This window comes from Delphinus delphis, chromosome 2 (assembly GCF_949987515.2).
Source record: "Delphinus delphis chromosome 2, mDelDel1.2, whole genome shotgun sequence".
Classification (NCBI taxonomy): domain Eukaryota; kingdom Metazoa; phylum Chordata; class Mammalia; order Artiodactyla; family Delphinidae; genus Delphinus; species Delphinus delphis.
The window spans coordinates 19,608,513-19,680,601 of NC_082684.1; positions in this window are offsets into that span (position 1 = coordinate 19,608,513).

Genomic DNA, 72,089 nt, shown 5'->3' on the forward strand with positions numbered 1-72,089 from the left:
AAATACTGGTAACAATTTATTTGCTACAGTGTAGATATTTTATATGAAAGAAAAGTGCTCTATGAAAAGCACATTTGTGTTTTTATTATTTAAGGAACATCTAAAAAGAGTTCAGCATTTTTGAAGTTACTGAAATAAAAAATGCTATATTTTAATCCTAACATTACATTTCCTATTGAACCAGGTTCACTCAATCTTATGATATCTACTTAACTTACTAAAACTTTTATACCAGTAGAGGAGAAGTTTCATGTTGTAGTGACATAATAAACATTCAAAAAACATTATCATTACTAAAGAACTAGAATGTTCCCAAACATGTGTAGTATTCCCATATTTAAAAAATATGTCAGTAAATCTATCACAATACATTAAATGATATCAGAGTACAATAAGAATTTCTGGGTAGTAACTAAGCTATTCAGAATATAGCCGAATATAAAGAAAGGAAGAATCAATATATTCAGTATGTATGGAACCTTGGGTTCTCAATATCATCCATATGTGTCAAAAGTGGATTCCGAATTAGTCACATATCTTTACATTCTTCTATTTTAAGTCTATGTTCAAGTATACATACTTAAATTTGAACTATCACTCGTGTTTAGATGCATTACAAAGTGTCAACTCCATTCCCATTCTATTTAAGTGGGCTTTAATAATTCTGTAACTTACTGCCCATAAAGTGTTCATTATACAAGCATTACATAAAACTTCATGGTATATTTCAGTGTGGATCGAGAACATAATGAAAAGAAATGATATAACTGAAAACAACAAATAAAGGGTATTCATTTATTCACATATTTAACAAACGTGGTTATGTACTAAGAGGCAGGGACTATACCAGAGGCTGGGTATACAACAGTCTGTGAGACTGATCTAGACTCTGTTTTTAGAGAGAATAAATGTATGAGTGGATGGTAATTCTACCGTCAAACATAGATGTCTTTATATATTTTTGTTTCTTAAGAAGTGTCTTCTGAGCAAGCCTACACATTGGTATGTGAATGTTTCTCTTTAATAATTTTTAGATATTTACTTATTTGCTATATTGTCTAACACCCCACCAGAATGTAAACTGTTTGCAAGCAGGACATTTGTAAATTTACCTTGATCACCTTTGTATCCTAAGGGCAGAGCCCAGATTGTAACCAATCTATGTTGAGTGGGTGAAAAAAGGAAATTATCATCAGCATGTTGGTCTAGATGTGCTAGGACAATAAATATAGGTTTTTATTCTTCAATGTTTATAATAATATTTTTTAAATTTGATTTTTCTTTAAAAAGAAAGCATTACTTTAGAATATTCAATATTTAGATGCTTCCATTCATTACTCTCCTGGATAAATTATTTTGAAATTATCTGGATATTTTTGTTTAAGAAATGCAACCACTTGGGCTTCCCTGGTGGTGCAGTGGTGAAGAATCTGCCTGCCAATGTAGGGGACATGGATTTGAGCCCTGGTCTGGGAAGATTCTACATGCCTCAGAGCAACTAAGCCCGTGCGCCACAACTACCGAGCCTACTCTCTAGAGCTCGCAAGCCACAACCACTGAGCCCATGTGCCACAACTACTGAAGCCTGCACACCTAGAGTCCATTGCTCCACAACAAGAGGAGCCACCTTAATGAGAGGCCTGCAAACCACAATGAAGAGTAGCCCCCACTCACCTGAACTAAAAAGAAAGCCTGCGCACAGCAACGAAGACCCTGCACAGCCAAAAATAAATAAATAATAAATAAATTTTGAATAAAAAAAAGAAATGCAACCACTCAAAATAAAAAAAATACACAAATAAAATAATAAAATTAGCTAATGTTCTTTTATACCGCTGTGTGAGGCTCTATACTGTATTGTTTTATATATTATTTAATACTCAAATATTGTTGCAGTTATTCCCATTTTAAAGATAAGGACACTGAGGTTTAGAATGCTTAAATGAAATGACACAGTCTTTCAACTGTTGAAGTCGAAATTCAAGCTTATCTCTGTCCAACTGTAGTATCTTAAAATAAATATCTGCATAAATGGAAAATAGATTTTTCAGTGAAATAATAGTATGAGTTCTTGTTATGAAGCAAGTATACTAACATGAATTATCATTTATGAAATAAACATAATTCCTCTACAATTTTGAGGGAGTAAACCTTCAAATATACTATATCCATTTTCAGTAAGACATCTGTAGAAAAAGATGTAAATTCTCTTACTACCTTCTAACATATTTTGGTCCTTTGGGAAAATCATAGAGATATAAAAAATGATTCCTTTTATATCCTGTAAAATGTTTTTTGTCCTAAAGTCAATTTTTTCAGATATTGATATAGCTCCATTATCTTTTTTATTTGTATATGTTAATGTTTATGTGGGCATATGTGCATACACACGTGTGTGTGTGTATTTCCACATTTTATTTATTCCACATTTTATTTTCAGCCTTTTGGGCCATATAGTTTATATGTTTCCTTTAAAAATAACATATACCTGAATTTGTGTTATTTTATTCACTTTGACACTGTTTTTTAGTAGAAGATTTTAGTCCATTAACGTTTCTTATGGTTACTGATATTTTGAAAATATGTTGTCCATCTTACTTACTGTTTTGTAATTGCCCTGCTTTTCCCATTTTTCTCCCTTTTTGCCTTATTTTGTATAGATTGAAGTGACTGCAAGTTTTTACTTTAATCCATATTGTCAGTCCTCTATTAGCAGGAAGCTGTGTACTCTATTTCTGTTATTTTAGTGATTGCTCTAGAAATGTCAGCTTACAACCAGACTATCAGCTCCATGCAGGTAAGTACTTTGCCTGTATTATTAAATGTTATATCCTCATTCCTAAAAGTGTCTAGAACATAGAAAGTTTTTAGTAATATTTGTTAAACAAAAAGCAATATTGATTGTGTAGTCCACACAACTTAAAAGATAACAAAAAGAAATAACTAGTAAGTTAGTTCTTATTCTTAACTGCTCTCTCATTCAATAGTTTTTCAATATTTTAATTCTTTTTGAAGTAATAATTATAAACATTATTTTATATTGTCTTTTGTAGTTGTCATTTGTTTATTGTTTACTTGAAAAAGAGATTCACTTGGCTAGACAAATCTAGGTTTGATTGTTTCATTAAAATCTATCAGAATTTACCTAAAAGTCCAAAATGTGTGTCCCTATTGGCAGGTAGATCTCTAAATGTGTATTCAGCAACTGAGACTCATTTAATCTTTTGGCTGCTACATCCCATAGGGTCTTGACATCTGCAAGAAGCTGGTGGAAAGGAAAAGAGACCACAGAGATATACCTCTCAGAAGGCTTTGTCTAGAGGAGGGACACCTCATTTTGTCCAACCTTCCACTGGCCAGAACTACTCAGATTGTATCATCTAACTGCAAGGCAGATAGGAAAATACAGTACAGTTCTGAGGCAAAGAAAGAAGAAACTGGTTTGAGGGGTGAAATTTCTTTTGGTACAGATTGATAGTAATATTCATATTTTCTCCTCATATTTTAAAGATATGGATCCACTGTCCTTTGGTTTCAATTTTTGCTTTTATAAAAACAAGTTGTCAGTCTATCATTCTTTTAAAGATCATCTTCCTTTTGGGTCTACTTTATTTAAGGTCTTTTTTTTTGGAGTTCTGTCAATTCATTAATATAAGTTTAGGTGAGGATTTATGTTTATCTGTACAGCTTAAATTTAACTGCATTCCTGAATATGAAAATGTATAACTTGCACTGGTTCTGCAAAATTACCAACTATTGTCTTTTAAAATACTGCTTTTTTCCCCTCATTCTCTATTTGTCCTTCTGCAACTCTATATAGCTTATATGTACTCACTCTACCTTTCTTGTTCTTTAAATTTTCATATTTTCTATGTTTTCTTGCTACATTCCAAAATATTTTTTTCCAAATTCATCTTTTCTAATTCTTTCCTCAACTAAGTCTATTTCTTATTCCATCCATTGTTTCTATAATAATCATTAAATTTTCCATTTCAGATTTTTTTTTTTTGCATTTTTGCCTGGTGGTTCATGATACTGCTCTGTTATCTGGCAATATTTTGATACTCCCTTTCTTATTTAATCATATTTAAAGTACTTTTTATTTGGGGTAATGGAAATATTCTATCTCTGCATCAGGGTAGGAGTTACATGGAAGAGTGTATGTATACACAGACACACAGTCACACACACATATTTATTAAACTATGAGGTTAAGGTTTGTACATGTTACTGTATGTGTATCAGTTTCCTATTGCTGTTGTTAAAAATTACTACAAATTTAGGGTCTCAAAGCAATACAAGTTTATTAAATTCTGAAGCTCCGAATTCTGAAATGCTTCTTGTGAGGCTAACATCAAAGACTATTCCTTCTGAAGGCTCTAGGGAAGAATCTGTCCCTTGATTTCTTCAGCTTCTAGAGGCTGTGCACATTCCTTGGCTCATAGCTGCATCACTCTGACCCCTGCTTCCTTTTTTTTTTTTTGCATTTCTCTCTGTCTGTGACCCTTCTGCCTCTCTCTTATAAGGACCTTTGTGGCTATATTACCTCCACCCGGGTAATTCAGGCAAATCTTCCCATCTCAAGATCTTTAATTTAATCACAACTACAAATTTCCTTTTGCTATGGTAAGGTAGTACATTCACAGATTCTGGAAGTTAAAAAGTGGACATTTTGGGGGGACATTATTATGCCTACAGAAATATGTATATTGTACCTCAGTATGAATAAATAAACAAATTCCATTAAAAAAAAAAACAACAACAAAGAAAGCCAGAGAGGCAGTGCTTAAGATATTTTCAGGAGTAAACAGTATACCTTAACATGAAATAATCAGACATAAGTTTCCTCACTGTATATAGTGCACAAAAAAAATGCTGGGAGAAATATTTCTTTAATGATCATTTATGAATTCTAATGTGTTTTTTAAAGAAAATTCTACCTCCAACCACTGAACACAGTAATTCCCAATATCATATAAACATAATGCACACACTTTCCTTCTAATCTTCTTGCTAACATGGCCAGTTCTAAAAATTATAACTCATGGGAAAAAAAAAACAGTGATGGATCTTAAGGAGTTTCAAGTTTCAAGTTGGCAACATTTTATTTGACATTAACTCATCAAGTAACTGAATTCTTATCTCATTCTCGTAAAATACCATGTGTAAAATAAATAGCTAGTGGAAACCTGCTGCACACAGGGAGCTCACCTCGGTGCTCTGTGATGACCTAGATGGTTGGGATGGGGCAGATGGGAGGGAGATCCAAGAGGGAGGGGATATGGGGATATATGTATACATATAGCTGATTCACTTCATTGTACAGCAGAAACTAGCACAACATTGTAAAGCAATTATACTCCAATTAAAAATAAATAAATAAATAAAAGATGAGAAGGTATTATATTTCTCATGTCTACTTATATTTGTTCCTGAATGAGCTTCTTCAAAGAAATTTGATTAAAATTTCCCAAGTTGGATTTGGAAAAGTAGGAAAATATTTTAATCATTGAATTGTTGAGTTACATACAATGAACAGTCCACAGCTGTAAACTTCTTAGCTCCTGGGGCAAGAAGTCCACAGAAGACTCTGTCAATCACAGCCTCCCCCTGACCTCTTTTCCTCTAATGAAACTCTTAAAATATTTTATGAGGAAAAAGCTATTTTTCTCCATGTCATCAGTTAAAATATATTTTCACGAGTTCCAAAGGACAACTGCTAGGATGGATGCCACTAAACATTAGGACTGAAGTTTTGTTTTGTCTGCTCTGGAAATGTCAATACCTTATTTTATTCCTAGTGTTTAGAAAATTATTTAATGCAACTATTTTATTTATCTTTCATTAGACCAATGCAGGTATGTTCTAACTCCCAGCACTACAAAACTTACTAGTCTAACAAGTTTAGCTCTGTGTGTTTGTGTCTTAGTAATAGAGATCTGGGAAGTTTTATATTATGTTTTCAATTTTTTACAGCTTTGTAGCTAGAACTGTATGAATTTTCCATAAATATTGGAGAAAGAAAGCAGTAACCTTAATATTTGAGAGAACTAGTACACAAAACAAGAAGTAGACAGAAACATTTGTTCAGGGGATCTTTTTTTCTTTCTTTCCCTCTTCCTTTTTTTTTAGATTTTGTGTTTAATATATAAAACTTTGGACTGCATTCGGTGGCAATTCTAATATTCCTGACACTAAATCTAATTCCTTTCTTTGATAACAAACATTACTCATGCCCCTTCACTTTGCTTCTTTAATAAAAGAACCATTACCAGCAGAATTATTCTTTCAGTATTTCTCTTTTCATTGTTATTCTGTGTGTGTCTGTGTTTGTGTGTGTGTGTGTGTGTGTGTGTGCGTGTGTGACATATACTAGCCCAGGTGAAAGTAAGTATTTATTAAATCAAAGAATGGTCATCTTAGGGGACAGATTTATTTATTTTTATTTTTAGATGCTCTTCTTCCTCTTATGTTTTACACAATTGTTGTAATACAAGGAGATAATTAGATTATGATAAGTGCATTGAGTACATTGTTTTCTATGTCAGGGTAAGACAAGGTTACGTTGCAGTAACACATACCCCTAGAGTATCAGTGACCTAAAATAGCCAAGATGTGTTTTTTTTCCTCTCACTTTTCCATTACAGGTAGGCTCTTGTTCTTCTCCATGTGATCATCATTCTGGAATAGAGGCTGACAGAGGGGTCACATTCCAAATGCTGGTGGTAACTGTGAAAGAAAAAGAGAGAAAGAGAAACATGGCACATTACACTATTTCATAAAAACCACATTAAAATTCTTTAAGAAACATGACATACCACTTCTGCCTAATTTCATTAGTAAAATCAAGTTGTGTCTTCCTCTAAAGGTGTTGAAAGGCCAATGTTACCATATGCATAACTGAGATAATTCATAATAGGACTGGACAATTTCATGTCTGCTAGTAATTTTAAAAATCTCACATTACTAATTGACACAATTCAAATTGCTTCACTCTTTATATATTCCTTTGTGTCTATATAGTGGGTCCTCTTCACCTTCCCCAAGTCTAAGGCTGGTTATGTATAGAAGGTTTTTATTATCCATTTCACATCCTGATCATAGGTATTACTCATACACAGTAGTAACTGCTTCTTGCAATTGATCAGTTTATTTGGTTAGTTTTATCTGACAAATAATTGATGCCACTTTATAAGACATGGCATCATTTTCTCCACCTCCCTGTTTTGGAAGTTTTACGGTCGATTCCTTTGTCGGTTTTTTTCTATTTCTCCATTAATGCTTTTCAGTGGCTCATCTGAAAAGACTATGTCAAGAAAGCGATAAATATTGGAGAGATTGCCAAATTCAAAGATATTGAAGTTCTACAGATGCTCTTTTCATTTTCCTTCCTGTCAAATCAATGCCTTCTGCTTCTGAATCTGTCAAGATACTGAGTGATCTCAGGGAACACATTCATTTCATGTAATGTCAACACTGATCATGATCTGAAAAACATGAAGGTACATTTATATATTTTTCCTCCAAATTCTACCATCGATATCATGTAAAGAAATGGGAAGAAATAACTTACGGGTTAATACTTCATGCCAGGTGTAGATAGAATATACTTAGCAACCAAATTTTTGATGATCTCAATCATTATCTTTTCTCCAGTCTGTGTATGCAAAATTTCACCATTTCTGATCTGACCTATGTTTTGTCTTAACATACCTAAATGCTTGCCCTTGCTTTGAAAAACTAAAATCACCCTTGAAATAATGACTTGAGGACCTAACCCTGGTAAAGTACCTTGTACATTGTAGTTGATTTTCTATAACATTCCTTAGGTGAATTGAATTATTGATGTCAGTTCTAGTTTATTGTGGCCTGTGCCCTTGTTTTGTCCCCTAGAATCTGATTCACAATTATCTGTATTTTCTTAAACAATCTTATTTTGACCCATAAGGCCTCCATTGTTTAATAATCTTGTTTAAGGAGTGGACTTTACCTGAATGTTGATTATTGCTATGTCATCGGGTCTCCTGGGACCTCTCTAACATCACTTCTTCTTTTCTCTCTTCCATTGCAGCAACGCTGGGCTCCTCTAATTTCAGAGCAATTGAGGCAACACACCAAAAACCCATTGCCTAGGCTGCTCCTTCTGCCTGAAACAGTCTTTCCCAGATATCATGGCCAACTCTTGCTTCCTTTGTTTTCTAATAAATTGTCTATTTTGTGAGGTTGGCCTGGCCAGTCTCTAAACTTGTATAATGCTACAGAATTATATTCTGTATAATGTTATACAGAATAACTTGAGAAGAATAAGAATTAAATACATTGTCTTAGTGCAGTCCAGTTGCTATACTAAAAATACCATACACTGGGTGGATTAACAATAAAAATTTATTTCTCATAGTACTGGAGGCTGGGAAGTCAAAAATCAAGGTGCCGGGTGAGAATCTAGTTTCTAGTTTATAAATGGCCTCTCTTCTTACTGTGTTCTCACATGGTAGAAGGGGCAAGAGAGCTCTCTGGAGTCTCTTTTGTAAGGATATTAATCCCATTCATAAGGGCTCCATCCTCATGACCTAATCACCTGCCAAAGGCCCCACCTCCTAATACTATCACACTGGGGATTAGAATTTCAACACATGGATTTTGGGATGACACATTCAGTCCATAACACACATAGAGGCAAAAGTTAATCACATTCTAACTTTAAACATCTAACTTTTATGATTCATTTTTTTCTGTGAGCTTCATTAAAATAATAAAGAAAATTTTAATTAACAAAAATGATAAAACAGGTATTATCCCATGCAAATGAACATTCCAGAGGTACTCCTAGCTTGAAGTAAGCCTTAATCCAGGGCTTAAAAGGTGTGAACTGGACCTAGTTTCTTTCTTTGCTTTTGACTTGGCTTCCTCTGTGCTGGCTGCCTGCTCAAGCAGCCTCCCTTGTGGTCCCACTGACATCAACCAAACCCAGGGCAATACACTCCTTCATTCATAGCAAGAAAGAGAAAGTAGTCTCCTTCAGTAGCTCAAGAAAGCCCCAGAATTGAGCTTTATTGATCCTGATTGGCCTGCGATGGCTGGAAAATTTAGCATACTGATTGGAAAGAGAGGGAAAGGGAGAAGGGAAGACAAAGAGTTTATCCTGGACTTCTTTTTTCCCTTGGGATGATATAGTTATTGAAAAACATGAACTTAACATATTCATTTCTTTATATTATCATCTTAATCTCCTACAAGCTACACTAGAGCACATTCATTCATCACAAGCTGTGCATTTTTTAATTTTTTTGCTGATTTTGGCTGCTAAGGGCTGGTTGATAACACAACCGCATGGACTCATTTATTTTCAGGCTAATGAGTTTGGAGTCTAGTTTCAATACATTCCTAAAGCAAGAAATGGCATGCCCCATCGTTATCTTCAGTACTTACATAAGTCTGAGTAAACTTTTCATACTATGCCGTAATATTGTGTGCTTTTCAGCAACTATACTGTTTTTAGTTACTACAAATAAATGTACACTAATTGTTTGGAAAAAAAAAATAGTGCTCTAAACGTGTGTCATCTCTGAGCAAGAATGGCAAGCAATGTTTCAAATTTCCACTTCCTTTAGTAATTTTTATATTTTGGTAGAGCAAGAGCAGAATCCATAATTATTTACAATATATGATTTTAAACATATCTCATGAATGTTACCAGCTTGATGCTTAAACTTACCTCTTCAGTTATTAATAGAAATAGTCAGAGATATTCATTAAATCCAATTTATAGTAGTGGTCATCTGTATAATTTTTGCTTTCAAACAAAAGTGTTTGAGTCAATTACACTTATATAAGGTATAAAAAGAATGCAAATTAATCCTGGTTTATTGATTTGAGGATACTAATCAGTTTTTTGATTGAAATTAAGTCAAAATTCAGTCAGTCGTGTTAATCCAGTGTTTTGTGCTGTTCTTATATCATTATTAGTTTTGTTGGTTGGTAGCGTCTGCACACTAAGGATGATAAATAACAGTTTGGAGGAGAATGAATCATGTTTCAGAATCTAATTGACACAGACTGATTGAATTTCCTGCTTTTCACAAGTAACGTAGGTTTGAGTGGATGTGCTTTCTCTATTTGTTTAACTTATAATTATTAGAGTGGTAAAGACAAGGGTTGTGTTAACACATATTACCTAGAAAAACATAAATATCACTTTTCCATTTCTCTTTCCTTTTCTAACTTTTCTCTTTAAAATTCTCCATGAAGTCCAAATGTCTTCATCTTGCCTACCAGATGTCAATATTTCATATTCAATTCCCCCACAATCCTGAAATTTTCAATCTTCTCCTTATCACTATTTTTCTTTTGGTGACACCTTTCCAACCATGCTTCTGAAACTATGAGCTGAGTTTGGCTGGATGAAATTAACTGGTAAAATAGTTAAAAAGCCATTTTTCATATCTCATGAGAAAATGACACAAAGAATAAATACATTTACTTTATGTGTGTTTAAAAATACTTTACTAGTAGGGCTTCCCTGCTGGCACAGTGGTTAAGAATCTGCCTGCTGATGCAGGAGACATGGGTTTGAGCCCTGGGCCAGGAATATCCCACATGCCGTGGAGCAACTAAGCCCGTAAGCCACAACTACTGAAGCCCGCGCGCCTAGAGCCCGTGCTCCACAGCAAGAGAAGCCACTGCCATGAGGAGCCCGCGCACTGCAACGAAGAGTAGCCCCCGCTCAACGCAACTAGAGAAAAGCCTGCACGCAGCAATGAAGAACCAATGCAGCCAAAAATAAATAAATAAAATAAATAAATTTATATATTAAAAAAAACTTTACTAGTAGTCTCCTGAATTATGAAATTAAAACTTTCAAGATACCCAAGTATAACAAAATCTCTCACTCACTGTACTTTGATTAAATTCAGCAAATAGTTATATGCAAATTCTTATATGCAAATAGTTAGAATCCCCACACTTCTTGAGAAGGACTTTTTGGTATTAATAAATATTCTTTATGTTTTAGATTAGTCCTGATAAGCAATGGCTAATCTTCATTTTATCTTTTATAAAGTATGTATGACAAAGAGTTGTGATTGTCACACATACCTGCTCTCCCCCATCCTCATCATCACTATAGAAAAGTTAAGAACAAGTGAGGTAGGCAGACCCTGGGGTCTTTCACTCAAACCAAATACCTCTGAGACAACAAATTTGACAGCCATATTGCCAGAGAAGTGAAAATTGATTTAAGTTTGGTATTGCTATCAATGCCTTAAATTATCTATTTTTAACACAACTAGTTATTGATCAATTGTCTTTAATATGTAGGTATTTAAGAATAATAAAGAGCTAAATTTGAAACCCATTGACAAAAGAATTGTGGGAATATATTTGCATCAGATAAATCATAATAGGGTTTATTTATATAAGCTATTTTAAAAATATCCCTTGTTGTTATTAAATCAACACATTGCACCCTTATTCTTTTCTCAAATCCATGTCTCATTTATCTTTTGAGTTGTGTGTTATTTTTAGTGTATAGGTAGGTATGTGGACTGGAGTCAGGAGCCAGGAATTCTAGATATAATTCTGGTTCTGAAGCTTTCTTGCTGGTGACTCTGGGCACATTATTTAACTGTTCTAAGATTCAGAACTTTCATTTTTTAAAATGAAGATTCTAATAATACTTGTCTTATTATTTTTTGTAAATAATAGTTAAAGTCACCAAATATGTGTTGTTCTTATCAGAATTTTTTTATAGATTCTGTTAATTTTTGGTGGGGAGTCTAGCTTTAATCTTGAAAGTGTTTAAAATGTTAAAATATTTAGAGTTGTGATGAGATATTAGGATGAGAACCAAGGCTGCTTGCAGTCCTATAACTTAGCTCTCAGACTAAGAAATAAGACCATGCTATGGGCTGAATATTTGTGTCTCCCAAAATTTCATATGTTGAAACTCTAATTCTCAATGTCATGGTGTTTGAAGTTAGGCCTTTGGGAGGTCAGGGGGTAGAGCCCTCAGGAATGGGATTAATGCCCTTATAAGAAGAGACAGGGAAGAGATGATCTCTGCACCACGTGAGGATAAAGAAAGGTTTCTGTCTACAAACCAAGAGGAGGGCTCTCACCAGAAACCAAACTGGCTAGCATCTTGATCTTGGACTTAGCCTCCAGAACCATAAGAAAGGAATTTCTGTTTAAGTCACCCAGTCTATGGTATTTTTGTTACAGCAACCAGAATTGACTAAGATAGGCCACTTATGACAGATGACTTTACCATATGTTCCTGAAGTTTTACCCAAAAAGATGACAAAATACTTCTCAAAACAATAATTTCATTGGTTGCTTTGAGAACTTCCTGAAAATAATTGTATCTGAATGATACTTTATTCAACTGGCCTCCTTTTCAGGACAACCTCTTGTTCATTCATATAAACAATCCTCTTCTAAAGAAAAAAGATGCTCAATGAGGCAAATGATTATTTATGATTCACTCTTCAACCTTAACCTTGGTGTATCCATCAGTCTATACTTTTATCAAGAATACTGGTCAGGGCTTCCCTGGTGGCGCAGTGGTTGAGAGTCCGCCTGCCGATGCAGGGGACACGGGTTCGTGCCCCGGTCCGGGAAGATCCCATATGCCGCAGAGTGGCTGGGCCCGTGAGCCATGGCCACTGTGCCTGCGTGTCCGGAGCCTGTGCTCTGCAACGGGAGAGACCACAGCAGTGAGAGGCCCGCGTACCACCAATATATATATATATATATATATATATATATATATATATATATATATATATATATATATATATACTTGTCAATCCTAGAGAGATTTCTTAATTGAAAACCCTGCCTTAAACTACTAGAGCACAGACCCTAGAAACCTATAAATATTTTCCCTGACTTCCTCTCTCCTGAGAAGTTACTAAGGCTCCCTTAAGTATCTTCCCCTTACTTTAGGTAAACTTCACTTTTGTGCTTTCTCTTACTTTAGTAAGTAATAAATTCAGCTCTGCTTGATTCAGATCTGCTTGATCAATAGGTTATTCTGGTGACCTTAACAAGGAGCTGACAATGGATATCAGTCAGTCAGTTGTGACTTTGTTATACAGTTGTGACTTTTGGTTACTTGGATTCCATCTCTGAAGTAGATTTGCTTTTATTTGTTCTTTTTGGACTATCTTCTAAAGGGTGCTATTGTTTTGTATACTGAGTTGATGGATGGAGATAATTTCACTTTTTATAGCCACTAAGTGCTTATAATATCAGATGCTTTTTAATGGATCTTGAAGTTTTCACAAAAAGGAATAGAAAACTTCAAAGCAGAGATGAAACTTCTAAAGAGAAAGAAAATAAGAACATTTCTTGGGTATTCTGTTCTATTTAAGAGAGGAATGTGGAAATTCCTTACCCCCCAGAAAAACTGTGTGATTCAGAAATTATTCTTTTGAACTTTTATGCTTCTAAGCAATGTAATGTTGATTTCATATAAGTGGTTCCTTTGAAGATCACTTTTTAAAAATAGATTCTTCTCCTTTCTATCTTGAAACTTTTTTTATATTTTCACATAGGGGAGGAGATAGTTTCCCACTGTATGTTTCACCATGCATTTGGCAGAAAACAATGAGATAATTGTAAGCCTTACATATCTGTGTCAGATATTCTTAAAATAATTTGAAATATTTTGTGTACTGATATTGTCTTATCATATAAAGTAAAAGTCTTATATCTTTTTTATTATGGACTAGAGTCAGTGATTCTTGGTGAAATTCAATAAAACATTCCCAAGTTAAAGTCCACTTATTTTCCTTCAACCACTACTTTTAGCCTTTTAAATGTGTTCAGCATCGGTAAGGGCAATATTTATCAAAATTAGTGTTCTTTTCCTTTCTTTTATCTTTCTTTTTCTTTTAGGTTGACTAATGTTGAGTGCACATAAGCTTAGATATTGCAAAGCAAGTACATTTACAATTCAATCGTTGGAAGGGAATATGATGTAATATTTAAGGTCAAAGCTTCTGACCAAACCAATTTGCATTTGAATTCTAATTCTACTTTTCTTTTGCTGGAAAACTTTGGGGTAATTCCCTAAACTCTCTAAATCTAAGTTTTTTCCTCTAGAAAATGAGAAGGATAACATCTAATTCAGAGGTCTGTTGGGTGGATTCAAATTAAAGATAGATTGCTATACCACACAGTACAGTGGCTGTCACAGGGCAAGTGACCAATAAATGTCAGCTATTATTATCATCTCCTCTCTAAACCTATAAAACCTTTTCTCCATCTATACATACCATTGGCTTTTTTTAAGAAAAATATTAAATCACAGATGAGGATAAACTATTAGTCTTTTTCATATTTCTAGATAAGATAGATAAATGTAGAGAGCCAGAATTGAGATATATGTCTCTGTTGACAATCCTAACACATATGAGAAAATTTGGTCAAGATAGCAAAGCATTCCTGGGAAGAGTATGACTGGGGTCACATTTTTATAGTGAGGGGAGTTGGAGTCCCAGGCCTTGGAGCAGAGCCTTCACTCATGAGCAGAGATAGTGTTTATTCACCTAAAATGAGGAATCCTGATCTCAGCTGAAGGAAAAATGTCAAATGTAGGAGTTGGCCTAAATATTTTTCCAAGTGGTTTATAGTTGCAAAGCCCCTAAGTAGAAACTCTTCTTCTCTAGATAAGAAAAATCTGATATGCTGTTACTTTGTCTTCAATGAGAGATATAAATCTAAAAGTTTTTGGAATTCACCAGGCTGAAAGGAAGGAGAGCCAAACCTTAGTGAAGTCTGAGTTTTCAGGAAACCGGGTAAGAAATGTCTGGCTTTGCTGCTTAAAGTGTTCTTTTAGGCTCAGACAATGTCCAGCACTAGGTGATTTATAACAGAAGTGAGGAGGTCCTGCAGGTTGAAATACCTTTTATAAAGCTTTAGTGAAAGTGGAAAGTTTTTAGGATGCTCCTTTAAAGAAAGCTTGTGAGATTAAACGATAACCCTTGTTTTTGTGTTGTTATGCTGTGAGAATAAAATTCAAGCTATGTTCTTTTATGAAGCTGATGAAATTTCATTTACTTCCTTAGACTATTAATCTTCTTCAAGAAAAACTAGAGGATAAGTGGGTACTTTGGAATTTCCTTGAGAGGTTTTTAAAATGAGAGTTAATTTGGAAAAAAGAAATCTCCAACTATAGCTCAGGAGAGATTATATGAGTTTTTGGCCCTTTGAAAAATGTTTAATCCCTTTACATATAAAACATTCTAATCCCACCCCAGTACCTGCCTGTCTATTCTTTTGTAAATGTAGTATGAAGGTTCAGCACTTGAACTCAAGAAACTTGGTAATAATACAGATGGAAAAAAGGTTTTAAGTAGTATATAGTGAACAACAAAAAGATTCAGGAATGGGCATCAATTCATTACTTTATGCTTAATCTATTTTAACTTAGTGAACCTAGAGAATCTGTGTTTATGTTGCTGTGATCAAAATGCAGACATGTTCATCACACACAACACACACCCTCACAAGAAACAAAGAAGAAAAAGTAATAAAATTACTAAAAGAAGAGAGAGAAAGAAAGAAGAGAGAGAGAGAGAAGAGAAAAAGAAAGAAAGGAAGAATAAGAAGTAGAAAAATAAAGAGAGGAAAAAAGGAAGGAAAGAAGGAATAAGAAAAAACAGGATTTGGGCTACAATTATTCAATACCAAATATTCTGATGAAAATGGAAATAAAGTACATAAATATGATTTGTTGACATTTTAGAGATAAAAATGATGTAAATATCTATGACCATTATCACTTCTCAATCACATGTTATGGAAAATCTCAATTATCATTTTGCTTTATTGTCTGGAGGAAAAAAGTGGTCAATTCACTTCAGAGAAATAGATAATACTAAATATTTGTACTTAATTATTTGGGAGGCTGGAGGGCTAGTTATAGAGGTGGGTATATGGAGGAAAAGTCAATGACTGAAGAAGCATGAGAATAGGGAAAGCAAAGGACAAAACATTTCTTAGTGTGTGAGTGTGCAGTAAAGGTACTGATGAAGAAAGCAACTTGGTTGGCTTTAACTCTTAATGTTCCACTAGAAAGAGATGAGAATGTCAACCTATTATTCTGTGAACATTGCACATAATAATGAACTAGATTAGAAGATTCTCTTTGAAAGCATATAACAGAGTTCTCACTTTAAGTGCAAAAGAAAAATCACAGAATGGTGTTGAATTCTGTACTGAATTATTTATCGGTAGTAAACCACTGATCAAATTGTTTGCCAAGTGTTTTGTTACAAAATTAGAAATAAATGGAAAGAGAATGAAGCCGATATTTACAGACACATAAGATATGTGTAGTGAGATTCTTCCAAATTAAAAAGAAAATTTATATACTGTTTCTATGGATATGGAATCTTGAAAAACAATCTTTCTGAAGAATTTGCAAACAAGAACAATAACCACCAAGAAACCTAAGGGAAGATAGCATAGAGACACTTAGATGAGTGTTAATTCATGTGGATTAATGATCTAGAAAGAGGACTAACATATGTAAAATACTAAATAGCTAAAAAATAAGAAATATTTACATGTATCAAAGTTAGTTGAAAAATAGCTAAGTCATGGGAAAGTTAAGGAGCAAGTATATAAATGATTATAACCATGAGAAGAATCGGAAGGAAACTAACATGCTTGGATACAGAAGGACAAAGTCTTAAATTTCTTCACTGATCTTACCATTTAAAAGAACTAAGAAGTAGGCAAATTTTAAGGTTTGGGGTAGTTGTTTTTAAGTTACCTATTTCATTTAATTCCTAAACTACAAACAAAAGATGTTGCTATTCCCACTTTACCTAGGTGGAAATGGAAGCAATGGTCAACTGACTTTTCCATGGTCAGGCACTCACACATCACCCTGAATTTAATGAGCATGGTCATGGGGATTATGCTAACATATGATGAACATTCTGGAAGGCATTGGATTTTTTTTCCCTTCTTTTCATAAAAAGAATCAAATGGGAGATTATCAAGTGGGAAAGAATCAAATGGGCTGATAATGCTAATACTGGGAATGAAGATGAGACATATAATAGAATTTCCATTCCACTGACAAGAAAACTGAGGCCTTAAAAATGTATATGACACATCCAACACCTCACTAGATATTAGCAGAACAGTCATGATAGAAATTATTTTTCCTAAAGTTATTCCTTTTCAAACAGTAATAAAAATTATATAAAATTATCATAAATACCTATATTGCATGTTACATAAATAATATTTATTAAATTTATTGTATGCATATTATATAGACTTTATGGGAGCTGGGGTGGAGTGGGGTATGTAAAGGACATTTAGTAAAGGCCTCCTAATTTTAAAGGCAATCACTCCTTAAATGAAACAACAAAATACTGCAGTACAATCTTTGGCATACAATGGATGTCTAGATTGTTTATCACAGGCTATAGGAGCTCTTAGAGATCAGAAAATTTTAAGATTAAAGTGATCTGGATTCTGAACTTGAATTAAAATTCAAAGAGGTGTCTGGACAGAGGAATAGGAAATGATATATTTATGTTTAGCTATGTGACCTCGAGAATCTCATTCCTGCGTCAGTAGACACTTCTTCAGATAATCTTTTCTAAAGCAGAAGGAATCTATTTTGAGTCCTGCATTGGCCTGATACTCTAGTATCATAAGGGGTACCTGCTGTCTTGAGAAAGGCATAGGCCCCAGGGTCAGGTAAGCTGAGTTAACCCATTCTCTTCTCATGAGCTTTGGGGGCAGCCAGCTAAGTTAGTCTCACTATTTTTCCATTTGTAAAATTATAAAACCACCTTGCTAATAATATGCATGATCATAATACATGCTGCATAGTAGGTGCTCAAAAACCATCACTGTTATTCCCACATGGGCAACAGAATTCCAACATGGGACATACTCAGAAATTTAGGAATGACACTTAGAAAATCTAAGACCTTGATTTTGTGGTACACGTAAAATTAAATCTTCAGTCTAGGACTTCTTTCCACTTCCTAATTTTACTGACTTTCTCACACCTGAAAACTCATTTTGACAAATGAATCATATCATATTGTTTGTTCAGAGAAGACACTTAGAAATCTGTAATAAAATTCATGAAATTTGACTGTGGATGGACTTCTATGGGATGTTTTAAACAACTTGGATTTTCTCTGGAACAAATTATCCAACTGGGGATCTGGTAGAATTTATCAGCTGTCTTCACATGGTTGAAACACATATGAAAGACCACAGAGGACAATGGTTGGGATGTGAGCATATAAAGAAATGGCCTTGAGCCTTCTCATCTTGTCCTGTTCTTTTCCTCTCTGACATGGTTTGTTGATTATTCCTGCCCAATCCTGTTCAGTTCTAAAGGTCCAAGAGCTCAGAGAAACTGAAGTTCATAAGTGTAAACATAAGCTTTTGCAAGAAACACAACAAAAAGATGCTAACACTTTAGAAATTTAGAGATCTATGAGTTTGGCCCTTTCTAGACATTTTTATTTTGTTGAGAGAAGCGATGATGGGCAGAATTTTAGTTTACACCAAACAGGCCTAAGAAGCCAGGCAACTGACATTTTATATGTTAAGAAACTTTCCACACTTGACTCTTCTTATAGTCCAATTGCTATGACAGGGACCAAGGAAGCAGCAGGAAGTTCCCTGACTGTAACTGTGTTCATGATTCTGTCTGAGTATAGAACTGTTTAACCCCAATATCAAAACTGAAACAAGTAGGGGCTTCCCTTGTGGCTCAGTGGTTGAGAGTCCACCTGCCAATACAGGGGACATGGGTTCATGGCCTGGTCTGGGAAGATCCCACATGCCGCGGAGCGGCTGGACCCGTGAGCCATGGCCACTGAACCTGCGTGTCCGGAGCCTATGCTCTGCAACGGGAGAGGCCACAACAGTGAGAGGCCTGTATACCGCAAAAAAATGAAAAAAAAACAAAAAACTGAAAAAAAGTAAAATAAACTTAAAAAAAAAATTAAACTGTATCTAGTTACTAATTTGTCCAAATTTTCAAAAGATTGTTGTTTTTTGCTTTCTCCCTACATAGGTGTAATCTATAGGTCATAGTATTCAGAAATACATGTGTATCCTTGAAATATATGCTGATGTATGATATACCTATAAATAATTTATCTGTACTCATGTGCACACACCCACACGCACACACTCTAATGGCTTCAACAAGTTATCATTATCATGCCATTTAGACCAATTTCTGGAATGGAAATAATAATATCACATTATTTCCTTAATCTGAATTTCTTTAGAGGTTACTATTAGACTTGCCAGTAAATGTGTATGCCAGACCAAAATAGAGACATGCAAAGCCAGTTCATGACTTATTTCCAGTAAGCAGAAATCTTACCTTCTAATTTCTCTGAATCATGGAGGGCAACGCTCAGTAATACTAGACTAAAGATTTAGAGCAGTTTTCCAACAAGCAGCTACCCACACATGTTTTAAATTTCACAGATAAATAATTCAAAGTTTATCAGCACACTTTCAAAGTTAACTTACAACCTCTGCCATATTCATGTTTTCGTAACATTGCAGGAGTTTCCCAAGGAAGGGTATATTTCTCTTCCTGTCCTAATGTGAGGCTAGTAAAAGTCAAATGGTCAACAAAAAATTCAGAAGTTTAGTAAGTTGAACAATTTGTGTCATTATTAGAGATATACAGTATGACTATGTGGATTTAATATTATACAGAAAAAGCATATATATTAAATAATATTTAAGATTTTTCTCTATGACTAACTTCTTTGTCTTCCTAAAATATCAGTTGTATGTTACTGTCCCTATCTTATGGATGAGGAAACTGAGTCACAAATTGTTTAAGTCACAAACTGTTTAAATAAGAATTCAAACCTAGCTCTTTTTAGTGTCAGAAATGTTTGGCATACATTTGGTTATGCCCTGCCATATCACCAAGTAGAGGAAGATACTTCACAAGTCATATTGTAGAAAGCTAACAATTATTTAAATATTATTTTTGATGATACCAAAAAACAAAAATAAGCCAAGTTTTTAAACTAAAAACTTGAGAGTTAAAAATTGTGATTTCAATACCACTGTACTAATGGCTTACTCATTGATTCTGGTCAAGTTAAATGATGTATTTATTTTTTTCATGTGTTCCTTTTCAAAAAACAAAATGCTTAAACCATGGAAAACTCATCTACTATTTCTGTCATTAATGTTTGCTTTAGGCTATATGTACATGACACCCAAATAGTTACGTCTGGTCAACCTAGTCCAACCTAATGCAGAGCTTGGCTTCAGGGAGAACATTCTAGCCAGATTATTAGTGTAAGTATTCACTTTTCACCACTATTTATGCTCCCTGGAAGACTGTAACATGTAAGAAAGATACTGTTTTTGGAACTACAAAGAGCTAGGTTTGAACTCATATTATTTGGGAATGACCTAACCATTTGTGACTCAGTTTCCATGTCTATATGATGGGGACAATAACATACATCTCCTTGTTGAGAAAGTTAATTCTTGCTGAGAATATTAAATGTGATAAAATACATGTAGAGAACCTCTGGGCAACAGAGTGCTCAGAGGCTTAATATTTGGTACCTGTCGTTTCTACACATTTTCTCACTATCTGAAAAATATATGTGCTAACAAAATACAAATTTAAGCATTTTCCTTTCAGCATTGCAATCTTTTAACCTGCTGAGTACTAAGTACCAATTCTACGTTTCACTTAAGAAAACTGAGGCTTGTCTGAGCAAATGGAGTAAAATACTCAATCTCCTTATGTCTCAAGGACCCATCTCACCTGCTTTGTAGTTCTTCATTTTCATTCTTCTACAAGTAGGGCACAAATTGATGTTCTGTTTGAAAACACAATAGATGTGTTGTTTCCTTGGGTATGATAACCTATGACCACAGAAATTATACCACCCAGAAAACATATTTTTATTTAATTGGCAGGTGGAGAATAAAAGTAATCTGCCACCAACCTTTTCAGAATTTGATAGACATTTGGGTACTGAGTTAGCTAACAAGAGATAGAAACATCTTTTGACCTTCAAAAAATTAATAATAGTCACTGAAAGCTTTGTTTAACAATTACTCTTTTAATACTGTTGACATTTTTATTATCAACAGCAAAACATATTCTGAAGTAAAATTGCTCTCATGAGCTATGGGCCTTAATGGATAGTGCCTAATTGTTTTAATAAAGTATGAGTTTGAACCCTATTCCTTTTTTGCTACATATTTTTGCAAAGGAAAAATAATTTGGAAGTTCTGTGTAGGTATGATTTCTACCATGATGCTATAAACCTACTTGTTTATAATGTTTTCTCTGCAAAAGTACCAAAGGTTTTATTTATATTTCTCTAGTTCTTCTTCTCCTTTAAAAAATACTCTGAACTTAATTACTATATCACTGCAATGTGCACACAACCTTGGGGGTTTGCTGCCCAAAGGGGACCATGAACACTTTGACTTTTCCAGATGTCAATGCCATTTCACCTCTTCTCAATATGCTAGACAGTGATCTAGAGAACAAATCCACAATATTCAAGCCAGTCCTGGGGATTTAAATCCATGACTCTCAATGAAGAAAGCAAAAACCATTCTGAATACACAGGCATCTGTGCCAGTTCAGCAGCTCATAAGGAAATCCAGAAATATTTGTACAGAGCATGGAGCAGAAGGGACATGTGGAATTTGTTTTGCTGTTGCAAACAAGCCAAGCCCACAGAATAGTGTTAGCATAGTTATAGTTCTCGGTCTGGAAGATAAAGTATTATGATAACTTTTCCCCTCATATTTAGATTTATGGGAATTTAACATTTTGTTTCTTTAATAACTAAACACAGGAATTGCACATTAAGTTAGAAAGAAAGAAAGGAAGGAAGAAAGAAAGAAAGAAAGAAAGAAAGAAAGAAAGAAAGAAAGAAAGAAAGAAAGAAAGAAAGAAAGAAAGAAAGAAAGAAAAAGAAAAAAAGAAAGAGAAAAATATTAATTCAAATTCATATCAGTTTAGAGTTTCATAGGTGACCCATTTTTTTTTCCATAGGTGACCCATTTTGATAAATTGTTAATATCCTTGATTTTTACTTGTCTCTTTTTAAACACATTCATATACGTATTATACAAACATACACAAATAAGTTATAGATACACATATATGTCTATATATACATATATATTTAACACATATATTTGTACATGTGTATAGGTATTCTATGTTTACATGAGTATGTATAAAACAAAAAGACAAGTAAAAACAAGGATATATACACATATGAGTGTGTATACACATATACCTATATATAGTAGTTGGTCAATGTACCCCTGTATGAAACTGAAGGAGTAAAGTTGAAAATAATGTAGTACTGATTAAGTTCCTCAGTAGGTGGAATCTTCTAATCTCTATTTGACATTATGAAGTTGCTAATAGTCAGAAGGCCAGGTTTCCTTTCTCTGCCATGGACTTTCAAAAATAATAATTCTATTGCATGTATTATTAAATATTAACATATTAGAAATCCAAACTTTAAATTACTTGGTTTTAACTAGATAACTTAACATGTTTTTTCTAGTTACAGAATTCTATGGTTATTTTTGGAAATTATGCTTTTGGAGATCTAGATTTATCTCTGTATCTAACTTTATCTCTATATCTAACTTTATTTATCTATGTCTCCATATTTATATAAATTTTCATACAAAAGAATAGAGAAAACTGTCTTATAAAATTATTCTTGATTCTATCATTATGTTTTCAAAAATTCTAACCCAGCAGAGTAAAGAGTAAAGCTCAGTCTGTCTTTCATCCTTCTTGATAGAGTTGGGATAAGTTAAATTTTAAGTAGAATGGTAGACAATGACTTCCTTGTGAAAATGGAAGACCCTGAGTTTCAAGAGCACCTCTAATAGGTGCACATTGAGAACCTCTTTGAGAACCTGGCCTTTGAAGGCTTCCAGGGCCCACTTAGGATGAATTTTAACTACACCTTCCACCATTCCACTACACAAACGATGCACTTCAGACACCTGATAAGGCATTGTTGACTCAAGTCAAATTTATGCACTCTAACCTCTGCAGTTTCATTCCCTACTGTTATAGACTTCTAATCTTTACACTATTTAAATTCCTTCTTCCTTCAGTGGTGGGAGGGGAAGAAATCTCACTCAATTCTAGGTAAACATTCCTTGATTAATCTAGCCCACTGTCATCCTTTTATTTTCTGAATTTCAATAATGTTTACTGTCCAAGTCATCCTCATAGTTTTTATGAGAGTTTTCTCATGTTGTTTGATATGTAAAACACCTTAATATGCTGAGTAACTCCTTCCTCCTAATGCAGCATTTAGTACATAGTAGACCTTTAATATACCTTCGTTGAAGAAATGAACCCTTCATGGTCAAGCTCAAATAGGCAATCTCTCCTGATTCTCCCAGACAATCAGTTGCTCACATCTGTCTTTATACAACATGATGTAAATAAGTCATTCAACACATTTTTTTTCTGAACAGCTTCCTTGTGCCAGACATAGTTGAAATACTAGGAATAGAGAAGTAAACATGATAAACCTGCCTTTGCAGAACTTAAATTATTTCCAGGAGGGAAACACGGATAATAAAATATCAAGCTCAAAGAGTAAGCCAGCTAATTTTAGACTGTGATGATGTTATGGAAACAATAAAATAGGTTATTGGGTAGAGCTCTACTGCAATGGACGATGGATTACTTTAGTTAGGTTTCTATGAAGTCCTTTTTAATGAGCTCCTTCTTGAGTGGATTCAGGAATGATGAGTAAAAACACAGCCATGTGTAAACATATGAAAAGCTAGATGCAGGGAAAGCAAAGAATAAGTGGACTTTCCCTGAGTTTAGAAAATGCTTGACATATTTAATGCACAGACAGAGGGCAACCCTTGTATGAGGAGGGAGATGAAGTTAGAGACATAGTGATAGACTTTTGTGGAACCTTTGGTCCAAGTTAAGGATCTGGAATCTTATACTGATTACAGTGGAAAGTCAGTGAAGTGTGTTAAGCAATCTTTTATTTTTTGAAATATGACTATATGTCTTTGTAGAATGAGCTGTAGTGGAAGTAAGATTAATCAAACGAGATCAGTTTGTTGGCTGCTGCATTAATTCTTGCAGAACAATAATGATGATATGGAATGAGGTGATCACAAGGGGAAGTTTGAGAAGTGGTCATATATACAATATACTTTAGAGGTAAAATCAACAGTCTTTACCTGGGGTTGCAATTAGAGGTAGAGGGAAAAGAAGAATCTTAGACTCTTTTCACATCTAGTTTCTAATGGTGACATTAATTAAGGCAAAGAAAATTGATAATTAGCATGTTTAGGAGGGAAAATGTAGGAACTTTTCACAAGACGTTGGAGTCACATTAGTTTGGAGACATCCCACACAATAAAATGAGCCTCTTATGGGCAAGAATCATGCCTAATTCTACCTTGATAAGGAAGGTATGTGTTTCCAAATCTAAGCTTTGAATTGTCTTTAAGTCCTGATTCATGTACCATGTAGTTTATGAAGAAATATGGATAATGTTAGCTACTAGATACAATTGGCCTTAGGAATTTAAAAAGCAAATGTTTGAGAAACTCCAAGATCAGTGTCTGTCATGTAGTAAGAATTTAAAATTAACATGGATCCTCTTCTCTTTGTATTTTAAAAACTAGCATAATATCTTTCACGTAACAGAAGCCTTTTCCTTGACATAATCACAGACATATAGACACTGACACATGTATTAAAGTATAGGTAAAATACAATATGATTGAATTATTTTTTCTTCTTGTAAGTTTAACATTTATCACCTTTATATGCACATGTTGTGCCAGTCCCTGGAAAGGCACCACAGTGTGTTGGATTAGAAAGGTTATTTGCCTAGAATAACACTTATATATGGTTCATGAGCCTTAAAAATCTATTTTCCTAGCCTCACAAATCTCTATATGCCTTAAACCTATGGATTTCCTTTCCTTACTCCCCCCACCAATAAGACTCAGAAATAGGAGCAACAAAAGGAGAATGTCATGAAAACTACCCAGATTATCTCCCTGTGTGTCACATGTTTGCAGAGACCATGCAAGGAAGCAGGAAGATAAGATCCCTTCCTCAGTACAGGAAGGACATATTAATCTCACTGTCAGGTTACCTTCCCATACTGTTATACATGCTGTGTATGAATAGAGCAAACATTGGTTAAACCTGAATTAAAAGTGATTGGTATTAATTGGGGGTACTTTGGGATCAGCAGACTGAACTGAGAGAGTTATCATGTTAGCAACATAATAACAGAGGTTTCTTGAGGTATCTGGATCAACTTCAGAAACTGGGACAACACCAGCAGCAGCAGTAAAACCAAGTCACACAGTGTGATGGATAGAATTGTGTCCCCCAGAAAATATGTTCAAGTCCTAATTGGTGGTACCTGTGAATGTGACCCTATTTGCAAATAAGATCTTAAGTAATCAAGTTAAGATGAGGTCACTGGATTACAGTAGGTCCTAATCCAATAACCACTGACCTTATAAAAAGAGGGAAATTTAAAAATAAAGTTAGGAGACACACGAGAGAGAAGGCCATGTGAAGACAGAGACAGAGATTAGAATGGTGCATCTTCAAGCCAAGAAACACCAATGGTTGCTGGAAACCAACAAAACTAGAAAGAGGAAAGAAAGGATTCTTCTTTAAATTTCCAGAGAGGCTATGGCCCTACTGACACCTGAATTTCAGACATCTAGAATCCAGAACTGTGAGAGAGTATATTTCTGTTGTTTTAAGCCACCCAGTTTGTGGTACTTTGTTACAGCAGCCCTAGGAAACTAACACACACAGCAGTGAAGAATTGCTACACATGATAAACCAGGCCTTGTCAAGATATTTACAATCACATCATGGATACATTCAAACAACTAAATAGATGGATGGATAGATATATGATTGATAGATAAATTGAGATATAAAACATAAAATATGCTATAAGTCATTATAGCATCCATCTATATTTTGTTATTTTGTTACTCAGGTCTTTGCCAGATAGGGTTAAATGTACAAGAATGTTATTATGAGAAATGCCTCTGAAAGAAAATGGAGAGAGATCCAGAAATGCTGGGAGCCATCAGATCATGATACAGGTCTGACCCTGAATGAAAGAGTGAGAGAGAAGGAAAGAAGGTGAATTGAACATCCTTAAGCTGTTGTACAGTTTAAGGAAAGTCCAAAAATGTCACTGGGAAGTCATCAAGCCAATGTTCCCTGGAAGAATTTTTCATCTTCCAGGAATGTTTCTGCCTCTACCATTTTCAGTCATTGACTGCGGGTAGTCCTTGAGAAGCATGTCCTTGGTGCATACATTTCAGACCATTGCCATGGGGGACTGTCAATTACTTGACCGAAGTTGAGATCAGAGAGTTTTTTTGCGTTACGCGGGCCTCTCACTGTTGTGGCCTCTCCCATTGTGGAGCACAGGCTCCAGACACTCAGTCTCAGCGGCCATGGCTCACGGGCCCAGCCGCTTGGCAGCATGTGGGATCTTCCCTGACTGGGACACGAACCTGTGTCCTCTGCATTGGCAGACAGACTCTCAACCACTGTGCCACCAGGGAAGCCCAGAGATCAGAGAGTTTTATTCTCATAGTTCCCTGACATAGTATAACTATGGGGATGGGGATTGGGGGGTCTCTTATTACTAGCTTTGCATTTCCAGCAGCTATTCTGTGCCCATAATTTGTATGAATTGATTTTTAAAATTTCTTTATTATCTTTAATTTGTCCAGATGGAAGTGGTAATGATGGTGAAAGGTGGTGAGGGAGAAAGTGGAAGGTTTGGGGTATTAGTTGGAGTCTATTTATGAATGAAATCTTTTTTTATATAATATAGGACTATTCCTCATGGAGAAAGGGAAGATTCCATTGTTGGAAGAGAAGAGAGATCACTTTAATTCTTTTTCAGTGTTGTAGGCACAATTCCAACACTCTCTCTGTGGTCCTGTCTACTGAAGGGAACTCCAATCTGAGTGCTAAGCATGCATTTCTCCAAAGAAGACATACAGATGGACAACAAACACATGTAAAGGTGCTCAACATCACTACTTATTAGAGAAATGCAAATCAAAACTACAGTGGGGTATCACCTCACACCAGTCAGAATTGCCATCACCAAAAAATCTACAAACAATAAATGCTGGAGAGGGTGTGGAGAAAAGGGAACCTTCTTACACTGTTGGTGGGAATGTAAATTGATACAGTCACTATGAAGAAAAGTATAGAGATTTCTTAAAAAAATAAAAATAGAGTTACCATGTGACCTAGCAATCCCATTCCTGGGCATATACCCAGATAAAACCATAATTCCAAAAGATACGTGCACCCCAGTGTACATTGCAGCACTATTTACAATAGCCAGGACATGGAAGCAACCTAAATGTCCATCAACAGAGGAATGGATAAAGAAAATGTGGTACATATATACCATGGAATATTACTCAGCCATAAAGAGGAACAAAATTGTCCCATTTGCAGAGACGTGGACTGTCCTAGAGACTGTCATACAGAGTGAAGCAAGTCAGAAAGAGAAAAACAAATATCGTATGATATTGCTTATATGTGGAATCTAGAAAAATGATACAGATGAACTTATTTGCAAAGCAGAAATAGAGACACAGACATAGAGAACAAACGTTATGGATACCAAGGGGGGAAGAGGGGGGGTGGGATGAATTGGGAGATTAAGATTGACATATATACACTACTATGTATAAAACAGATAACTAATGAGAACCTATTGTATAGCACAGGAAACTCTACTTAATGCTCTTTGGTGACCTAAATGGGAAGGAAATCCAGAAAAAGGGATATATGTGTACGTATAGCTAATTCACTTTGCTGTACAGCAGAAACTAACACAACATCGTAAAGCAACTATGCTCCAATAAAAATTAATTAAAAAAAGAGTGCATTCCTCCAGACCTGATAATGCCATTATTCCTATTCAAATTTTGCTTTTTCCTGGTCAAATATCTACATTATTCTAACATCAGTATTCATACTGTCTTCCATGACATCCCTCAGATGGTTTTATTTCAGGTCAGTAAACATCTCTTGAGGAGCCAGCATGAGCTGGACACTGGGATAACATGTAATGATTTCACAGAGAAAATACGTGGTCCCTGATTTTAAGAAGTTGGCAGTTTAAGTGGGAGGCACTGAAGCAAGAAATTTCAGTGCAGTGTGATAAGCATGGTGTTAAAATAGTTCCAGATGTGTTTGAACACAAAGATGAGCAATCAAATTAGCTGGGGTGAAGCGCTGGTTATCACAGAATGTTGCCTAGTACACTGAGGCTCGCATATCATATGATTTCCTCAATCATGGGCTTACCTGATGTGTTTCTTCAGTTTAACCCCTCCCTTTCATCACCAGAAGGTGGTTTGAGTGTCCATATTATTTATTAGTGCTATAAATTGTTCAAATGAAAAACAATACTTGTTGCTTCATGTAATGCCCAGTGTAGACCAGCCATTTAAAGGTTAGCAGATATCATATCCATAAATTCAAGCAACGTATAGGAGCAGCTCAAGTTTCCCATAGAATACAAAACTATATATTGCCAGACTATGCCATGAAAGTCTAATTGGCTTATGATGTTGCTGATATATTATATATTTACCATGAAAATCATTAAAATCTTATTATTCACCAAAGATTTGGAGAAATTAAATATTCAATAATGGTGGCTTAATAAAATAAATTTTGTCTTGGCTAATTAGCTGTATAATGGAATACTGTAGAGCCATTGGTGATTACTCTGCAGAAGAATATTTTCAAACCTTATGAGTTTTCTGATTTAAAATATTTAGTAATATAAAAATGTAAAAAGCACAATGCAAATGTTTCTCATCATTCTACCTTCAAGAGCCATACAGTGTTAATAGTTTAGGATGCATTCTAGACTTTTTAAAAGAAGATTATTAATAGAAATGGAAAAAAAAACTGTTAATGATATATTATTAATAAAACAAAATGTATTTATTTTTAAAAATACTCGATGTTAATACAAAAGTGTTTTAATGGTAGCTGGGAAATGGATAATTTATTTTTTGTACTTTTCTGAATTTACTTCACTTTATATATTTATTTGTGCCTTTCCAAAATTTCAGAATTTCCAATTTCTTTTTCTCCTAAAGTTGGCTTAAATGTCACTTTTCACAAAAATCTTACCTGAAAAATCTTTATAAAATATTCTACTCCTTCCACCATGCTTTACCATGGAGACTCATTATCCCCCTTAACATGCTATATTTTTTATCATCACTTGATGTAACTCTCACTTGTTCTAGAATGTTTATCCCATGAAGGGAGAGGTTGTATCTAGTTTGTCTGACACCTTATTTCCAGCAACCTAGACAAGTACTTGGAATGCAGAAGGCACACAACAAATATTATTGAAATCATCATTTGATGTAAATAAATTATAATGTAATCAGAAAATACTATATTTTCAAACTCTGTGCATACATTACACATTCTACTTTATTGAAACAGAAAAAAAATATATATGCAATTGGAAAAATATAGCCTTATAGATATTAAAAGTTGATGGTTTAGAAGTTTTTAATTTGGGAAAGAAATCAACATGGAGAGCTTTCTTCAGATTTATGATGTGGTCTTTTGAACTGCTGCAATTTTTTTATGGTGGATAATAAATCTGTTTACTGGTCACAGAGAACTATACTTAATATCTTGTAATAACCTATAATGGAAAATAATCTAAAAAAGAATATATACACATGTATATGGATAACTGACTTACTTTGCTATACATCTGAAACTAACACAACATTGTAAATCAACTATATTTCAACAAAAATTTTAAAAAAAGAGCAAAGAGGAAGCTCTGGGAGAGGATAGTTATGTTCATTATCTTGATTGTGGTGTTGCTTCAAAGGTGTATATATACACATATATATGTCAAAACATCATGTGCACTTTAAATATGTGTAGTTAAGATGTGTTAATTATACCTCAATAAATCTGAAAAAATGGTAAGAAGTAAAAATAAATAAATACATAAGTTAATTAATTAATTAATTTAAAAAATTCCCCACAATAGGTCATTGCATAATTCACATGCATGGTTGTTATGATTATATATCCTTGTCCCCAAAATAGAACAAAACATGAGAGTAATTGAAGAGAAGGCAAGAAAAGAATGGAGGCTTAGAGGCTTCTGAGAAACTTCTTGGCATGATTTGGATGATCTGATATAACTAAATGAATCATTCAGGATAAGCTAAGTTATGCAGAGGTAACAAATAATAGTAGTGCATCGCTGGCATAAACTAAGAAATGTTTATTTTTCCCTCATGCTTTGTGCATCAAAGTTTGGAAGCTTCTCAGTTCCACATTCTCTTTGTCCATTCTGCAGGAGATGTAGTCTGAGGAGTCCATGTCTTCCCCGTAGACTGAAAAAAGAATCCTTTGCAAATGGCAAAGCATGCACTGACTCTTTTTTTTTTTTTTTTTTTTTTTGTGGTACACAGGCGTCTCACTGTTGTGGCCTCTCCCTCTCCCGTTGCGGAGCACAGGCTCCGGATGCACAGGCTCAGCGGCCATGGCCCACGGGCTCAGCTGCTCCGCAGCATGTGGGATCTTCCCAGACCGGGGCACGAACCCGTGTCCCCTGAGCGGCAGGCAGACTCTCAACCACTGTGCCACCAGGGAAGCCCTGCACTGACTCTTTAAAGCTCTTTTCCATGACACCCATCTCTTCTGTTTATATGCTACGTGTCAATTCCAGACACATGGTCGAGAATAAATTCCCTCTGGTGGGAGAGGTGCAGAAGGAGAGCAAGAATCAAATATTTGTGGACTGCTTTAATGACTGCGAGGCAGCAGGAAAGAGTGAATGGAAGCTATATGTGAGACCATGCATGATTTAGAGAAAAATAAAAGAGTGCGTCTGCCGTCAGCACAGTTCCCCAGTCAACACTGGGGCCAATACAAATTGAGCATGTTTCCTCAAACCAAGGAATGAGTGAGCTTCTTTATTTGCAACATGGCATGAGCTACGAGCTGGGAGAAGAATAGTAAATACCGTTGTGATATTTAACATTATATTTCCATCTTTTCTATTTATGTGTTTCAGGCACGTTCTGTTCACACCTACACACAACACTATGATGAATGGTTACATACATTTAGAGTTTTAATAGTAATACCATCAGTATCTCTAGTCATGGATTAGAAGCATAATGAGACCAATATGTCCTATTGATTTTAAGCACTTTACATCTTTAATAACCAAAGAAACCACAGGGCATCAAAGCTTACAATGCGCTACACTTAATGGTAAGTTACTGAAGCTTAAAAGGTTATTTAAATTAATTTGCTTTCAAAATTCAGTTATTACTATATTCAAGTAATTTGCCTATTGTTAGCTAACTCTAGCACCCATTAGTCTAGAAACCAACATGTAACGGGCACTGCTCCTCTGATTTCTGTGATTCTTAGTTGCCAACATTAGTCTTCTTTTTCCATTTTTCCCTTTATTATAATTTGCTAATACATTAGTTAGATCCCTCTGGATATGAATACAGTGCAGCTTTTAACTCTGTTTATGGAATACAGGAACACACATCCTACCAAGAGATTTCACATTGAGCTACAAATTACCATCATGAGTCATTATTTCCATTTCATTTTTCTCCTTGTGTGCATAGAATTAGTGTGAAGATCCCATCAGCAACAGTGCGATTACAAGCAGAGTAATATTTTAAAGAAAAAAAACAGGGCTTCCCTGTTGGCGCAGTGGTTGAGAGTCCGCCTGCCAATGCAGGGGACACGGGTTTGTGCCCCGGTCCGCGAAGATCCCACATGCCACGGAGCGGCTGGGCCCGTGAGCCATGGCCGCTGAGCCTGGGCGTCCGGAGCCTGTGCTCCGCCACGGGAGAGGCCACAACAGTGAGAGGCCTGCGTACCGGAAAAACAAACAAACAAACAATTTTCATAGTTTCCAGGCATAAATGAATATAAAAATATCTTTAGAGATCATTTTTATCATGAAAAATAGTATCTAGAGAAACACAGTAGGGGTTTGTGTAGGTCTTTTTCTTAACTCTTGTACCTGAAGAAATATATTAGGCATATAACCACAGAGTAGAATCAAAAGTAGATAGTAAATCTATAAAGAACACAAAAGTACTTTTTAAGTAGTGGTCTATTTGCCTCTTTGGTGAATTTAACTGGCACATCCCCTCTCTATTATAAGCTAACTGAATTACTTTTAGTAGTATGCTCATATTACTTCAGTGCTTTTAAATTAACTTAAAATCAAAATTTTGGTCTTCAGAAGAAGAAAAATATTCATCAGGCACTATGTATGTCCAATGCTTTATTTTTGCTTATTTGAAAGGTTGGAAGTAATCCACTGAGCTTAGCTCAATCTAGGTCTAAAAGGCTACAGTGCAGATTCCTAGTCCTAGAAGAACTTTCCTTAGTAAGTCAACTTGGTTAGTTTGACATGTCTAATTTATTTGTACAGTCTACACGTTGTTACTGAGCACAAAACGTGCTCAGCCCTTTTCTAGTCACAACACAGACTTAAAACCCTCCCTGATTGGAGCTGATATGCCAGCATGGCAGGCAGGCAATACATAAAACCTACAGTACAATAGATGACCTGAGAGAAAGGGAGAAATGCTGTCCAGTGATAAAAGAGGGGGATGTAGAAGGGATTTTAAAGTAAGGGCATCATAGTGCATAATAATTAAACAATGAGTTTAAATAATAAGAAAGTGAAGAGTGTCTGAGCTATGGTGTTTCTGGGGAACAGCCAAGAGGAAGGAAGAACAGCTCTTGCAAGACCCTGTAACAGCAGCATATGGTGTGGGTTTTATTTACAGCAAGGAGGCCCCATGTGGTTGGGGCAGAGAGAGTAGGAGAGGCTAAGAGATGAACTAGATTCCTTCATGTAAGCGTGTTTCCTCCAGCACCCTGATAACCTACCTTTTACAATTTATTTATTTATTATTTATTTTATTTTTGGTTGCACTGGGTCTTCGTTGCTGCATGCAGGCTTTCTCTAGTTGTGGCGAGCGGGGGCTACTCGGTTGCGGTGTGCGGGCTTCTCATTGGGTGGCTTCTCGTTGTTGTGGAGCACAGTCTCTAGGCGTGCGGGCTTCAGTAGTTGTGGTATGCGGGCTCAGTAGTTCTGGCCCACGGGCTTAGTTGCTCCACAGCATGTGGGATCTTCCTGGACTAGGGCTCGAACCAGTGTCCCCTGCATTGGCAGGTGGATTCTTAACTACTGCACCACCAGAGAAGTCCGAGTGATAACCTATTTTGAAAATTATGCAGAAAACAAAGAAAATAACTCCTCATTTTATTCCATGAATTCCATTTCCAGAAGTGGGACACCATGGTACCTTTGCAAGAACTTTGACTCAGCCTTCCTTACACCCAATGTTTCCAGTGAAATGCATGGGAATTTATACTTATTTGTCTAGAAGAAGGGGGTGGCGTGAGAAGGATAACAATCACCACTGTGCATCATGTGTATTTCTTTTATGTATAAGGTAAATTTAAAAAATCATTTTGCAAATGAGAACACAGAAACTCAGAGATTTAGTGCTTCCTCTAAATTTATACTGAGAACTAGCCTGCACTGGAACAGTAACCCAAATCTCTTTCTCTCTCTAAATCTTGTCTGAGACGTTCCAGTTTATGGTGAAGACTGCCAGAGACAGTCTAGTATATTCTGTGAGGACAAATTAATTCACAGGTATGAAAGATCAGAAAAGATTCTGTTTAGTTTTAGGCAGGATCAGGATGAAGAAAAGATATGGACAGAAAATATTAAACAGAAAAGAATTGTTAGTAAAAAGGATTTTATGAAGTTTGAGCTGCTTATTGGAAGAATGGACTGACCAAAAATGTAATTATCACTGTGCTGCAATGGCTGAAAATTAGTTTTGTGGGTCTTAAAGAGCACAATGAAGAACAAATGATGTTAGCGTTTGTTTGCAAGAGGGATGAAGGTGAAGTGATGCAAGAGATCACAGAAGAATGAATCTGAATGGTCTAGCAGAGCAGACCTGAGCCTGGCCTTGAACTCTTGTTACTGACTCAGCTTCACAACCTCAGCTCTTTAACCTGAGCAGTACACACTGGATGAGCATCAATAAAAATGACTTAGGGGTCTCTGTAGTGAATAAGATATGCATCATTTACTATCTTTACAGACTGTAATTTGTGATGTACCCAAAGTGCTAAACAATAATAGATTTAATCACTTTCCAAGGAAGAAAAAAATTAAAATCTGAAGCACTGTAGGCTTTTATGGTTCAATTGTCTTTCAATTTAGATTTTTGTCTTGTTTTTACTTTCCTTGGTGTTTATAAGAATTTATCACTGGGAAAGAGCTACTTAAAACAAAGATGATGGTGTTCCTTTTTTTTTTAATTAAATACAGTGAATATCACTTAGCACTTCCTAATTTTATTTGAAGAGGTAATGAAAGGAAGGTAGAACATCACTGTTTTGTGTTTATGTTCTATAGATTTAGATTTCCAAGCTAAACTTTTTGTTGATTTTTTTGTTTGTTTTCTTTTTTTTTTTCCTTCCAAATTTCAATTGCCTTGCCCAGGACAATTTGCCTTCAAGAAAATGGCGTCACCCTGTGGTGGTCATACATGCAGATTGGACAAAAGTTCTCAGAAAGGTCTTTTGTGTCAACATTTCCAAGTGGAAAGAAAAACAAAGGAGGAGAAAGATTTTGAGGGAATGCATTCTGATGTACTACTAAATATTTAGGGAAACAGAAAATGCCAAGGCATTTCGAGATTTTTTTTTTTTTTTTTAATGGATAAACCAGTTGACTCTAGAAATGATGGGAATTGGAGTTTAAAGCACATTCTCACTAAATGGCTTGCTCAAAGAAAAGACTATAAGTGTCTGCAGTTTACTAGCTTTATTCCTGATTCTTTGATGGACTGTAGATTGTCTCAAAGTGGTACTATATTACCCCTATCTATCACTATTGATGGACTAATAAAAAAGATCTAATTGCTGGTCATGGAAAAAGAAAAATACTCTTTTCTTCTCACAGATGAAAAGAAACATGAACTGGAAAGTCTACATAATATTAAGTGTATCTGTTCAAAATCATGCTCCCTTTAAGAAAAGAATTATGAATTTTACAATTTCTGTAGGAACCTTCTTTTTTTTACAATAATAGTAGTTTTGATCATTTCCTAGTGTAAATGTTAATGGCAAACATGATATTATTTCTACTGCTTTAACCACTGGATGGTGAAAACTGATTTTTTTATCAAGGTATGCAGAGGTGTTTGCATATGACGGTGTGATTCTCTTATCAATCAATTCACCATTTTCTTAAATATTTTCGTTAATTTGTTACGTCACATTTCTTCTTTTAAGTGGGGCTAAAAAGAACACCATACTGGAGAGGACGTTTGGATTTCAAATATGATTCCTGTTCTACTTTATTGCTTGTTTATATACATGTTCCCTCTTCAAATATTTTCTGTTGCTTCTCATAAGCTCAATTGCAGGGACTATGTCTGGGAGGGATCTGTTTTATTCTCAACTGAAGGCAACTGCATTTTCTACATGTTATACCTACAAAACCCCACAAACCCTTTTTTATCCTGTGGGTACAGCAACTGGACTCTTACTCTGTTATCATAAGTATGGCGCTTATTAGTGCTTATAAATGACTGAAAATGTTTCTGAAAATTTACTTATGTTGAAATCTAGGAAACCTAGACACTACCCACAAGGACTTAGAGCCTTAGGGACAATTTTAACGTGGCCAGATGAAACCTAGATTTTAATTTTTTGCATAAAGATGATTGGCTGTTAATAAGTCAAGAAGTTTCTGCAAACATGTGCTACCTAGCTCTGCGGATTTGTGTTTCACATTTTTTTGTGTATGTGTTCTTGCATTCATAATAATTAAAAAATAATACTAATAAAAATAAACAGTGCAGGGAAACTGTGGTCTGACAATCAAAAGTAACATCAATATCATATCCATAGTGATTCAAAGATAATATTTTTGCAAAACTTTTCTACATTGAGAGGTTTGACTGATTCTTTAAATGTTGCCTTTTTGGTTACTAGAGTTAAGGCAGAGAGACAGCTAAATGACTTTTGCCCCATTGGATTATAAAATCACTTCCATTACTCAGAAACTCATTTCTTGCTGTAGGAGACCCACATCATTTTAATAATAGTAATTATAATAATTATAATAGCATTTACACTTGCAATTATACAGTGATGCCTATTCCAGTGAATCCTCCAACTCTTTAGAAAGGAAATACAAACCATAGATGGGAATCACTTTGCCACTGAAATGCAGACATCACTGCAGTGAAAAATGACATTTCTCTTCCCTCTTGTTTCCAGTTCTTCCTAACAGTTGCTCTTCAGAGGAAAGGATTTAATTGAAGGTCAATTTAAAAGATCATGAAAATTGAGATTTTCTACAAGAAAATCTGTAGATTTTTAGCCTTTATTCCAAATGAAATACTTCCCTTAGGATCATATTCTGCAGAAAACATTCTCAATGACCGAAGAACATCTATTGATGGGCCATAGAGTGTCTGTCAGCTACTGTATCCTTGATTGCAGGTATATACATTCCCCATAATCTTTTGGATGACTCCCTAGGAATCAGAACTGCCCTATTTAGAATATAAATGGCAAACAATTCCATTATACTCTTATAGCCCCTTTTGCTCCAGCAATTTCTAAACCACACCATATTTTCAGGCTTATTTTGGCTACATAGTTAATATATGTGGATTGTATATGGACAGCTCTGCAGCAGTACTTGCAGGTTGGCAATCTCTCAGAACACTCTGGGTTTGTTTGACTTAGATTGTTTTTTTCTCTCTCTTAGTTTCAATATGTCTATAAATGTAATGAAAATAGCTTCGTTGAATTATTTTAATACTTCTGTATGTGATCTCTCCTGGAATTAATAGTTCAGAATAGTTTAAGAATAAGAAATATAAACTTCAAGATTTTAACAAAAGTTCCTCATCCTTACAAGTTCTCCTTAACGATAGACTCAGTCTAGACCTCAAGATGAAACTAACTCAGGTGTCTAGATTTTCTTCTTCCTCACATCTGCGTATGCAAACCTGTCTTTCTTCAAATGCACCTCATCCACACAGAATGAAATAGACTTGCTCTTCTCTGAAATTCATAACCTGTGAGCTAGTTTTTTCTTTCTTAAAGTATTAATTAGTGTATGGCCTATGAAAGCAAAGATCTTGTAAATTGCCACCACTAACATTCATGATGTTATTACATAGTAGGTGCTCAATAAAATTATTTGACCTGCACTAAGGTGTACCTTTTATAAATACTTTAGTGTACTCAGTTGGATGTCTTACCTTTATAACCCGCAATGCCAGATGCTTAGTAAATATTTAGTAAATAACACTGATTGTTGTTATCTGTTCTAAAGTTCTATAAATCATAAAGAAAACGATCCTGTCTTTTTCAAGTGTCTTCTACAGTGCCTTGAATATACTATATACAATATTTATTCAGCAAATGGATTCAGCTTAAGAATTCTATTCACGGTGCACCGCTTAAATCCAAGTCTAAATTTTTATATCCTTTATAGAATACTCCTTTTCTTTACAATTTATATTTAATTAGGAGTCAGTTTCCAGAAGCACTTTGGAAACAAGTGGCAACTATTCCAAAAAGCCTACCCAAACACAATAAATTTGATATACATTTGAAGAGAAAAGAAAGAACGCCCCCCTTTCCTCCCAAAAAACTGGTCTATAGTGAAGGACTTAATGTACCTAGCAGATAACTAAAAAAAGTGCTGAATCCAAGGAAAGAATTTATGTGTGGCCATCTGAACTTCAAGGAATAATTGCCCTGCTAAGATTTATCTTCCCTACAATTGGGTTAATGGAAGCCTGTATTTTGGTATGCAAAGAATCCTTTTTTAAAATAAAAATTTGCAAATCTCTTAGGCATGTTACCCTCTTATTTGACAAGAAAGTTGCCTTCACATGTGATTTGTCATAGCCGAGTCTGCAAAAATACACTATTGGTGAGTCTTTAAATGAAAATGCTATTTCTTGGAGACGGACAATGTTGGCCATATTTTCCCAGTTATATGTTGTTGAAAGAATAAACAATCGTCTTTATAAAATTAAAAAGTTTAAAAAATTTCAAGAACAATATACTAGGAGCTTTTTTACTGCAAGAGAAAACAACAATTCAGAAACATAGAGTAAAATAAAGATACCTGCCTGTTTGCTTCTCCTAAGGATGTGTTTCAGAAACAGACAGCATATCCTTGGTGAGCGGAATGATTGTCATTTAGGTTTCAGATTACCTGCTGCCCTAAAATCTATCTTGATGGGCTTGTGTTAAATGACAAGGTTGTGAAATGAAATACAAATTAGGCTTAAATAAGGTAAGTTGCATTAAAAATGTACTTGACTGAGCAGGAAGGTTCAACCAAAGTTCAGCAAGTTCATGCTGGTATGAAGTGGGGAGAGGGGCAGGACACAGTGTCATGTCTGCTGTGAGTGGGACCTCACGGAGACATCTTCTGGCTTCCAAAGGCAACATAACATACACAAACATGGGCAATCCAGCCGTGACTGACATCCTAACGGATGCAGTTAATTTGACCCACCTGAGGATAATTCTAGCAATTGGCTTTATGACCATCAACTCACTGTTGGTTCACATTAAATATATGTTGACCCATTCTCCAAACACCAGCATTTATCTGCATCATGAATAGGTACTTCTGACTTTAAAAGTCATCATTCATATGCTTTGGAGTAATAAAGTAAATTGAAGGGCGTAAAAATACTTTTTTGCAATTACTATCCACTTTCAGTATGATTCACATGATTCGAAAAGAGCTTTGAATTATTTCACATACCCTACTGAGAAAATTATTTCATCTTTTTTCACATTTAAAAAATCCATACCTTTGAAACAGATGACTTTCCCCTTTCCAGTTTTATCTGTTATTGCTGAAAACTGATAACACATCTATTTTCTCTTGGTAGATCACAATCTAAAACTATTTGCATTGATGAAAATGACTAGCATATATACTAGGAACGGCTGAAATACTTTACATTTCCTATTTAATTTAATTCTCCAAATAATGCTATTATGAATTTACTATTATTACTTTCTTCATCCGCATTCTATGGATGGGAAAGCTGAGGCACAAATAGGTTTAGTAATTTGCCAGAGAGGCCAGACTTGTACTGAAAGAAATCAAGATTTAAACAAAAATGTCAGAGATGGAAACAAACCACTGTATTATGACATCCCCCTATCTCCTGCTCAATAAAAGAAGGAATTACAAAGGATGCACAATTATAACACTTGAATGGTCCAAACCTAGAGACAAAAAGTAGGAATACACATAAACCAGTTTAAATATACTTATTCGTTGAAAGGGGCACAGGGTTTATTTTTGAGGCAATGAAAATGTTTGAAAATTGATTGTGGCAATGGTTGCACAATTCTAAATATTCTAAAACCCACTGGAAAAAAAATATATATATATATACACAAACATATATTTACTTTAACCATGTTGTATTTTTATATACTTTGGTTATTTTAATTAATCTTTTAATTAATTAAAATTAAAGGAAGGGTTTAATTAATTAAAATTAAAATTAAAGGAAGGGTTTAATTAATTAAAATTAAAATTAAAGGAAGGGTTTAATTAATTAAAATTAAAGGAAGGGTTGAATGATCAGGCAAAGATAACTGATGTCTATAACCCTGTATGAACATATTTAAAGATAGTCTAAAATCATGGCATATAATCACCTGAACTGAATTATTCTTCCATGCTACAATTTGTTAATTTGTGTCTTGACTGTGAAACACACACACATGTATGTATCTTAGTTATTTAAAAAATTTCTTCTTATTACACAGAAAAATAATTCTATTTTTTCTCTTTTAAAAACGTCTCTAATTATAATTTCTAATCTATTCAAACATAATTATTTTTATTTATCATTTCCTTCAGCCTCCTTTAAACACTTTTCCAATTTGAACTATGAGAAAGTAGAGAAGTCACTAACGATTAGTAAGTCACTTCCTGAAGACATTTATCTTTAAGATCAATTGGATTTCAGCTGCTGTGGCTGGAAGTTGACAAGGCAATACAACCTCATCCAACCAAAGCACTCTGTTCTCCATTTGTGATATTAACATTCACAGTCTAATTTTCCTAAGGTTACATTCTCATACATTAAACAAAATTTCTAATGCTGTAGGGAAAAGTGTAAAGGATAATTTTACCCCACAATATATTAGATAACTTAAAATATATACCTTTTTGTTTTGTTTTGTTTTACTTGAAAACCTATTTTGTGGTATAGATTGTGAGAGAGGATGAAGCAAATGTATTTGTACTACATATCATTTATATTTACAGTGTGTTATATTCTTTCATACATATAATGAAAGGATCTTGTTGACCCTTATGTTCTAAGCCACATGAAAAAATATGCATGTTAGCTTTTAATCATAAACAGATTTCATCACCATTATGGCTTTCTTCTTTTAGCCTGTATCAACACAGTCATTTAAATAAAATGTTTATTTGTCAAAGTGTGTGCTTGACTTGAAATAGCTGATTACAACCCTCTTTGGGGTTTTTATGATATCTCTTTTAAAGAGCAATTTTTAAAGTTAAAATTCAAACATTTCATCTTTTAAAATGCCTGGTGTTTGATTTGGTATGCTTGAATTAAACATAGCCAATCTACTTGAATCTCTCCTTATTTAAGGGAAACTTTCTGAAAAACAGTCAAACAACTGACTTCCTCTCTGTGGCTTTCCAAGAATGAATTAAAATGTGCAACATGATTTGAGATTCATGGTGAAAGAATACTTTATAGTGTTAATCCCCCATGAATTCTGCCTCCAGGATCTTACTTAAATGAGTAGGAAACTTCTGGAATTGAACAAGCATTGTGGGTGGTCATGCTATGGTTAACAGGAAGAGAGGAGAGATTTCAATTAAAGATGTGAGTTAACTCACATAAATACCATTATTTGTAGGTGCATGTGCATATGTATAAATGTAGGCCTGTACTGATAGGGCAGACAGCAGAGAGAGACTGAAAAATAAAATCTCCCATGTGTCAAAGGAAATGCTCTGGGAATAGAATGAATATGTTCAGGAAGTTGTTTTGTATCTCTTATACTTCAGCAGTTAAACACACCATTGAATTTGGCTATGATCAGAGTTTTGGAGACTTGCAGTTAAATTAAGGGGCAGCATTATGTTTTGGTTTACTGTTGAACTTTTAGAGTTTAAATTGTTTTTCCATTTCTATTTCCATGTTCTGTGTGGGGAAGGAATATAACATACATTTATTTCCTGTGCATTACAATGGGAAAAAATTCACATATTTTATGGCCAAGCAGGTGAACTTGTATTGCCTTTAATAGCAGAAATAGAAAGTCTGTCTCTGATAATTACTGCAGAAATTTATGAGTTGTTTTCTAGATTTCTCCATTCATTTACAATGATGTTACAATATTTCTAGGTGGTTGTATACTGGCTAAAGTAGCTTTTTAATCTTTTTTTAACCATCAGACACACTATCCATACACAGACAGAAATCTCTAAGTGAAGTTATACTGATAGGATTTTGATTTGTTAAAAAAAAGAGTTTAAATGAATTGCTTTAATTTTTAAAAATCAGTTACTTAAACATTTATAAGTTTAACTTACAAATATAACACATATGATTATTCAGGTGATCTAATTTCATGCCATCTACTAGCTACATTTATGAAGTGGGGAAAGCTGTTGGAGTGTTGGGGTAGGTAGGAAATCCTGTGAAGATATCAAAAATTAGAGTTTGAAATTCAAGTAAGTTTATTTATGACTGAAAGAGAATGGTGACTTTATTATTTGCTTTTTAATACAACTGTCGTTTACATCAGGAGATGTGGTTTTTTTAAGTGTTTTCAGATTTGGTGCCCTGATGTCTTTCCAAAGCCTTGTAGAACAATTGGAATTAGGCACTTAATCCTTCAATCTTTCAATGTCAAGGAAAACAAAAATGGATTAAGTAACAGAAGATGCTTGAAGGTTTGGCTAATGGACTCTTCCTTGTTTTTAAGAGCACACCTCATTCAATAGGCTTTGTTATTTTTTTTTTCACCACTTCTCATGAATAATGAGGTTGGCTTCTGCTGCTGCCTTAGGGGCGGGGCTGTATCCTAATCACCATGTTAAAGAATTGCCTGGTCCTATAGTAGACATCAGTGGGGACTAATGTAATTAATGAAGAGTCCACTCAACCAAAACCCTCAGAGGGAGTCTGTTTATAAATGAAAATTACAATATACTAGTTTCTCTCTGGCTGTCACTTCCTCTTTAGACATGCTTATCATACTATGTACTCTTTCTGCCCTTTAATAAACAAAGAGTAATTATGGTTTTTAGCACCGACTTTATACCTAGGATTCCCTGTGAAGCTCATGAAGCTTCACATTCAGGCACTCTAACTTGTAAGGTTCCCTTCAAGTCCTGGAAGAGGCCCTACCAAAGTGTTCATATAGTTACCCTTTTGTAAAATTTGCAAAGGTAACAGAATTTCATTGCAATTGATCAAAACCCCAACCTTTATCACTCAGCCTTCCTCTAGGCCACACTTCGTCTTACAAAGTTGCCACAGGAGTGATCATAGGCAATTTTAGGATTTGACAAATGAGAAGGTGAGTTAGACCATGCATTTACTCTGATGTATTGGGATGGTGTTTATCGGGTTCACAATGAGTTCCATGTATCATTATTGCTGACTGTATCTATGCTTACTCATGCTTGTCATGATACAAAAAAATGTGTCCTATAGTGCCTAGTACTGCAAGTATATGCAAATATTTGAAATATATGGAACTAGAAGCTGCTTTGTGCAAAATTTTTCTAGGATCTGACGTGTAAAATTTTAGAGGAGAGTTTGGTTTTCATGGTATCCAATCAAGATGAAATTCTCTTCTGTCAAGAACACGTTAAAATTAGGGGCACATATGAAATGTGTACAATGAATTTTTTTTTCTTTATTAGTGGGAATGGCATATTTGCAAAAGTTGTACCTTCTTAAACGGAAAGATATTTTGGAACATTTCAGTAAAACAGGAAAGAAATTATAGGCCTCTTATTTAAACACTTTAAATATGTTTAATAATTGAAAAATTTTGAAATAAAATGAAAGAAAAATAAAATATAAGTCATAAATATGAGTGGTGAAATCAATAGTATTATTTGGATATTGAGAAGAAAATTGTAATCAATAATTTTTATAGTTTACCAAAAGTAGTCATTTATTGTGAGCAAGAGTTGAATTTCAAATAAAAGTAATAAATAGGTTTTTTGAGTGTTGATAATCTATGTGCTAAAGATGAAATTATTATATGAATCTGAATTTATTTAAAATACTAATATCAACAAAATCTAAGATGAAATTCATAATATACCAGTACAATACAGACTTTGATACAAAACTGGTAATATTTACCAGAAAATCAAAGAACACGCACACGCACACACGCACATACACTCACACACACACACGCACACACACACACACACACACACTCCCCATAAATGCTCTGAAATCAATTGAATTCCAAAATTGATAGTGCTAAAATTTATGTGATGTTACTGAACAGGTGTGAAGCTGAAAGAAACTTGTTTACATGATGAAATATAATAACTTAAAAATTTAATCAACCATAACATATGAAAAACTGAATTATCTTTCTATTCTCACTGTTGATAGATATTAGTTATCATAAGAAGTCATCAAATAGGTGTACAGCCAAAAATGTACATAAAAAGATATATTAAAGAGGTATTTAAGAAATAGTAAGACAAAGCATTGAGGTATTTTGATTTCTCATTTTTTGTGGTATTTGTTATTTTTTAAATTTGGTAAGTTTAAAATTTGCATATATAAATACATACATATATACACTCTATGCATAGTTTTCTGTCTAATTTTGTATTCAAAACATATTCTTTTTCTTAAAATGTCACCCCAAAATTTTAGAAACTTCAGGCTTCCAAAAACCTGGATCTCTCCCTACCAGGAAATCAAATAAATTTTTTTTGTGTGTACAAGCAACAGAAACCTGGCGTGTGTTTAATCTAAGAAGAAAAGACAAGTTTATTATAAATACACTCAGTTCCTCACAGAATCAAAGGAAGAACTATGTGGCTAAGATTCAAGAGGTGGATGCCAGGATTGTAGACAGAATCTGAATTCTAAGAGCATTATCTCAGAAATAGTTCTATAGGGTGCCTCCATTGGGTGACAGGTCCTGTGGCTTTCATAACTGCATCTTTACTTGAAATTCAAATGATGAGGAGACCGTCTGTTCATGTAGGTCGAGACCCTTGAGTGACAACCTATCAGAACTGCATGGATTGAGTCAAGCAATTTCACAAGCAAGACATGCAAGGCAAATGGAAATAGAGTCCAATACAGCCAGATACTGTGCTTCATGCTGGGAATATATGGAGGGGAGTGGGTGAGATGGCCTTGTATTTTTCAGGAACTTGCACTTTAGTGTCAGAGATAGAAACATAAATCAATAGTTTAAAAACTAGGTTAAGGGCTAGGGGGATTTGGAAGCACAGGCTAGGGAGACAAAGCCCAAATAGGAATTTCTTACAGAAAATATGTCTGAGCTAAGTCTTCATTCTGAGTCTACTCTTCCTTTCTTGAAAAATATAAATGAAAACCATATTCTAGTATATGGCTTTTAAGAAAAGAATTTGGGAATCAAATTGTCTCAAATCATCCAGTACAATACCTCTTCGGACACAAGGAAGTTGAGTCCTGGAGAAGTGAAGTAATTGTTGAAAGAAAATACAGCTATTTGGTGGCAAAATGTAACTGGAACCCAAGTCTTCTGAATCTTACTTCAGTACTCTGTTCATCATTTCACACAACAGATGAAAGGAATTCTGAGAACTTGCCAAATATCAAAGGGAATAAATAGGAATTTATCGGAGGTTTCAAGGAGAGAAAGTAAAAAGATCTGGTATTTATAATTTTAATTCAGGAAACATGACTAGAGATATGTATATAAAACTTTTAAATCAAAAACACTGTAAGTACAGGTTTAGGAGAGCAATCTGCTGTGGGAAGAAATGAGCATTTCATAATGGGAAGCCATAAGCAGGAGTCCATGGGATTTTTAAGCTAATTGACAGCATGTTGAACAGTGAGAGCAATGACATATGTCAAACATTATTTAACAGACTTTAAATCTGTACTTAATAACAAATGCATAACCCATTTAGACACAGATTTCTGGCTTTGATTTCTTAAGAACATATAGACAAATATACTTTATAACATATATTAAGATTAATGATTTACAACATATACAAGGATGATATTACCCAAAACTCAGGATAATGGATAATAGAAATTCCAGATCTGTAAGCACAAGAGTAATTCTGAGCATGAGGAAAACCATTAAGTCAGAAAGAATGTAAGAAGGATGTAGAAAATGCCCTGACTAAAATGCATTCCCAAGGCATTTGCTAAATTGTTTATAAACTCATTTCTTTCTTTATTCCTCCTTTTTTTTTTTTTTCTTTTACTTGTAGATCCATGCAGACATTTCCCTCTGTAATTCTGGGAATTTTTCCTCACTATCCAACCTTTCATTGAATATCTTTTCCACTGTTATGTCACGAAACTGAAACATCATTTTTAGCTAGTACAAGTGAGGTTTCATTACTTGAATTTATTATATTTAAGTAGGATCTTAATCAAATTTTAGGTGTGAACATGTGATTAATGAGACAGTGGAGTGTAGTGATGAACATATGAGCTTTTGATGCCAAAATATTGGCCTTCTGTGCACTGATGCCAAACAGAAATACGGAGACAGGGTTTGGAGGAAAGAGAGAGTAGCTTTATTCTTTGCCAGGCAAAGAGGGAACACAGCAGGCTAGCATCTCAACACTATGCCTCCCTCCCTGGGGAATAGGGAAAGGTTTTTATAGCTGGAGCTCTTGGTCTGGGGTAGGTGATAAGCTCAAAGTAATTAAGGTTTTGCTTTTTTTTTCCTCTGCAAATTTTCTGCCAAAGCTGGCATCAGGCGGCTCATCAACTGGGTCTGGTGTCCCTGAAGTTATCGGCCAGTGACCTTCTTTCTGAAATGAAGAGTGCTACAAGGGAGTGTAGAGGGAGAAAAATGCCAGGTGCAGAGTGCAATTCATATGAAGTCAGAGAGTAATTAGCTTTGTGAAGGACAAGTCTAGTTACAAGTGTTTCTTAGTAGTAACACGTAAAGAATAACCAAGATTGCTTAACTCTTTCAGACCTGTTTATGCTGTTTCCCCAGCCTGTTTATTCCTTCCTTGTTTATCAGAAAAGAAAAATTTCTCATTTCTAGATTTGCTGCAGCACTTTGGGGTCAGACGGAACTGAGTTTGAATCTGTTCCGTCACTTGACAATCTTATTACTTTGAGTAAGTAAATAAGAAATTAATTCTCAGTTTCATCTTTTGTACCAAGAGAGTAATAATAACACCATCTCACTGTGATGTTGAGAGGATGAAACAAACTAAAAGAGCTCTCAGTAAATCTTATCATCATCACTGATGACAACAATATTTGGACAAATGCTCGTCTTCTCGAAAGCAAACATACATCCTGTAAGTCACTTCTGTACTTTTTTATAATGATTCATTTGATTTGGCTTCATACTAATTTTCAAAGAATTTGCTCTAGCGATTTTCTTTTCTTTTTTTTTTTTTTTAAGTTTTAGGGAAGAGTTTTTAATATAAAGTGAAAAGAGAGAGAAGCAGAAATAGGTGAAAGATTAGCAGCTGGAAAATAGAGCTGAGAAGTGGATATAGTAAATATTACTTTAATATATTACCCATTGTGTTTGAACTTATTACTCTTTTTTTTTCTCCTATGTATCTCTTTATTCCCATGTGCTGGTGGCTACAGAGGGTTAGGAAGTTCAAACCTGCCAAGCTTAATCTGAGTAAAATAGATGACTGCATCATTTGAGGAGAATGAGGGAGGCAGGGGTGTTTGAGTAAATTGAGGATGTTTTGGAATAGCTCCTCTGGGAAATTGTATAGGGATTCAACCAACAGTGCATAAAAGGGTTCCCGAGAAGCTCTGAGTGGAGAGAGAAGGTATTTTCAATGGATTTAGTTAGCCTAGTTACAAGATTCTTTCTCCCATAGCTCAGCAACTCTTGGTTAGAAGTAAAGAATGGAATAGTTTTGTTTGAAAGAGTTGTGAACAGGTGGAGATTTGAGAGAACCTACAGTTCATCTCATTTTTACTGTTTGGAGACTGAATTCGTGGACTATACACTGAGCTGTTATTTGTTTTCATTGTTTACAACATTTTGTGTGCTTCACGTAAGATAATGAAATTACTGTTTTACATATTTAACTTTCTTTTCACAAGGAAAATGTTTAATTGTTGGAAAGTGTTTAAAAATAAATGTGAGCAAAAAATTATATGGCCCTTAATTTAATTTACCCCAGATAAGAAATCAGCAATTTGAGTTTTTCATAGGCATGCCTTTTATTTTATCTTATTTTATTTTATTTTATTTTATATTTTACCTTTTGGCCATGCCCTGCAGCATGCGGGATCTTAGTTCCCCCATCAGGGATCAGACACATGCCCCCAGCCATGGAAATGTGATGTCTTAACCACTGGACTGCCAGAGAAGTCGTAGACATGCCTTTTAAATGACTGAAGAGAGAGAAGGAGACAGAAACAGACAGAAACAGCTTTAAACATACATCATATGATGATATATATTTATAAGCATATAAATATGTATAATTTAGAATTTGATATTTAAAAAAGTAATACACTGTAACTTTCTATACTTTACTGTTCTATAATTTAGAATTTCTTCATGGTTATCTATTTAAATTATTGAAGTATGATTCATTTAACTAATCTTATAAGGTATATTTGCAGATTTTATTTCAGTTTTTATTACATTCAAAATTGCATTGAATACAACACAGTTAACACTTGTAATCATTCATGACTATTTGTTTACTATATATTTCTAGAAGAAGACATATTTGGTTGAATATATGCCCTTTTGTATACAACTTGTTATATATTGTCAAATTGTCCTCTAGAATGACCATTTTAAATATATGCCCTTTGAGTGTGCATGGTAGTTATTCCAGAAACTTGATTAACCTAAAAATATTGTTTTACTTGCTTATGTAACTTAAAACTTTAAACAAACAGAAAAAAACATATAGCTGTATTCCATTTGTCAAAATTATTAAAATTTTAAAAATTTTAATTATGAAATATCTTAAATATATAAGAAAACACAGAAAATAATAAAAAGACACCAATGTATCCATCACTGCAATTATATGGATAAAATATCTCCACATTTGTTTTAAATCCCTCTAATTTTTTTCAAACTATACATTGTATATACAGATATACATTGTTTTCATATTTAACTTTACTGGATATAATTGAGAATGAGCAGAGCTGATCTCCTATTCCATTAATTTCTTCTTTCACCATGATTCATGCATCATGTCTAGTTAATTTCCTTTCTCTTTTTCTACCTTCTTGAGATGAAATATACTGTCATATATCTCCTACCCTAGTTCTAGAATCAGCTGTTTCTGCTAGAATCATGTTTTCTTTCTTTCTTTTTCTTTTTTTTTTTTTAATGGTGTTAGAAACCAACTTCTGGGTGCTAGGTGTGCTTGTTGTTACTGGGGCGTTGTTGCTGCTAGGTCCTCTCAGATGAGGGAGTAGGGAAATACATGAGTGCATAGTAACACACACATACCTATATCTATATCTATGTATGTCTAGCTATATCCATCTATATCTATATTAAGCTGAACATAAGTTCATAATATGTATCCAGCTATAATCCCCTACCACATGGATTATTCTAGCTTCTCCCCTTGCTGACATGTAAACTCTCACTCCAGCAGTGAGGAGCCTGGCTCCCACCATATGCCATCCACTCACTTAACTGTTTAATTCTGGTATACATGTAGGGTGGTTTCAGAATTGTTCCCCCTCAACTCCATGGGAAAAACTTTGTCAATTAGAGTACAGTTCTTAGGCTTAGATCCATAGTTCTTTTTGCCTTTATCCTTCCTCCCTCATTTCCAAAGTTACTAAGGTTACAAAGTTTCTCCTACTTAGCTTTTAGTGAGGCTGTTTTGTACATTTGTGATACAATTTTATTTTTTTTGCCACAGTCTGCTTTCTATCCTGGGATACCCTGATCTCCTAAACGATTTTTAAAATTTACATACTTTAAGGCTCACTCTTTGTTCTGTTTGTTTATCATGTTCTTATACTCCTCTTTATTCCTAATAATCTTTCTTATTCTGAAGTCAGCTTTGTCTGAAGTTAACATAGCTACATCTACTTTATTCGAGTGGTGTTAAAATGATTCTTTCTCTATCTTTTTACTTTTAATCTATCTGGATTTATAGTTAAAGTAGATTTCTTCAAGACAACATATAGTTGAGTCTTAGTTTTTTTTTTAATACACTCTGTCAGTCTCCATCTTTTAATTGGTGTGATTACACCATTCACATTTAAAATGATTATTGAAATAGTATTATTCATATCTAACGTGTTTACAACCATGTTCCATTCATTGAAGTTGTTCTTTGTTTATTTTTTCCTTTATTTTTCTGCCTTCTCTGGTTTTAATTTTAATTGAGCATTTACATGATTTCATTTTACCTCCTCTCTTAGTATATCAACTATACCTATTTTTTTAGGGGTTTTAATTATTGCCTTAGAGTTTACAATATACATATTAACTGATCTGTGCCCATCCTTTAATAACACTATATTGCTTTATGTTTAGGGCAAGTACCTTAGCATAGAATATTCTCCATTCCTTTCTTCTCCCCCTGTGACGGTGATGACATTCATTCCACAGTCCACATGTTACTATCATCCTCTACATTATTAAAATTATTGCTTTAAGCAAATAATCATTTTTCAAATAAAGAATAGTAATATTGTATTTTATAAATTATATTAATGTATTCCTTTCCTGATATTCTACCATTCTTTATGCAAATCCATGTTTCTGACTTATAGCAATTTTTTCTTCCTGAAGAACTTCTTTTAACCTTTCTTGCAGGACAGGTCGACTGATGATGAATTTTTTCACGCTTTGTTTGTCTGAGAAATCTTTTACTTCTCTTTTACTTTTGAATATTTTCACCACATATTGAAGTCTAGTTTTTTTTTCTTTCAATTATTTCTATATTTCATTCCATTATCTTCTTCCTTACATAGTTTCTAATGAGAAGGTGTCTGCAATTATTCTTGTTTCTGTATAAGTACATTGTTCATTCCTCTGGTTTTTCCTCATGATATTCTTTATCTTTGACTCTGTGGTTTGAATAACATATGCTGAGTTATGGTTATTTTTGGTATTTATCCCTGGTAGTGGTCTCTGAATTTCTTGGATCTGTAGTTTGGTGTCTGTCATTCATTAGGGAGAGCTTTGGCCATCGTTACAACAAATATTTCTTCAGATCTATTCTCTTTCTTCTCTTTCTGGTATTCTGGTTGTGTATGTTACACTTTTTGAAATTGTGCCACAACTCTTCAATACTATATTCTGATTTTTTACGTTATTTTTTCTCTTTGCATTTATGTTTTGAAAGTTTCTATTGAGCTATTTTTAAGTTCACTGAAGCTATGTTGAATCTAAAGATAAACCTGTTGAAGACTTTATTAGTGTTTTATTAATTTCTAGAATTTCTTTTTTATTCTTTCTTAGAATTTCCATCTCTCTGTTTACATTATCCTTCCCCCAGCCCTGGCAGTCTTTTCTCTGGAGAGTAAGCCTTTGTTATAGAAAAGCTTCTAGGTATATTTCACAATGATTACTTTAACCACCTTCCCCTTCCCCCTCCTGAAGCCATAGGGAGAATTTTCCTGGATTTCCACCTTGAGAAACTGGTGGGATTCCTAAGGTAAAAAACAAAAAAACATGTCCCCACCCCTCCCACTGAAGACTGCAGTTCCTAGGGGTGTCTCACTCTCACAGGAGTCTTCATTCTGACCCCAGAAATTCATCAAAAATGTCATCTAGGTAGTTTCCTACTTGTTTATAGCTCCAGTGGCTTCTATTCCAGGGAAGCAGATCCTGACCATATCTCCTCAGATATGCCTACCTTTCCAGACTTCAGGGTGGTAGTTTGCCCTGCAACCCCAGTTCTCTGATAAGTCTTTGTAATGTCAAGATTTTCAATTTTTCCAGGTTTTTCTTCTTCTAAGTACAGGAGTGACATTTTCCAAGCTCTTTAAAATTCAGAGCAGAAACCAGAAGCCTTATATTTAAAATTTTAACATACTTTAGAATATTTCTGTCACTTCTTATAGTTAATCAGAAAGTATATCTTTCTCCAAAACAAAAAGAATCTTAGCATCTGGGCTAGTTATATAATTATTGCTTCTCAGTTCAAATCCACTCTTAGATCTTCTTTGTGATAGTGGAGCTGGACTTTGTGAATATTTCTCCTTTGCCAGTTGGCAAAACATTAGGTTTTTTCAATAGAGGGCAATAGAGGAGAATTACAAGAGGAAGGAGCTTCTCTTTTTGATCTGGGTGTTTCTTCTTCTATGCCTTGGAGGCCAATGAGCAATTCTTGGCCAGTGGTGTGCATGAGACTTAATTACATGCCCTCCAGTGATTATTGCCAGTACCCAGCAGGAAACTTCCTTGCAAGCATCACCTCACCGGCACCCAAGTGGATAACTTCTAAGCCAGTCTTGAAAGCATCCCAAAAGTCAGTTATCCGGTGAGTTTTGGCATCACCCAACAAATAGCTTCATAGTCACAAGTCACACCTCAGTAAACTTCTTTCATTGAGCCATAGCCATAACCTCTTCAATGTGGTAGAACTTTCAACCATGGGAGATGCTTCTTCAAAGATTTTCCCTCCTATGGGTACTCTCCCTCAGCCTTAGTGATAGTAGCTGCTTTCTTGCTCTGCTATTTCTATATATTTAGATTTTTTTTTAGCCAACTTAGGGTTTAATCTCCTTTTACTACTTAGTAATTTTAAATAAGAATATCCTTGGTCAAATAACTGGTATGGTTTCTGGCATTAGACTCAATCCTTAGTGGTATAGCATTCTTTCACATCTCCTAATGATATATTGAAGTCATATGAAGTTTCAGATAATGATTATTATTCATAGTTTTTATCACATATCAATAGCAATTTAAAATTACAATTTCTTTGAATAAATGTTGCTCTTTAAATAATTTCCCTAATAATTTTACCAGGTCCCTCTCATGTTATTTTTTTCTGATTTTGAAAATTCTTTGATATTTCTTTAAGAAAAACTCTTATCTTTCATGTTGACTCCTCTGGGGCATGTTTTGAGCCATAGTTTTAAAACTCTCATTTATTACATTTATTTTCTGAAGACTATTACAATTGTTATGAACCTACTTTTTTCTCTAATGCAATCTTTTCTACCATATCATTGGAATTTAGGAAAGTAGGAAAGATTCACTTGTGGACTTATGACTTAGTCTCCACTGTAATTGTATGGCTCTAGTTATACTATTACCAACAATATACTACACAGATATTTTTCTTTTTCTTTTTTTTATTGGAATATAATTGCTTCACAACATTTAGTTAGTTTCTGCTGTATAACGAAGTGAATCAGCTATATGTATACATATATCCCCTTACAGATGAACCTATTTGCAGGGCATGAACAGAGATGCAGACATAGAGAATGAATGTGTGGACACAGGGGGGAAGGGAGGTGGGATGTATCGGGAGATTTCGATTGACACATGTACACCACCACGTGCAAAATAGATAGCTAGTGGGAACCTGCTGCACAGCACAGGGATCCCAGTTCGGTGCTCTGAGACAACCCAGATGGTTGGGGTACAGGGGTGGGAGGGAGGTACACACACATTGTTTTCTGTAGCATGCAGGTCAGCAGAGAAACTAAGCTTCCCTAACCAGGAAAGCAGGCCTGATTTCCAGTGCAGGAGTAAACCAGGGCTTCCTGTAGCTCTTTGACCAGGGCTCAATCTCTGACCCAATAGAAATGTGAGCAGGGCCAAGGACAACCCATAAGTAAAATCACCAAAGTTCACATTTTGGTGAATTCACTACTTTATGTTCCTAATCTCTGTGCCTGGAGTATTTCCTCTCAGGGTCAACGTACCCATTAGACGCAGAAGGCATAGTGCCTACAGCCCACTATTCTTTTAGGGACCTCTGAAAATGTTTCACCTTTATTTTATTTTTTTTTTAAATCAGGGGAAAATGATTATGTTAGTAATGACTATGTAACAGTGAATCCAGCCGGGATACATTCATTTTTATCCTAACAGAATTGTAAACTGTCATGTTAAGGCCAATGTGCCATGGTGCTGTGAAGGCACAGTGGGGCCTGCTTCCACTCTCTCCCCTAAATGTCTCATGGCTGTTCTCCCTAATGGGCATTTCTTTCCCAAGACGTCATCCATTTCTTCCAAATTTATCTCTTCATTGGCCTTCTTTCCCTATTACAACTGCATTTCCTCATCCTTGTAATCTCACCAAACTGAATTACAAATAGATCATGAACTTAACAGACCCTCCAGTAACTGCTGTGTCCTTAGCAGGTTACAGCCAGATAAGGTCATCTGGGTCTCTCTGGTTTCTTGATTTAAGACATCCCAGTTTTGCCTTTGCCCATCAGGAATCCATGCCTTAGGAAGCCCCTACCTCCTTGACTTGGACTTACTTCACGAACATAGAATTCCATGTTGAATTACTGCAGGAGGATATCAGGACTGAAGAGAAGAAGACCAATCAAACAGAGAAATTTGGAAGGGAATTTAGAGAAAAGGGAATACAAATTATTGATAAAGATCTAGTTTCAAATGAAAGATGTCAAAACTTTTTCTCTTGTTTGTAAAGCTGTATCATGATTCTGAGAAAGGATAGTATAAATGAAAAAAAAAAAACACAGATTTTTTCAAACACCTAAAATGAATGAGATCTGCTCTGCCTCAATACACATTATAATGTATACTTACCTAATCCAGATAGGATTATATAATCTATACTGTACCTGGTTTTTCATCTGACATTTGATTCTCTTTTTGAAAATAGGGAGGTGACAGAGTTATGTTCTCTAAGAATAATTTCCTAGGGAAGAAGGCAGGTCAAGTAATAAATTAAACAAATTATTAAAAATGCTACCCTATTCTATGGATATTATTGATCCAGATACATGTTAATGCAGACATTTAATCATGTGATACATATTAGCTATATTTATTTATAAAGCAGGCATAGGAGAAACTGCCAGTCATCCACCAATATCCATACTCTCCTTTTTCCCTTTAGTATTAAATGTCCAAGTTTTAGCTTAGCACACAGTTGCTTAGGCAAAGATTTCCATGCTTCCCTTTCAGCTAATGAACTATGTGACTAATTTCTGGCCAATAACATGTGAAGAAGAATGTGTACAGATATTGGATTATGTTCTTAGAGGGAAGAGATGTAGTTTCCATTTCTTATTTCTTTCGCACTGTGTGGAATATAGATCTTATGGCACAACCTGGACTTATACTATTAATTAAGGCCAGGTTTTAAGGATGGCAAAGCAATAAGCTGGAATCCGAAACCTAATACCAGTGCTGCCCCATGAGGCTGGATGATTTAAGCCTAAATGATTCAAAGAGATTACAACAAAAAGTAAATCTACTTTAGTCCACTGTTATTTTTTCCTTGATTTCAGCAGTTAAACCTGTATTTGAAATAATGGAAGGTACATTTAAATAACATGTAATTAATGTCGAAATATGAGTTATTCACACAATTTAAATATGATGTCCCAAAATATTTAATATATTAAATGAGTTTAATTTATTATTATTATAAGCATTTTTTTTTTTTTTTTTTTTTTTTTTTTTTTTTTGCTGTACAGGGGCCTCTCACCGTTGTGGCCTCTCCCGTTGCGGAGCACAGGCTCCGGACGCGCAGGCCCAGCGGCCATGGCTCACAGGCCCAGCTGCTCCGCGGCATGCGGGATCCTCCCAGACCGGGACACGAACCCGCATCCTCTGCACTGGCAGGCGGACTCCCAGCCACTGCTCCACCAGGGAAGCCCCTATTATAAGCATTTTTTAATTTAAAATTTACTTACACTATATGAAGTTGTACATAGACTATGCCATTTCTTTATTTTCCGAAAATGTTTTGATGGTCTCTGTGTGATCACAACTGCTGGATGGTATGGAACAAAAGCTACAACAGTGATAACAATAAAAGTTCAATCGGGATAACACATTTATATGTAATATTTTATACTGTCTATAACTCAAAGGTTTAAATTTGTCTCTTTGAGTTATAGATTTAGCTTTTCAGGTTTTTCTCATAATTCCACTATCAGATGACAACAGAGTTGTAAGAAAAGTGCTTTGCATAATCTCATGGTTTTGGTGGGAGAGAAGCAGACATCTGTGATCATTCTATTCCCTGGATGGTGTCTACTGTTATAGGGATGGTCACTTCCCACCTCCGGGTATCCTCCTGTTTTCTGTTGTTGATATCTCTGATTAATTAACTTACACTATTTCTTACCTTTGTCAGACTCCAGGGGCCCCTTCCTGCTAGTTTGGCCTCCTTCCATCCTCCCTGAGGTTATCATCTCCTCTGATGATTGTACATGTTCCTCGTTTTTGTTCCTGCCACTCATCCTATAGTATTTGTTGTAAAGTTGCCACATTCCTGCTGTAGAATTCCCCATGTTTGACCTTCGGGCTTTTAACTCAGGATCCTTTCATACACAAAATGATTGACGCATGGGAGGGACAATTAGATTTCTCTCTGTCTCACCAAGCTGCTTTGTTTATTTAACTTTTCTGTTGCCTTTTATGGGACCTCAGAGAAATCCTGGTATTGGTTCATCCCAGAGATATAACTAAAAAAAAAAAAAAAAAGAATCCCTCTGTCCTCATGATTTCTTCATCTTACCCAATAACCTCCTCCGTGATTTTTTAGGAAGTTAAACCTCCAAGTTGGTGATGTAATTATGACTCTCTATATCTTTTAACTCTATCTCTTTTCTTCCATCTCCTTTCTTTTCCCTACCATCCCTCAGGATTGAAAGGGCTAAATTCTTTTTTTTCCTCCAATTTCAGTCTCCTAACTCAGGGGTCCCCAAGCCCCAGGCATGGATTGGTACTGGTCCAGAGCCTGTTAGGAACTGGGCCGCTCAGTAGGAGGTGAGCAGCGGGAGAGTGAGTGAAGCTTTATTTGCTGCTCCCTATCGCTCCCCCATCGCGTGCATTACTGCCTGCACCATGCCCACATCCCCCTTTCCATGGAAAAATTGTCTTCTGTGAAACAGATCCCTATTGCCAAAAAGGTAGGGGACCGCTGTCCTAACTAAAAAAGTAGCCGCAGTATTTTCTCAAAGGACAACCTTTGCCTGTGAAATGTTTAATGTAAATTAAAGACATGTGGTAAATCATTTTTCTTCCCTTCATAAGGTCTGGCTTTTGAGCTCACTGCCTTATTACCTTTTTTATTAACTCAAATGGATTATTATCTTTCTTTATCTTTTCATCTAATTTCTAACAATCCTAATTACTATCTCTCTGAAGCACTATTGATATTTTTAAGGGTATATCCCTTTTACATTTGGATATGAAAGTGAGCTCTAGAGACATACATACTGATTCTAGAGTTCAATATTTGAGCTGGCTAGTAAGCCACATAAGTTAGTTTGTCAAAAAAAAAAAATAGCAGATTCAAGCATTAAACATCATAGATGGAAAGATTTTTTTAGCATGTGTCTGAACCTGTCCAGTATCGTAAATTATTTTATTTCCAGACTGGCTTCTTCTGATGTGCAATAGTAACCACTTTCAAAAAGGTAAAGAAATTCTTGTTTTCTTGAGATTTCAGGGTTGCATCAATATTGACAGCTACTATATATGTGAACTATCCATTAGTCTCTAAACAAACACTTCCTTGTTAGAGAATAAGTTCTCAAGTGTTGATGATTTTATTTGTTTTGTTTTGAACTTATGTAACTTGGTTAAATGTTTTTCTCTTCCATCAATTACCAGTTATGAGTTTCTGGTGCTCTGTAAAATATAACCTTGGCTTTTGTGTTGTCTCTGTGTGAAAATCAAACGATTTATTCAAATGATTAATGTATTATAATTGCAGAATTGCCTTAGAACTTAGTAGCTTTATAGAAAAACATAACCTTAAGTGATTTCAGCAAACTAAGTCTAAAAATTGTTTAGTGAAAGTTATAAGGTAACTCAGTTTGAATACTCAATATCTGTGTGTTGCCACACAATGATAAAGAAAAGATATGGGATAATTTTCTGAGTAATTATAACTACAGGAATATGTTGTCCATTAGAGATACTTTGACGGTAAGTTTGGAAAACCTTAGACAAGTCACAAAACTGCTTTAAAGAAATGTTTCTCCAAATTTTAACTACAATATATTTGGGGCTTAGTACATCAGCCACCGAGTACCAGAAACCACAGAGTAGGCAAACCTCTTCCCAGAAATTGTATTTTATTTAAAGACTTGGAGAGAAGAATGCATTTAAAATTTTAAACATATATGGTATGCTATAAAATAGAATGAAAAGTTAAGATAAATTAAAACCTCAAAGGAAGATTTCAAGAACCCTAGGGCTTTATGATCTTGCCGATATCCCACAAATGCTAAAAATTTTTACTTTCTCTGTTAGGAATCCTTCATTGGAAAAGTTTCAAAGGCAAAGCTTTAAGATTAGAATTAAAACTATGATTATCTGAAAAAGAAAAAGTCCATTCACCACAGCAAAAAAACCCTGGTGGCACAGTGGTTAAGAATCCGTCTGCCAATGCAAGGGACACGGGTTCGATCCCTGCTCCGGGAAGATCTCACATGCTATGGAGCAGCTAAACCCGTGCGCCACAGCTACTGAGGCTGTGCTCTAGAGCCCGCGAGCCACAGCTACTAAAGCCTGAGCGCCTAGAGCCTGTGTTCCGCAATGGAAAGCCATCGCAATGAGAATCCCCCCACCACTACAATAAAGAGTAACCCCCGCTCATCGCAACTGGAGAAAGCCCGCATGCAGCAGCAAAGACCCAACGCACCAAAAATAAATAAATAAGTGAATTAATTTAAAAAAGAGAGAGAAGGATAAAATATTTAGGAATGAATATATAAAAAGATGCACTGAATTTACGTATTGGTCAGAGTTCTATCAAAGAAGCAGAGCCATTATAAGTGATGTAGAAACAGTATTTGTTATAAGGATTAGAATTTTTGCCATGATGGGAGCTGGTGAAGATACTATGTAAGGTAATCATCTCTGCTTAGGATTGGACTTGACATTCTATCTATCTGTCAGATTGCCAGTCAAGAATGGACCTTGGACCTGGGTGAGGATGAATTGAGATCCACAATAACGACTGGAACCCATAAAGACATACTGGCCTGTGCTAATCTCATTACCTCTAACTTTGATGTCATGAACAACATACAGGAAAGGGTAACACATTTCACTGTCAAGTGGCACAAGATTCATGCCAGTGTTTTTGTTCCCGAGGAATGGGTTGACAAGAGGAAGGAAGGGTCCAGTCTTGGAGGAACTTGTTATACTGAAGATTCTCAAGAAAGATAGGCTTATGTTTAAGGTAGGAATGTCCTCGCTGTACTCACTCCTGGGATCTAAGGATGGGAGTTTCATCACTGGAACCAAGCAGGTTCTAAGGGCTACAACCAGACACAAGGTCTAGTAGGTTCAAGAAAAAAGGTGACAAGTGCTTGGTCTAGGTGTTTGAACTATAGACACTCCCTTCTCACTAGAGAAAAGCTGATTCTCTGCTTCAGGAAGGGTTTAGTTATTTGCTGAAAATATTCAAATGTAGTTAATGCAGGGAATGAAGAGCCAGAGGAAAGGGAGAGAGAATTAATGATTCCTGAAAACAAATGTAAAAATCACAAAGGAAGGAAGGAACACAAAGGGAAAGAAAAGAAGAAAGGTAAAAGTTGTGTCACACTATCACCAGAGAGACACTTTATATAAGTTATTGTATTTTATCCTTTCAACAAATTTATGGAATAATATTTGTTATTTTTCATTATAGAAATGAATAATAAGAAATGCAGAGAATTAAGTAACTGACCCACAAACTTATAGTAAACGCTAGAGCAGAAAGGCAAATTCAGATTTATCTCATTTCATTATTAACTGTTACTCTACCATCCTTTCCCATGAATCCAGGCAGATAATTACAAGGTGATACCTCCTGATAGCACCTGATTCTGGCAGTTCTTTAAACTACTGTGTTTGCTTTCAAAAAGTCTGCTTGGATTTGAAGCTGAAGATCCAGAAAGCTAAGAGCTATTTGTGAACTTGTATCATTTGAAGAATACTGATTTGTAAAATAGCATAAATATATAGATATTCATACTTGTATTTAAGTTACATAAATTATTTTTACTATGTCTTGTTAGTGGAACTGGTTTATTGAATGGAAACTTGTCCTGCAAATCTGTTTTGAAGGAATTCTTTGGTTGCTTCTCCCAGAACTTGAGATCATTTAAGGCAGATCCCAACCTTCAGATATTAAAATTATATTAATTTATAATCTTATATTCATTTAACCTACACCCACACATCACATCCAATTAAGAATCTCCCCCTTTCTCCCATTTAAGGCTCCCATCTCATAGGCTCACGGGGTGGGGGGGGGGATGGGTATGAGGGAATGTGTCTCAGGGTCAATCCATTCCCTCCTCTTGTTCCAGTCACACCTGCCCCCAATATGTTGTATCTGCTCATGTTCTTTGAGGCCAAAAATTATGAGGAGAGGTAAAAAAGTCAAATAAATAAATAAATGGAAAGCTCCTTAAACTAGTACTACAATGTATTGATTACGTGTAATGCTTCAAGACAGATATAAAAATAATGGATATTTTCATATGAAAGTCAGAGATGTTTTCTCTAACCCTCAGATTCCAAGGGGCACTTACAAAATGAGGAAATGTGTGTGTCAACATCAGGCAGGCCTACAGCTAGAGAGAGCATTTCTGGTTGCCCTCCTGGCAAGCAGTCCCACTTTTTTACAGTGCTTTCACTGAAGCTCTCCACACCTCATTTTCAAAAGGAAAGAAAAGCCACCCTACTTTTGTCTTGTCAACACTCAAGAGTCTTCAAAAGGAGCTGCATTTACTCTGAAGAATCTCTCACCTGGGTAAAGGTGTCAGAGATGGTTTTGTTCTTTCTTAGTAGGTCTCATAGATGTGTCTAGTTTCTCTCTTTAAAATGTGGTGGTACTTGAAAGCCATGGGTTTCATCTTTGGGCACTAGCCAAAATGCTAAGACAACAGAAAAATCCCATTTCACATCCTGTTACTGAAGTACTCACCTTTGGGAATATTTGGAGACAACGTGCTCTAGAATCTATTGTGTTATAGAGATATAAATAATTTCCCGTGTTGGTGAATCACATGGAGATAAGAAATATATCTGAGATAAAAAAAGAAAGTCTTTATTTATTTCTTAAAGATTTTTTTTGTTGTGGACCATTTTTCTTGGAGTCTTTATTGAATTTGTTACAATATCGCTTCTGTTTTGTTTTGGTTTTTTAGCTACGAGGCACGTGGGATCTTAGCTCTGGGACCAGAGATCGAACCTGCACCCCCTACATTGGAAGGCAAAGTTTTAACCACTGGACCTCCGGGGAAGTCCCTTCATTTTTTTAAATAAACAAGTAAGAAGTATGGTAATCAGTTATCCTGATAACCACATATTAGAACAAAAATATCTATTTTTTGTTTTGTGTCTTAAAAAGTAATCTCTAGTGTTAGATTCTAAATTGTTCACAAAGCATTTCCAGATTGTTTTTGGAAATCTCCAGTTTGTTATGAAAATACTGGCAGAATCTTAATTATAATAGTGCTACTGGGCGCCATTAACCCCTTTCAGATACATTTATGCTGAAAAAAATGGAAACTGCAAGCCATCAGTTTGTTAAATAAACACAGGTGTTGCAGAGTCCCTGCTGGTATGCCATCTACAGAAGAATCATTCTTTCCATGCAGTCAAGAAGAAAGAGAGGGGAGGAAGATCACAGGGTCAATTGTAGACCTGCTGAATGTTGTTCAAAAACAAAGGCCGCTTGTCACAAGGCTGAATGAGCAGAGGCACCACTGATGGCCAGGGTGGGAGCCCTTCAAAGGAGTTTTGCATATGATTTTATGCTTTCAGTTAAAAAAGTAGCGAGCAGGATGGTTTAAGAGGCACATGTGCCTGCATACACTTTCTCCCTCTTCCTCCTCCAAAGGTGTTGGGTGAATGCATTTTACTGAGTTTAAGATGCCATCGGATGCTGCAGTTGAAAATGTTGGACTTGCCCATAAGAAAAAAATGAAATGAGGTTTTTACTTCTTCCCTTTTGAAACCCCTCATTTTAAGTATCTGTTGGAAAACATTTGTTCTGCCTTCTGGATGCAATAATGAAAGATCATGACACCTAAGATTAGATCTTGGTTTACCGATGATCCAAATGTTTTATAGTGTTTCCATCTTGATAGCCATTTACAAGAGAGGGATGAAACATTTATAAGAGCAAGACATTTCTGCTAAATGAAAGTGCTGCTGTCATTTTTTTGCCCCCATGGAGTCACTTGTGAGAGTGAAAGACTGCACCCCAAAGAGGAGGGGATGGCCTAAGTGCTAAGAGGGGCTTCAGGCTAATTGTTCTCTGTAAACTTCTTTAACAAAGCCTTTCTCTAATCCTAACCCCAGCCCCTATGCCATTGCCCTGTATGACAGTCCATTGTAGCAACTACAGAGTCTAGCTCCACAACACTCGCACACATTGCACCCTGGAAAGTAGGTGGCATGCTGTCCCTCTCTTACTTTCCTTCCTGGGCCCACTCCTTTTTGAGCATCTAGTGATGCAGCCTGGCTTTCTGTGTGAGCATCCCCACAAACATGCTGTGACCATGTGTGGAATCCCAGTACGTGTCTTGCAGGCTAACTCTAGACTCTGCCTGTTGTAAATATTTTCTGACCATTTACTTCCTGATCAACTGGGGGAAGGGACGTGGGAGACAAGTGTTTTGAACGGGATAAAACAACCTTGAATCCTATACATTTAATATCAACATACTTTAAAAAAGTCAACTTGAGCAAGTTGTATTTTAGTAGCTAATTACAGCAAACTGTGATCCTGACTTAGTACAATCAGGGGAAAATGTACAAGCTGAATTTAATCTGGACTACATTCATGCATTCGGGGCCATCAGATAGTAGATATGCATGCCGAATCCAAGCACTGAAGGGGAACAATTGCTGATAAAGATACAGACAGCCAAATGCGCTCTGTCCTTCTTGATACAGGAAGTTAGCCCAGATAAAACAGAGGAGCACTTCTAAGCTGATTCTCCCTGATTGCACCACCAGCAGCCAACCTTTCGTTGTGTTTATGTGCATAAGACTAGAGTCTGGTGCCTGGTGTGTGTCTGTATTTATAAAAGAAACTGGCTGTGAACCAGGGAGTTTCTCCTGCTTCAAATACTCTCCTTTCAAACACAATCAAACTGTCAGCTGGTTGGCATTGGTTTGGTACATCTCTCAGATGTTTTCTTTTCAATATACCAGGAGACTCACAGACCACAAACATGAGCCTCCAGATCTCAGTCATTAGGCTTCTTTTGATCAGAAGCTTATGGATCTGGTCCCTGTTTTGAGTTAATGTCTCTGTGTTGATGTAAATTGCAAATGAACAATCGGATGGCATGAGACTTTCTTTTGTACCATTAGTTGGACTTAGAATAGAGAATGGATGACATATAGTAACATACTTAAGTCTGCTTTATTTTTCTGTCTGCTATTAAGTCGGTTAACGTATGATTTTCCTATATAGATGATAATAAAATAACAACCTCCTAATTTTACATTCTGTTGAATACATTCCAGGAAATGTGTGTATGTGTGTGTTTGTGTGTGTGTGTGTGTGTGTGTGTGTGTGTTTGTATGTGCTACTGTTCAGTCCCTTGGATGATGAATTATCCACCTTAAAATCCCCCCTTCTCTTGCCTTCTTTCTATTAACTTGTCAGGTCGTACATGAAGGCAGAAAACAAGGATTCTTTATTTTGCCATCTCAAGGAAGTCCAATGCTAGGTATCATATCTCCTGAATGGAACTATGAAATTACTAAGAAGTAGGTGAAGTACGAAACAGAGAAAAACAAAAGAAGAAAAAATAGAGAAGTAAAGAGCAAAGACAGAAACTTTGTTTTGGTGGAAAACTGTGTTGATCACTATTTTCAAGGCAAAATAACTTCTAAATATATCATTGGCATGTGCAGAGAAGAGGCAGCTCAGTGGGGGAGGAAAAGGGATGAAATCACCATTTGATTAGTCCTTCTACGTCTGGAACAGTGTTACATTTTTCACATACTTCCTCTCCTTGATATGGACTAGGTTACACCTACGTGCTACGTGCCCCTGTGTGAGCCTACAGGCTAATATTAGGAGCAGCAATTGTCAGGAGGTTGCATTGTGAATTGAATTTTCCACTTCAGTTAGGAAGAATCGAGTCATTTGCTATTAAGCATATTGTCTCAATGTATCCTTCTTTTTTTTTTTTGCAGTGACAGTTCATTCTGGTGAGTGCAGCAAACTGTCTGTATGATGACCATGCCCCTGAAAGTGCTACCATTTCCTAAAGATCACCCTTATATGCTCTACACATGGCACAGGCATAATAGATGTGGATAATTAAATTATCTTGACTCAAGAGTTTTAAGAAACTTACCTAGAGTGACACGGACAGTAAGAGACAGCTCTTCAAAAGAACCAGTGGCTTCTAGGCTCTAGCCCAAGTTATAAGTGTGTTTCAAAAAGAAAGTTTAACCCTGCTTAATATTTTAGAAATAATTTCTAGGAGGAAAGAGGATGCATATAATCCAAACATCTTTGGAAACTTTGTATACTTGGAGATGATCTTTCTCATTCCCATCCTATTGGTGGGACCCTCTGCCCTATCAGAGCCCAGGTACAATGCCAAGTGTACAGCAGAACTGTGCCTGGGTTCCCATGTAGGCATGCATTTCCAGTGCAGGACCTAGAAATGTTTACAGAACACTCTTAATAACTCTGAGTTTGTCACGGAATAATTCCAGAAGCTTTCTTCTTCTCACCTATTCATGGCTGTAAGTGGCAGATAGACACATATATTATTTATATATTCCTCTGAGAATATGTATCTCTAAACATCCTAACAGGGAGAAAGCCCTCATCTAAGAGAATTACACATTTGATAGGAATTTTAAGAGATTATTTTATTCCCATGTACAGCTGTTGTCCCATCAATGTTGCAGAATACCGAGGATAATTAATATTTGAATTTACAAAACAGCATTGAACTTATTACTGGAGGGACTGAGGTTGGGGAAGCAAGACAGGCCTATACTTAGTAACATGGTCTTTTATCATGAATGTTCCACTAGGAAAATGAAAGACCTGAATAGTGTAAAAACTCACCTGCTTTGTGAGTGACGGCAATCTGCATGCATGTTCATGCTTCAGTAGGTAATTGCCCCAAATAACATTCACAGGAAATTTCCATGATGGTCTCCATTTCTAATTTACCATCCAAAAGCAGAGAGGTGGGGCTCCCCTGAAGGAAAGGGTATGTGTGTTTTCTCTTTTATCTAACTCGTTTCCTTTTTTTTCATCTTTACATTGCAGGCTCTAGTGATCTAGCCCAGTTCTCATGCCCTACAGGTCATATAATTGAATGGTACTGGGAATGGGCAGGTCTGTTTCATCACAAATGACATAACCACATCCTCAAAGTTCGAAATTAGCGCAGCTGAAAATATGGTGAAAAAAGAATCACATCCAGATGACATTTGGCAAGTCTTCCCCAGTCTGGTACAATCTTGTGGTTGTTTTCCTTCTGTTTCCTCTTGAGCATGCTAAAGTTTATGAACCTGAATCTGCTAGCAATTCTTCAGGCTAGAGAGGCGGCACATAACTTCCAGAGGGTGTGGAGATCTTCAGATAATTTTTATATTGCCATATCAATCTCTTCACCATTTCCTTGTTTCTATGATCATATAAAATTAATTGCTAGGGATTACAATTTTGTATTAAATCTGACACATATTCATTGCTATTTTCCATACTATTTAAAGATATTATGATTTCTATTTAAATATACACACATCATCATCATCATCATTCTCACCTTTTGTATATCTTTACGGCAGTAACACTTATTTTAGATCATTATACCATTTAGGAATGGCTGATAGTGATTCTGAAATTTTAAAATACTCAGTATGCTGTAGTGAGTATGAGCCCTACATAGAATGTAATCTACACAGTACCTTTCAGGATAAATCGCTTCATTTTTAAAACTACTCAAAGGACAACAACAATTATTACTTATTTTGCATTTTTCTTCAATGAGAGCCCACTCACTTCAAAAGTGAGTTAAAATACTCCTTTTTTAAAAAAAAGTTTTCTTCTCTTTCTAAAGTCAGCTTGTAGTGTTTATATCTATGTTTTGAAAATCCTGCAATTGCTACAAGAATTGTAACTCAAGACTTCAACACCCAGAAGAAAATAAACATTTTGGTCTGATTACATTTTTGGCTTCTACAAAAGAAATTTTGTTCATGTGAATTGGGACTTTTAGAAAAAACTATAGATCTGTTTGTTACTTCATCACATCAGGCTATGATGAACTCTGGATAATAACAAAAATAATATGTAATAATAGTATGTATAATAATTTATATGATATTTTTACTTTGTATCTGGAACCATCAATCAGTGCCTACCTAGCAGGGGTTACTGCTTAAACCCAGTGTCTGTAGGTGTGGGTAACCAACTGTTTACCTCTCAATGTATACTCTTTTCATTGGTTTACTCATTTCTGCTCTTGAACTCTTATAACCTAAAAAAAAGCTGATTTTTCTCTTCATTTTTTAACTCCTCAAACATTGGAATTTAGTTACTTTAAGCAATGTGTTTAAATGGAAATCTAGATCTTATAGCCTGAGAAATTTAATATTCTGTTATAGCAACAAAACATTAAATAGCATGATGTCTGGAGATAGATGATTACTAGGTAAAAATTGTGTAGTTACCAGATCAGTTTGCGCCTAAGTAAATGCAACTCTCAAAAAAATGATAATGTTAATTTCAGTTATATGTAAAACATGATTTTTAAAAATTTTTATTGGAGTATGGTTGATTTACAATGCTGTGTTAGTTTCAGGTGTACAGCAAAGTGAATCGATTATAACATATACATATATCCACTCTTTTTTAGATTCTTTTCCATATAGGCCATTACAAAGTAATGAGTAGAGTTCCCTGTGCTATACAGTAGGTCCTTATTTGTTACCTATTTTATATATAGTAGTGTATATTTTGATAGTATTAAGGATTGTACATTCTGAGATTTATGGAGTTTGTGTTTTTTTTTTTTTTTTTTTTTTTTTTTTTTTTTTTGCGGCACGCGGGCCTCTCACCATTGTGGCCTCTCCCGTTGCGGAGCACAGGCCCCAGACGCGCAGGCTCAGCGGCCATGGCTCACGGGCCCAGCCGCTCCGCGGCATGTGGGATCCTCCCGGACCGAAACACGAACCCGTGTCCCCTGCATCGGCAGGCGGACTCTCAACCACTGCGCCACCGGGGAAGCCCGAGTTTGTGCTTTTTGAAGAAGCCTTTAGGAAAAAGAATTTAGATAGACTGTTTCTAGATTCAAGAGGTAAATTTATTGTGAGTGCTGGTTCTGTTAGTATCTAACAACAAAGATTATTTTCATTATCTATGTCCTGTAACTCCAGTTATACCAGTAGTAGTCACAGAATCTTAGGGGTAGAAAAGATCATCTGTTGAAACGATATTTTTACAGATGTTCAAGATGAGCTTTAAAATATGTGGGGTTTTTTATACATAAGACATTATCAGTTCTTACCTCAGCATAAAGTAGAACTACTCAAAATGTGGTTTGGAGATCTCTGTACATTTGTGGAATGTTTATTACGTGTCTCCTATGAGACAAATGCCAAAATAATGTTTTAAAAAACTTAAGAGCAATTTAAATTGCCAGGACATTCAAGTGCATGATCAGTGGGCTTGTATTTTGCATGTTTTTTTTTCTATTTTTACATTTAATTTTTCTAAGAATTCATTTTATTGTATTTGACAAAAATACTCATAATAGGTTGGAATTTTTTTAAATAGTTCTTTTCCAGAGACATATTGAAGAAGCATTACTTTAGAGGCTTCATATATTTCTAATTGTCACAACTTTTCTATACTTTTAGTCTTACTGTACACACTTTAAAGGTCTCCAGAGTAACATTATACACTGTGTAAACACCATTGCTCAAAGTGAACTTTTATACAAGTACAGAGCAAAAAAACCCTTCAGCTATTTTCCTGACTTTGGGGTTGATTTACAATTTGAAGGAGCATGAACACCTTTTTGATCCTTAGAGAGGGCAGTCATACTGTACTCTTAGGGCTATTATACTTTTGGACCCTAGACAGTCATTGATGAAGTAGCTGTCTATTCTGGACCACACTTCAGGTATACTTGGTGCTCCATAAATACTTAACAGCTAAAATATTACAATTCAAAACGTCGGACTATCCAGAGAGCCAGCTACTCTCCCTAGAAATTAAAAGGCTTCGTAGAAAGTCCTTGCTTGGATTTGGACTAAGCAAGGTGAAGGAATTACATGTTATGGGTCCTGAGGAACGAGCACTCCAGGGATCATTAGTCTCCGCAGAGAGAAAACAGCTGTGCTTCATGGTTTGTTCAGTTACTCCAAGAATCGCACCTCATTTTTCTTGCCAAATCAATTAGGATAAACTGTTGCGTAGCAGAGACTGATAGTTTTCTCAGCAGAAAAACAATAATGCAGGACTTTGGTAAATTTCAGGTGTCTAGAATGTTAGGTACCGACGACTTAAATTGTGGAAATGTATTAGAGAATATTTTTGAGTGTACTCATAACTGTAAAATACACCTAAGCAGTTTGAAATTTGCCTGTTTTTACATTAGGCTTCACGTGTATTAGCTTAATTTTGCTCTTGTATTTTCAAAGAAATAATAGTTACTGGCAATATCATTTAATCTATTTTAGTAATTCAATTTCTGTAGAATCATCTGTATATTTTATGCCCTCTTACATATTCTTAATATTCACACAAATGTTATTTGATGTACATTTTTACTAGTGTGATGGACATTGTTGTATGTGTATCTGGACAGCTATAATTTTTAAGGCATGACTAGTGATTTGATGCTGGAACATTACTCCAGATTCATAAATAAATCTTACACTTCTTTTTCTTCTCACTTTTTGTGCTGCAGTTGAGCTACTTTCTTAGCCTACATGCTGTAGCTGGATGAAAAGAAAGGTTGCAAAAATCATGGGCAACACAGTTATTTAATATGTTGCACTAAATCCCTGAACTAAAATAAATCCTTGAGTCCAAGGGTTTTTTTTTTTTTTTTTTTAACATTTCAAATGCACCTGAAACAGGGGCTATGGGGCTATGGACATACACAAATTATAGTCCATGTATCTATAGTAAAACATTTTTTTTAAACTCAAAGTAGTTATTAATCTTATGATAGTTAACATAACTAAATCTTAGTATTAGTAAAATATCATAAAAATAAACTAAATTTCAAATGTACGTTTTATACATACGTACAATTAATTTTGATTTTGTCATTGCCATACTTCTTAGTGTAAAGCACTTTATGGGGAATGTACTTATGACGTCTTCATTGTCTTAAATTGTGAAGGCAGAGAAAAACCTAAACTGTTTTTTACAATGCTTACACAATTCATTTATTCATTTACTCATCCATTCAACAAGTATTCATTGAAAATCTAACAATTGCCAGGCAGTGTTCTAGGCAGTGAAGAAAGAGCAGTGACTAAATTGAAAACAATGCCAACTGTCTTTCACAAAGTATCACCTCCTGAAGTTTTATGCTTTTTTATAATTATCTATCTTAATCATTCTGCTCTGCAATATGTTGAAAGGCTAAAGAAGCAAGTGCAGAATATAAATAGAAATGTAAAGTTTAACTCCCAGTGTGGAGTTGAATTCTATTCAGTCTTCATTACCACTTAATTTGCTTATATATAAAAGTATATTATAATTTTGGTGAACTTTGAACTTTATTTCCAGGGATGGGCAATTGCTTTCTATTTGCTTCTATATACCTTTATAAGATTTGCTGTTATGTATGTGTTGCTATTTTACATATGAAGTTAAAAGACTAAAAACCTGCTAACAGTGCCCCAACTGATGTCATCTAAGTGATTAGTACTGACATTGCTTTAAAAAAAGTAAACATCATATACATGCACACTTATAAAATGCAAACAATATAAAAAGTAACTATTTTTTTAAGAATATTTTCTTCCTTCCTTATTTAAACTAACCATTGTTAGCAAGTTCTTTTGACTCATTCGTCCCTAGGGAAAACTAATTTACTAATAAATAAATAAATTCATATACCACCACGTAAATATACAATTATCTACTTTTTATTCTTCAAGTATATTTACACAAAAACATCATATTATACAATAGATATTCCATGCTTTGCTTTGTGTAATTAATACTGTATTTTATTATTACATCAGTATATGGAAGAACTTAATCCCTTTTGTTTATCATTTTGTTTATTTTTCTACTATGTGAATGTGGCATCATTTACATCTCCCATCCCCTACTGAGGACACGTGGACTGTTTCTACATATAAATATTTCTTAATGAAGCAGCTAGTTAAACTCTTTGCAGGAACTCAAAGTAAAACCCCAATTTGTTTGTGATTTCAAGTTCCCACAGGGTTTGCCAACATGTGCTTACCTTTCCCTCTGAGGATCTTTAGAACATATCTATCCTATTCTGGAAGCTATCCTGGCTCTTCTGCACAGGAAGGATGCATCCAAGGACTGTAGGAACTCCCTGACTTTGCCTGTGATGGTTCAGGTTGGTTTCACAAGGAAAAAGAAAAACACATTAATCTGGTGGAACTAATCCTTCCTGGGGCCCAGCCCAGCACTAATCCATGAAAAAATTAACTCTCAGTTATCTGTGACAATGAATGAAGTTACTGTGGAGGGCAAAGACCTTGGGAAAAAAAAAAAAATATATATATATATATATATATATATACATATATAAATAAATAAGATTCTTAATCATGTTCCTCATTCTATTAAAGAATAACTTTTGTTTCACTTATATTTGTTCCTCTAAGAGCTAACAGTGAAGTTCAAAATAAAAACTGATAAGTTAAAAAAAAAAAAAGGCAGGACTAGAAACATGGCAGAAAAGACTGGGATAAGGTACTAAATGAATGATTTACTCTTATCAATGGAAGTTGATAGTCACATAAAGAAACACCAGGGACAGGGTCATTTCATGATGATTTATCACCACTCATTACTATTAAACATGAACACTCACGATATGAACATATAGGAAGGCAATAAGAAGACATTGAAAAGCTATGCTTTTCTCTAAGGACATCTTGGCAGCTGCAGAGAGCTTTTGGTTTCTAAGAAAAGCAATGGCATGCTATCAATATAAAACAGCCATGTCATTGTAAATTGTGAGATAGAATATATCATTGGATTTGAAGGAAATTTCTGATAAGGGATTTGGTTGGAAGGGATTGCTTTTGGCTTCTCTGGACTGATGACAGCTGCTTCTGGGAGTCCAGACTCGCTCCCCTCTCACTGACCTCAGTCGTCATCACTGCCGAACTGGCAGGACTGGAGAGTCCCACTGGCAACTCTCTCATCATCACTGGCTGCCAGATACTGTGCTGTAACTAGCAGGAAGGCACTGTGTAGAGTTCAGGGTTAAACACCTACTTTCTGATGCTCACTGCCGAAGACTCAAGTACCTCCCATCCCGCCAAGTCTAGTTAGAAACGCAGAGGTCAGCAACAGATGACTACATGCAGCTCTGCTTTAATAATACAGTGCAGTAACAATTGTAAGCTATTTTCTTTTAAGATGTTTACTTTTATTTATTTTAAAAATTGTCTTCCATCTCATTCCAGTGCCATGGAAAACCAGTTAATCCTTATTTTTAAAATTTATTTGTGAATGCAAAAAAAGCAAAGTTCAAATTCAAAAGATTTATTGGAGAAAATAAAATGATGAAATACACAGCTGTCTTAATGCTATTTTATGGACCTATTATCTACTGCTAATTGAATCCATGCATAGAAGTGATCATAAAATACAGGAAGGACAGAAAGCTCAGCGAGGGTACCCTTAAGGGAAACCTTACTAATCTTAAAAAATCAAAAATGTGAAAAGAACTGTACCCTACTATGATACTACAGGTCTATATAACATAGGAATAGAAGCAACTAATTTCTTGGAAAGAACAAGCCAATTTTTCAAATATGAGATAGATTTATAACAGAATGGCTATTCATACTCCGTGAGTGACATACTTATTTTTTACTCTTTTATTCAGAATAAAAGGTAGGATTCTGGTAACAATATAACTGAATAATTGTACTTTTACATGCTTATTTAATTGGAAATTGATCCTTTCCTGAAATCTTTTAATTTTTTAGTGGTTTAACCAGTGAAATAATAATTACTCCCTTGGTATAGAATTTTCACACTGTTTTTGCTTATGGAGACAAGGTTGCAGCCCATTAGTGTTTACATGGAAAGTAGATTTCATGTGGATGCACGTTCTTTGGTTAATTTGATGGCATTCTGTGTGTACTCATTCTGTCTGTCTATAAGTGTGTGTGTGTGTGTGTGTGTGTGTGTGTGTGTGAATGGGAAAACTGGAAGGTGCATTTTAATCTTATTTGGAAGACACTATACGATCCTGACAGGCATTGCTCCTTCACACTA